This window comes from Cherax quadricarinatus, chromosome 68 (genome assembly GCF_038502225.1).
Source record: "Cherax quadricarinatus isolate ZL_2023a chromosome 68, ASM3850222v1, whole genome shotgun sequence".
Lineage (NCBI taxonomy): Eukaryota > Metazoa > Arthropoda > Malacostraca > Decapoda > Parastacidae > Cherax > Cherax quadricarinatus.
The window spans coordinates 15,853,612-15,925,700 of NC_091359.1; the positions used below are offsets into that span (position 1 = coordinate 15,853,612).

General features: G+C 39.8%; 1 protein-coding gene, 1 long non-coding RNA gene and 1 pseudogene across 2 annotated transcripts; 2 read left to right on the forward strand and 1 right to left on the reverse strand.

Annotated features, from left to right (window-relative positions):
• Window positions 1-32,490: 32,490 nt before the first annotated feature.
• LOC128697934 (5S ribosomal RNA) lies at window positions 32,491-32,612 on the forward strand (annotated as a pseudogene).
• Window positions 32,613-37,852: 5,240 nt separating this feature from the next.
• LOC128697731 (serine-rich adhesin for platelets) lies at window positions 37,853-60,550 on the forward strand. Its single transcript, XM_053789595.2, has 5 exons — window positions 37,853-38,033; window positions 40,900-44,466; window positions 51,311-51,355; window positions 54,568-54,819; window positions 55,816-60,550. The coding sequence occupies exons 1-5, from the start codon at window positions 38,022-38,024 to the stop codon at window positions 55,897-55,899; spliced, it is 3,960 nt and encodes a 1,319-aa protein (XP_053645570.1). The 5' UTR covers window positions 37,853-38,021; the 3' UTR covers window positions 55,900-60,550.
• Window positions 44,480-58,983, reverse strand: LOC128697732 (uncharacterized). Its single transcript, XR_008408341.2, has 3 exons — window positions 58,889-58,983; window positions 54,215-54,329; window positions 44,480-44,924 (listed from the first exon to the last, which is right to left on the reverse strand). It is a non-coding gene; the product is annotated as an uncharacterized lncRNA (long non-coding RNA).
• Window positions 60,551-72,089: the final 11,539 nt, after the last annotated feature.

Sequence of the window (72,089 nt, forward strand, 5' to 3'; positions counted from 1 at the left end):
CATTCCATTCCTCTTGATCCTATCCTCGTGTTTAAATATGTCCCTATGTACCCTGCGGTGTCATCTGTATACTCTGGTTTGTCGTCTCTCTAAGTGTAGTTCTTTTGGTTTTCTTTACAGTTCAGTCCACTCCTCGTTTCCAGGACTGGTATATCTGTAAACGTCAGGACCTTGAATTTATGAGCATGCTCGACTAGATATTGCTTCTTTGTTGGCGTTGCTTAAGTCGTCTATATTCTTAAAGGATTCTTCGTTAAGATCCCTGAAGGCAGTTCTAATTATTATATTAAATTTTTTTAAACCGTATGGGTTATTAAGTGTTACAAGCAGCTCTAACATTGCTAACCTTGCACAATGCTGCTGATGTTACGTGATGTGTGTGCTCCTCCTGTGATACTGTGATTAATGCGACATTCAATCGGATTGTTTCCCCTAGCATGGTATTCGAAGTTTTTCACCTCCAGTTTATAGTCTGTGTATGGTCCTCTCTTTCCTTTCCCATTTATTGGAGGTGGAACTCCAGTAGCTAGTTTGACTACCCTTGCATCCTATTCAATGCTTCTTGTAGCCTGTCTCTCTTATTCCATTCTTATCATTTGCATACCTGGAGTTTACCTGGAGAGAGTTCCGGGAGTCAACGCCCCCGCGGCCCGGTCTGTGACCAGGCCTCCTGGTGGATCAGAGCCTGATCAACCAGGCTGTTACTGCTGGCTGCACGCAAACCAACGTACGAGCCACAGCCCGGCTGATCAGGAACCGACTTTAGGTGCTTGTCCAGTGCCAGCTTGAAGACTGCCAGGGGTCTGTTGGTAATCCCCCTTATGTATGCTGGGAGGCAGTTGAACAGTCTCGGGCCCCTGACACTTATTGTATGGTCTCTTAACGTGCTAGTGACACCTCTGCTTTTCATTGGGGGGGATGTTGCATCGTCTGCCAAGTCTTTTGCTTTCGTAGTGAGTGATTTTCGTGTGCAAGTTCGGTACTAGTCCCTCTAGGATTTTCCAGGTGTATATAATCATGTATCTCTCCCGCCTGCGTTCCAGGGAATACAGGTTCAGGAACCTCAAGCGCTCCCAGTAATTGAGGTGTTTTATCTCCGTTATGCGCGCCGTGAAGGTTCTCTGTACATTTTCTAGGTCAGCAATTTCACCTGCCTTGAAAAATGCTGTTAGTGTGCAGCAATATTCCAGCCTAGATAGAACAAGTGACCTGAAGAGTGTCATCATGGGCTTGGCATCCCTAGTTTTGAAGGTTCTCATTATCCATCCTGTCATTTTTCTAGCAGATGCGATCGATACAATGTTATGGTCCTTGAAGGTGAGATCCTCCGACATGATCACTCCCAGGTCTTTGACGTTGGTGTTTCGCTCTATTTTGTGGCCAGAATTTGTTTTGTACTCTGATGAAGATTTAATTTCCTCGTGTTTACCATATCTGAGTAATTGAAATTTCTCATCGTTGAACTTCATATTGTTTTCTGCAGCCCACTGAAAGATTTGGTTGATGTCCGCCTGGAGCCTTGCAGTGTCTGCAATGGAAGACACTGTCATGCAGATTCGGGTGTCATCTGCAAAGGAAGACACGGTGCTGTGGCTGACATCCTTGTCTATGTCAAATATGAGGATGAGGAACAAGATGGGAGCGAGTACTGTGCCTTGTGGAACAGAGCTTTTCATCGTGCCTGCCTCGGACTTTACTCTGTTGACTACTACTCTCTGTGTTCTGTTAGTGAGGAAATTATAGATCCATCGACCGACTTTTCCTGTTATTCCTTTAGCACGCATTTTGTGCGCTATTACGCCATGGTCACACTTGTCGAAGGCTTTTGCAAAGTCTGTATATATTACATCTGCATTCTTTTTGTCTTCTAGTGCATCTAGGACCTTGTCGTAGTGATCCAATAGTTGAGACAGACAGGAGCGACCTGTTCTAAACCCATGTTGCCCTGGGTTGTGTAACTGATGGGTGGTGATCTTGCTTCTTAGGACCCTTTCAAAGATTTTTATGATATGGGATGTTAGTGCTATCGGTCTGTAGTTCTTTGCTGTTGCTTTACTGCCTCCTTTGTGGAGTGGGGCTATGTCTGTTGTTTTTAGTAACTGTGGGACGACCTCCGTGTCCATGCTCCCTCTCCATAGGATGGTAAAGGCTCGTGATAGGGGCTTCTTGCAGTTCTTGATGAACACGGAGTTCCATGAGTCTGGCCCTGGGGCAGAGTGCATGGGCATGTCATTTATCGCCTGTTCGAAGTCATTTGGCGTCAGGATAACATCAGATAGGCTTGTGTTAACCAAATTCTGTGGCTCTCTCATAAAAAATTCATTTTGATCTTCGACTCTCAGTCTGGTTAGTGGGTTGCTAAAAACTGAGTCATATTGGGACTTGAGTAGCTCACTCATTTCCTTGCTGTCATCTGTGTAGGACCCATCTTGTTTAAGTAAGGGCCCAATACTGGACGTTGTTCTCGACTTTGATTTGGCATAGAAGAAATACTTTGGGTTTCTTTCGATTTCATTTATGGCTTTTAGTTCTTCCCGCGATTCCTGACTCCTATAAGATTCCTTTAGCTTAAGTTCGATGTTTGCTATTTCTCTGACCAGTGTCTCCCTACGCATTTCAGATAGATTGACCTCTTTTAGCCGCTCTGTTATTCTTTTCCGTCGCCTGTAAAGAGAGCGCCTGTCTCTTTCTATTTTACATCTACTCCTCCTTTTTCTTAGAGGAATAAGTCTTGTGCATACATCGAGTGCCACCAAGTTAATCTGTTCTAGGCATAAGTTGAGGTCTGTGTTGCTTAGTATATCTTCCCAGCTTATATCGGTTAGGACTTGGTTTACTTAAAAAAAAAAAATGGACTCAATCACCTTGACAGGCTATTTATGTATACTATTAGTAAATGTTTTAGTATCGATACTCTGGGATTCACCTGTTACTTTTTTCCATACTAATACGTCCCCCCTTACCATCATCGTCTTATGTTCGTAGAATTTACAGGATAAAAGCTGTTATTGTGGGCCATCTATTTTAATTAAAAGTTATACTACTACTACCTTCACCTTTCCTTCCAGGATGCGACCCATAGCAATCAAGTAACACCTAGGTACTTTATTCACTAGATGGACAGGGAAGGATCGAACTCATGAGCTTCGATTGTGAGTTGGAGACACTACCTCGAAGCCACGGCTTTTCCTTGTACCTCTTCCTGGTTCTGTTATTTATTAATCAATATTTACTGAAGCAGTGTGTCAAATGGTTTCATTCAATCCAAGAATATGTAATCGACCTATCCGTTTTTTTCTTGTTTGAACACCTTTAATCTGGCATAGAATTTCAGAGTTCATGAGGCAGGTCTTACCCCATCTTGTAGCTGAAACTGGTAGACTCGGAGTAATCAAGGCAAATCACTCATTGTAGCGGGGAAAGGTAAACTAGAGGTCAAAATGTAAACAATTTAGATTATTTTTTGAACTATAGTTTAATATGACAGTTTCTCAGACTATCGATATTCGTCGATCGAACGGAAAAAAAAGACAAGTAAATGAATGTAGAAAACAGTAGCCCTTAACTTAAAATAAGGCCTAGAATGTCCCTAGTTTAAGACTGTTCTGCAGTCTTTCCCTTATACAGGTTGCAGAAGTTCTCTACTAGTCTCCCTTCGATTCATATTGGGGAGGAAAATTAATGACCTAGCCGTACTGCCTGCTGGAAACTCTCTCCGGGAGACAGGCGAACCGTGTGCCCATTCTTCCACTTCGTGGTGACACCTTTGTCCACGCGAAGCAGGCACTGCCTGCACTACTGAGGGACACAGTTGTAAATAAAACAGTTAACTGCAAATATGTCAAACCTCTAAATAGAATAAGTCAAACAATGATGTCCAACCAATGAGAGAAAACAGTGTGTGAGTAATTTCAAATTAAACATGAGACCATCACCTTTAAAAACATTAATGGAGGAACACTGCAGTAGGCTTACCGCCCAGTCCATGAAGATGACTCTAAAAACCTATCTTCCACACATTCACATTGTCAAATATGCGTTTAAAGTTAAGAAAAACATATTTTGACAAAATTAAAACACTGTATTTTTGTGAAAAATATTTTTACTCAAAGATTATAAACAATATTCTGTACCATAAAATTATCACGTTCATGGATGCCAAAACTTAAATTTGAAATAGGTTCAGCATCATGTTGTGCTTCTTCATCGACACCATGCCTAACCCTTCTAGGGTAGGGTAGGTGCCTGAGCCCGAGCCTTTAGCTCATAAGACTGTCATTCCTATTTGCCCCCTTGGGGCGGGGATGGCAGACCAGAGAGGCCTAGCTTGTGGCTAGGCCTGGGGACAGTTGGTCCCAAAGATGAGTAGGTACTTGTGCCTCCTCCCATGGGAGACTTAGGTCTCAGACACTTCCTAGAGGGAGCCAAGGCCGGGCCACCACTTAGAAAAGGCCCGGGCCGGGAGAATACCGGCTAATCTTTAATAAATAATAATGTGCTTCTTAGTAATGACATTGTAATATTCCATATAAATCCGTAGTAAAAAAAATGTGAACAAAAATCATAGGAAAACATTCATTTGGAAAAAATCACTGGAGGAAAATTACAGAATTCACTTTCTAAAAGCATTTAAAAAAGCCTGTATGAAAAAAATCTCGTGGGAAGAAACCCCTTGGGCAAAAAAGTGGGAAAATGCCGTGGAAAAAAAACCACTGTACTATTATCATCCTAGTATTAGTCTGTGTTGTGACTTTTTATGGAGAAGAAATCCTATCATCACATCTTATGGTGTAAGCTTTTATTTTTTTATAAGGCAGACCGGAAAGCCAGCTGAAGGTCTCGGTCATATGACTAAAACCTCCACTGAGTGGGGTCATCATTTGACTAAGGCCAAATAACATACGACCACCATCAATTTACTATCTGTTTAAGTGTACTTCAACTAGGATTTTTGTTCGTAAACAAGGGTGTAAGGAGCGGCATGTTACTTGCTTGTAGTTCACCTCTCCTGAATAATAACGATGACTCGTGGAATACTGCAAAGGTTGTGTATAATGTTTGTTAGTGATTATCTCAGCTGCACAGTGTACCCCATGATCTGGTGTACACGCACACACACACACACGTTAGGAAGTATTTCTTCAGAGTTGTCAGGAAGTTGTCTGGAGAGTGAAGTTGTAGAGGCAGGATCCATACATAGCTTTAAGAAGAGTTACGATAAGGCTCTTGGAGCCCAGTGGCTAACGCGTCGGTCTGAAGTTTTATGACTCTGATCGCAGGTTCTAACCCCACCCGTGGTATGGTTTGCTCTTAGAGCAGTAAGAGAGTGGATCTAGTAGCGACTAGCGAAGAGGCGGGGCCAAGAACTATAAATCGACAACTGCAACCACATATAGGTGAGTCCACACACACACACTAGTCTTAGAACTGAGGGGAATGCACTATGAGAGTTGGTTGAAGGAACTTAACAGGACGTCCTTGACGGTGACATGATTTCGACATATAAAATCTTAAGAGGAATTGATAAGGACAGACTTTGAAATAAGATGACCAGGATCAACGGAACAAAAGTCGAAGCCAAAGACATATATGAGCCATAGGAATGTAAGGTCTTTCTTTAGTCTCAGGATGTGATGAATGGTTTGAAAAACCGACAAGTTGAAGTTTGAGACACTTATGCAACATATGGGAATCTTTATTCAGGAAACGTTTCGCCACACAGTGGCTTCATCAGTCCGATACAAAGTAGAAAGGCGTAAGGAGAGGAGGAGTTTGAGGTAATCAGTCCCTCAGGCTGGAGTCGATGTGTTCAGTCCATCAATCTTGTAGAATGTACAGCATAGGGCCGTAGACGTGGCTTATATACTGTAGTGAGGTGAGGTGAAGCAGGCGGAGGCGGGGTCACAGTGGTACCATCCACTAGTCGAAGTAGGTCTTCGTCCAAAGGTTGAACAAGTGTTGAAGAATTCTTTGTAACAAGATCCCATGATGCTGCAGTGTCTGACAGTTGTGATGAATGGTTTGAAAAACCGACAAGTTGAAGATTGAGACACTTATGCAGCATATGGGAATCTTTATTCAGGCTGAGGGACTGATTACCTCAAACTCCTCCTCTCCTTACGCCTTTCTACTTTGTATTGGACTGATGAAGCCACTGTGTGGCGAAACGTTTCCTGAATAAAGATTCCCATATGTTGCATAAGTGTCTCAATCTTCAGTCTCAGGATGGTTGAAAAGTGGAATGACTTGATGAGGCAGTGGTGAAAGCAAACTCAATTGCACAGCATCAAGAGTAGATATGACAAGGCCCAAGAAGCCAGACACTAGTGATGCCGATCAAGGTAGTCAACAAGGCAGGGGCCAGGATCACACACAAGAATATCTGGTCAATCTGAATAAATAGCTCAATAAATGGTTGCCAGAATTCAGCAACAAATGAGTACAAAGATGTGAAGACGGCAATGAGAGTATTATCACCTAAGCCGCCACCATAGTCAGGCATCATAAATAACAGAAAGGGTTATAATCATTATGTGGACCGGTAAGCCAGTGGTTATAATCATTATGTGGACCGGTAAGCCAGCAGTTATAATCATTATGTGGACCGGTAAGCCAGTGGTTATAATCATTATGTGGACCAGTAAGCCAGTGGTTATAATCATTATGTGGACCGGTAAGCCAGTGGTTATAATCATTAGGTGGACCGGTAAGCCAGCAGTTATAATCATTAGGTGGACCGGTAAGCCAGTGGTTATAATCATTACGTGGACCGGTAAGCCAGTGGTTATAATCATTAGGTGGACCGGTAAGCCAGTGGTTATAATCATTAGGTGGACCGGTAAGCCAGTGGTTATAATCATTATGTGGACCGGTAAGCCAGTGGTTATAATCATTATGTGGACCGGTAAGCCAGTGGTTATAATCATTATGTGGACCGGTAAGCCAGTGGTTATAATCATTATGTGGACTGGTAAGCCAGTGGTTATAATCATTAGGTGGACTGGTAAGCCAGTGGTTATAATCATTAGGTGGACCGGTAAGCCAGTGGTTATAATCATTATGTGGACCGGTAAGCCAGTGGTTATAATCATTATGTGGACCGGTAAGCCAGTGGTTATAATCATTATGTGGACCGGTAAGCCAGTGGTTATAATCATTATGTGGACCGGTAAGCCAGTGGTTATAATCATTAGGTGGACCGGTAAGCCAGTGGTTATAATCATTAGGTGGACCGGTAAGCCAGTGGTTATAATCATTATGTGGACCAGTAAGCCAGTGGTTATAATCATTATGTGGACCGGTAAGCCAGTGGTTATAATCATTAGGTGGACCGCTAAGCCAGTGGTTATAATCATTAGGTGGACCAGTAAGCCAGTGGTTATAATCATTAGGTGGACCAGTAAGCCAGTGGTTATAATCATTATGTGGACCGGTAAGCCAGTGGTTATAATCATTATGTGGACCGGTAAGCCAGTGGTTATAATCATTAGGTGGACCGGTAAGCCAGTGGTTATAATCATTAGGTGGACCGGTAAGCCAGTGGTTATAATCATTAGGTGGACTGGTAAGCCAGTGGTTATAATCATTAGGTGGACCGGTAAGCCAGTGGTTATAATCATTAGGTGGACCGGTAAGCCAGTGGTTATAATCATTATGTGGACCGGTAAGCCAGTGGTTATAATCATTATGTGGACCGGTAAGCCAGTGGTTATAATCATTAGGTGGACCGGTAAGCCAGCTGTTATAATCATTAGGTGGACCGGTAAGCCAACTGTTATAATCATTAGGTGGACCGGTAAGCCAGCGGTTATAATCATTAGGTGGACCAGTAAGCCAGCGGTTATAATCATTAGGTGGACCGGTAAGCCAGCGGTTATAATCATTAGGTGGACCGGTAAGCCAGCGGTTATAATCATTAGGTGGACCGGTAAGCCAGCGGTTATAATCATTAGGTGGACCGGTAAGCCAGCAGTTATAATCAGTAGGTGGACCGGTAAGCCAGTGGTTATAATCTTTAGGTGGACCGGTAAGCCAGTGGTTATAATCATTATGTGGACCGGTAAGCCAGCGGTTATAATCATTATGTGAACCGGTAAGGACCGGTAAGCCAGCGGTTATAATCATTAGGTGGACCGGTAAGCCAGTGGTTATAATCATTAGGTGGACCGGTAAGCCAGTGGTTATAATCATTATGTGGACCGGTAAGCCAGCGGTTATAATCATTATGTGAACTGGTAAGGACCGGTAAGCCAGCGGTTATAATCATTAGGTGGACCGGTAAGCCAGCGGTTATAATCATTAGGTGGACCGGTAAGCCAGTGGTTATAATCATTAGGTGGACTGGTAAGCCAGTGGTTATAATCATTAGGTGGACCGGTAAGCCAGCGGTTATAATCATTAGGTGGACCGGTAAGCCAGTGGTTATAATCATTAGGTGGACCGGTAAGCCAGTGGTTATAATCATTAGGTGGACCGATAAGCCAGCGGTTATAATCATTAGGTGGACCGTTAAGCCAGCGGTTATAATCATGTGGACCGGTAAGCCAGCGGTTATAATCATTAGGTGGACCGGTAAGCCAGCGGTTATAATCATGTGGACCGGTAAGCCAGCGGTTATAATCATTAGGTGGACCGGTAAGCCAGTGGTTATAATCATTAGGTGGACCGGTAAGCCAGCGGTTATAATCATTAGGTGGACCGGTAAGCCAGTGGTTATAATCATTAGGTGCACCGGTAAGCCAGTGGTTATAATCATTAGGTGGACCGATAAGCCAGTGGTTATAATCATTAGGTGGACCGGGAAGCCAGCGGTTATAATCATTATGTGGACCGGTAAGCCAGCGGTTATAATCATTAGGTGGACCGGTAAGCCAGCGGTTATAATCATTAGGTGGACCGGTAAGCCAGCGGTTATAATCATTATGTGGACCGGTAAGCCAGCAGTTATAATCATTAGGTGGACCGGTAAGCCAGCAGTTATAATCATTATGTGGACCGGTAAGCCAGCGGTTATAATCATTAGGTGGACCGGTAAGCCAGCGGTTATAATCATTAGGTGGACCGGTAAGCCAGCGGTTATAATCATTAGGTGGACCGGTAAGCCAGCGGTTATAATCATTAGGTGGACTGGTAAGCCAGTGGTTATAATCATTAGGTGGACCGGTAAGCCAGCGGTTATAATCATTAGGTGGACCAGTAAGCCAGCGGTTATAATCAGTAGGTGGACCGGTAAGCCAGTGGTTATAATCATTAGGTGAACCGGTAAGCCAGTGGTTATAATCATTAGGTGGATCGGTAAGCCAGTGGTTATAATCATTAGGTGGACCGGTAAGCCAGTGGTTATAATCATTAGGTGGATCGGTAAGCCAGCGGTTATAATCATTAGGTGGACCGGTAAGCCAGCGGTTATAATCATTAGGTGGACCGGTAAGCCAGTGGTTATAATCATTAGGTGGACCGGTAAGCCAGCGGTTATAATCAGTAGGTGGACCGGTAAGCCAGTGGTTATAATCATTAGGTGGATCGGTAAGCCAGTGGTTATAATCATTAGGTGGATCGGTAAGCCAGCGGTTATAATCATTAGGTGGACCGGTAAGCCAGCGGTTATAATCATTAGGTGGATCGGTAAGCCAGCTGTTATAATCATTAGGTGGATCGGTAAGCCAGCTGTTATAATCATTAGGTGGATCGGTAAGCCAGCTGTTATAATCATTAGGTGGATCGGTAAGCCAGCTGTTATAATCATTAGGTGGATCGGTAAGCCAGTGGTTATAATCATTAGGTGGATCGGTAAGCCAGCGGTTATAATCATTAGGTGGACCGGTAAGCCAGCGGTTATAATCATTAGGTGGATCGGTAAGCCAGCTGTTATAATCATTAGGTGGATCGGTAAGCCAGCTGTTATAATCATTAGGTGGATCGGTAAGCCAGCTGTTATAATCATTAGGTGGATCGGTAAGCCAGCTGTTATAATCATTAGGTGGATCGGTAAGCCAGTGGTTATAATCATTAGGTGGATCGGTAAGCCAGATGTTATAATCATTAGGTGGATCGGTAAGCCAGTGGTTATAATCATTAGGTGGATCGGTAAGCCAGCTGTTATAATCATTAGGTGGATCGGTAAGCCAGCTGTTATAATCATTAGGTGGATCGGTAAGCCAGTGGTTATAATCATTAGGTGGATCGGTAAGCCAGCTGTTATAATCATTAGGTGGATCGGTAAGCCAGCTGTTATAATCATTAGGTGGATCGGTAAGCCAGTGGTTATAATCATTAGGTGGATCGGTAAGCCAGCTGTTATAATCATTAGGTGGATCGGTAAGCCAGTGGTTATAATCATTAGGTGGATCGGTAAGCCAGCTGTTATAATCATTAGGTGGATCGGTAAGCCAGTGGTTATAATCATTAGGTGGATCGGTAAGCCAGCTGTTATAATCATTAGGTGGATCGGTAAGCCAGCTGTTATAATCATTAGGTGGATCGGTAAGCCAGCTGTTATAATCATTAGGTGGATCGGTAAGCCAGTGGTTATAATCATTAGGTGGATCGGTAAGCCAGCTGTTATAATCATTAGGTGGATCGGTAAGCCAGCTGTTATAATCATTAGGTGGATCGGTAAGCCAGTGGTTATAATCATTAGGTGGATCGGTAAGCCAGTGGTTATAATCATTAGGTGGATCGGTAAGCCAGTGGTTATAATCATTAGGTGGATCGGTAAGCCAGCTGTTATAATCATTAGGTGGATCGGTGAGCCAGCTGTTATAATCATTAGGTGGATCGGTAAGCCAGTGGTCATAATCATCAGGTGGATCGGTAAGCCAGCGGAAGGCCTCGGTCAGATGGCTCTAGCTTCAGGTTATCATATGCCTAAGACCCGCCTCAGGAAATTCTTGTCCTGTTTCCTGACAAACATTACACCAGGCATCAGAAAAAATGGCCCGGGACAAGGTATGCCTATCTTCCACTTAATCTTCAATGGGGCACATCAGCTACCCAGGCCTACACATGACTTGCAGATGTCATCAGTGTGTAGACCTGTGATTCCTTAAGTTTCTATTACGAGGTGATAAATTAGACACATGTGCAACACTTGGGAATCTTTATTGTCGAAACGTTTTACTATACAGTGGCTTCAGTCCATAAGATTGATGGACTGATTACATAGACTCCAGGCTGAGGGACTGCTTACCTCAAACTCCTAATCTTCACCCATTCTTTTTTTGTATTGGACTGATGAAGCCACTGTGTGGCGAAACGTTTCCTCGATAAAATTACCCAGTTGTTGCGTACGTTATCTAGCTTATCAACTTGTCGGTTCTCTGAACCATTTATCTACATTACTATCATCATGAACTTAATTATGTAGCTAGTAAAGACAATAGCCATCGCAAGTGATACAGATCATCGAGTACCCAGCTCCACCATGGAGCCCATACCTGGTTGTTAGTTTAATATGTTTATTATGCACCCCATACCCATCCTGTGGGCGGTAGTCAAAAGATTACAGAGGTACATAATTGGTCCAGGGACTGGACTCCAAAGTTTTGATAGCTGAGCAAGTTACAAAGGTAATGAACTAGATCTGGTCATAATCATGACCAAGTTACAAAGGTAATGAGCTCCAGGTAGAGCTGGTCACACTCATGAATAATTGCAAAGGTAATGAATCATAAACACATTAATCATGAGAATTTACAAAGGTAATGAGCTCCAGGTAGAGCTGGTCAAAATCATGACAAGTTTCAAAGGTAATGAATGATAAACACGTTATCACATGATTACAATCATAGACAAATTACAGAGTAATGAGCAGTTAACAAACATAGCAGGGAATTCATCCATTGCCCCAACAACAGATGTTGCTAGGTGCCTGTCTCTCCTCGGTAGACAGCCATTGCAAACAGCAGCAAGTTGCCCCGGGATCTGCTGCTTGCATGAGCACCATCGACCCTCCCCAAGAGGTCCAAGAAGCCAGTGACTCCGTTAACAGCCCGATGGAGAGCTCCCCTAGGGACATGTCAGCGTCCTGGTGGACGCCAAGTTGATTGAAGATCCCAGGCCCTCGTGTGCACGGATGTCCATACCTAGTAAAACAAAAAAGAAAAATCGAGAAAAATCAAATATGTGACACCAAACTGATCTTGGAAGTGAGGGAGGTGAGCACGGAGGAAAGAATATAAGAGTTCCCTCGTGTCACTGGAACAGTGAAGAGTGAGTAATGATAAATAGGTATCAGATATTTAGGGTTACCAACTAAGACTACACAGACGTATATATTTGTCACTGAGGGAACCACGTAACCTGAACATCGAGATAAGTTAAAAACGTTAAAAATATTATTTTTTCAAGGTAAGGATCATCAAGACATTGAGCGAAGATTATAGTTCAGATTCTATTTCTTGACTCAGTACAGCCTCACTGCCCTTTAGTGACTCTGCCTCCGGCGTCTTTTTTACCCTCGCTGGTCTCTGAGCTGGGATATTACATACATCTTTAGTACATACTACTATCCTGCAGCGTTGTATGACTATTATGGATTTAGGGCTTAGGTTTGATTGTAATAATAATTTATTCAGTATACAAATGTATTTAACATGCAATAAAATAGTTAGGCACAGAAGACAGCCACTAGCATAAAATGCATGTCGGTATCAACATTATTGATGTTGAGCGCTCCAAGAGTTCCTTTTTTTAAGATATTTCCAGACACGATACTATTTTAACATATGAAAAAGAGTTGGTTCGCTTTTTAAATGCTGTGAAGAAACTTCAACATCATTTCTCGTGATGTAATGATATTTATTTTTCGCCGGTTAGACCGGTGGACGCCCTCGGTCACACTAGTAAAAGCTCCACGGAGATTGTCATCATATAACCAGCACCCAAGAGAAATGCTCACATTTAGTTTGACAGACAAAATCCCCTTAAAAGACACGACTACGAAATTAGGTATGGTAGGTGGTAGGGGACTAGGAATAACCTACACCCGTCTGTTGAAGGCATAGATTCCTTGAGCTGGAGTTCATCCTGGATACAGAGGCGCACACCCGACAGCTATGAATAAAAGACATGGGTATCACAAGCTTTTATTGCGACAACGTTTCGCTGTGTAGAGCTTTATCGAGTAAATCGATAAAGCTCTATAGAATCTGATACTTTGTCACAATGACAGCTTGCCCTCCATGTTTTTTTTTTCTGCATGGAGCTCAGCCCTTGTACGCAACAACGCACTAATTCCGTTTTGATTAGCGATAACTAGGGCAAGGGTATTAAAGCAAAAGGCTCTCTCCCTACCCAACCATCTCGCCACTGCCGGCATGAAACAGGAGTTAATATTCCACGCCGTATTGAGTACACATGCACTCGTAAGCGGTAAAATACTGGATTTTAAGAACCTTTGAACTTTAACAGTAAGCAAAGAATAATGTGGAGAACAAAGGAAGGATATGGTTGGAGGGTCGCTACTACCACATCCTGTGTAGCACAAGGGTGCTCAGTGGATGAACAACTGACACCCAGCTGATGAACAGCTGACATACAGCTGATGAATAGCTGACACCCAGCTGGTGTAATAAGAGTAATTTACAATAATTGTCAGTTTTCGGATAAAAGAAATGCTGCAATAGCGTATATGGGACAATTCACAACTCTCAGAAATAGAAAATAAAACGAAACGTTTAGGTCAGTCTCTAATCACACTATCCAGGATAGGCCGAAACGTCGTCTTAAGTTTTATTTCCATAATTTTTATTAGGTAATAAATTTAAGCGGCAACATTGTTGATCGGTGTTGCCAGTAGAAGGATGCACCTCACGAGCCACCAGACTTAAGTTGTGTAGTTTTGTTATGCACCCCATACGACTATACTCATCCTTGAATCCTGGTTGAAAGATTATAGAGGTACATAGGGGCTTCAGGGACTGAGCTTCCAATATTATAGTAACGAAGCAGGTTACACTAGTATTTTATTGCATTACTTGCACTACGAGAGCATATCGAAAAGGTACGTAAGAAGTGATTCAGGGAGTCAACCTCCAACATCCTATTAGCTAAGCAGGTTACAGGAGGATTTTGCTGCATAAGTTGTACTGTAAGAGCAGATCGAAAAGTCTTTGGGTCCATTAATTTTCCCCTGATAAAAAAAAAGGACTTAGCCATATTGAATATTGATTCTTAGTCGCTTCTCCACGTAATAACCAAGTCTAATGAGACCAATTTGTTTAAGCTTTCGCATAGAATTCTCTCTGCCGATTAGTTAGGATTTAGCCATATTGAATATTGATCACCGCTTGTTTCTCGACGTAGTAATCACCAAGCCTATTGAGGCACCATTTAGTATACGCTTTCCGCATAGAATTCTCTCGGCCGATTACGTAGTCTTCTACGAACAGCTGTAATTGCATGTGTGTGGAAACGCTTTTTTCTCTCAGGAATTTCTTCTTAGGCCTGAAGTGATAACATCACTCGGGACGACATCGAGGCTATCATTGTACTGTATGTTGTGATATTATTATTATTAATGTAGTCACTCACAAAATTAATGTATAGAAATTATATTTTATTGGAGTATTTGGGTCACAACCAAAAGTATCTGGGATGAACTCTAGGTGAGCCAGGACGTATGGGCAAGTTTCCTAACTCCTAATGCCCCTGCTATATAGCAGTAAATGAATACCCAGGAGTTAGTCGACTGTTATGGGTGGTGTGGAAAATTGCATTTATCTGAATATATCATTATGTACATAACAGTAAATTAACAAAGATAATTATTATTTATCAGTTAGACAATTAGGAATTTGGGACACCTAGCTCGCAAAAAATGTCCATATATATATATATATATATATATATATATATATATATATATATATATATATATATATATATATATATATATATATATATATATATATATATATATACACGTATATATATATATTATATATATATATATTATATATATATATATATTATATATATTATATACATATACATATATATATATTATATATTACCTGGAGTTTACCTGGAGAGAGTTCCGGGGGTCAACGCCCCCGCGGCCCGGTCCGAGACCAGGCCTCCTGGTGGATCAGAGCCTGATCAACCAGGCTGTTGCTGCTGGCTGCACGCAAACCAACATACGAGCCACAGCCCGGCTGATCCGGAACTGACTTTAGGTGCTTGTCCAGTGCCAGCTTGAAGACTGCCAGGGGTCTGTTGGTAATCCCCCTTATGTGTGCTGGGAGGCAGTTGAACAGTCTCGGGCCCCTGACACTTATTGTATGGTCTCTTAACGTGCTAGTGACACCCCTGCTTTTCATTGGGGGGATGGTGCATCGTCTGCCAAGTCTTTTGCTTTCGTAGTGGGTGATTTTCGTGTGCAAGTTCGGTACTAGTCCCTCTAGGATTTTCCAGGTGTATATAATCATGTATCTCTCCCTCCTGCGTTCCAGGGAATACAGGTTTAGGAACCTCAAGCGCTCCCAATAATTGAGGTGTTTTATCTCCGTTATGCGCGCCGTGAAAGTTCTCTGTACATTTTCTAGGTCGGCAATTTCACCTGCCTTGAAAGGTGCTGTTAGTGTGCAGCAATATTCCAGCCTAGATAGAACAAGTGACCTGAAGAGTGTCATCATGGGCTTGGCCTCCCTAGTTTTGAAGGTTCTCATTATCCATCCTGTCATTTTTCTAGCAGATGCGATTGATACAATGTTATGGTCCTTGAAGGTGAGATCCTCCGACATGATCACTCCCAGGTCTTTGACGTTGGTGTTTCGCTCTATTTTGTGGCCAGAATTTGTTTTGTACTCTGATGAAGATTTAATTTCCTCATGTTTACCATATCTGAGTAATTGAAATTTCTCATCGTTGAACTTCATATTGTTTTCTGCAGCCCACTGAAAGATTTGGTTGATGTCTGCCTGGAGCTTTGCAGTGTCTGCAATGGAAGACACTGTCATGCAGATTCGGGTGTCATCTGCAAAGGAAGACACGGTGCTGTGGCTGACATCCTTGTCTATGTCGGATATAAGGATGAGGAACAAGATGGGAGCGAGTACTGTGCCTTGTGGAACAGAGCTTTTCACCGTAGCTGCCTCGGACTTTACTCTGTTGACGACTACTCTCTGTGTTCTGTTAGTGAGGAAATTATAGATCCATCGACCGACTTTTCCTGTTATTCCTTTAGCACGCATTTTGTGCGCTATTACGCCATGGTCACACTTGTCGAAGGCTTTTGCAAAGTCTGTATATATTACATCTGCATTCTTTTTGTCTTCTAGTGCATTTAGGACCTTGTCGTAGTGGTCCAATAGTTGAGACAGACAGGAGCGACCTGTTCTAAACCCATGTTGCCCTGGGTTGTGTAACTGATGGGTTTCTAGATGCGTGGTGATCTTGCTTCTTAGGACCCTTTCAAAGATTTTTATGATATGGGATGTTAGTGCTATTGGTCTGTAGTTCTTTGCTGTTGCTTTACTGCCCCCTTTGTGGAGTGGGGCTATGTCTGTTGTTTTTAGTAACTGTGGGACGACCCCCGTGTCCATGCTCCCTCTCCATAGGATGGAAAAGGCTCGTGATAGGGGCTTCTTGCAGTTCTTGATGAACACAGAGTTCCATGAGTCTGGCCCTGGGGCAGAGTGCATGGGCATGTCATTTATCGCCTGTTCGAAGTCATTTGGCGTCAGGATAACATCGGATAGGCTTGTGTTAATCAAATTTTGTGGCTCTCTCATAAAAAATTCATTTTGATCTTCGACTCTCAGTCTGGTTAGCGGCTTGCTAAAAACTGAGTCATATTGGGACTTGAGTAGCTCACTCATTTCCTTGTTGTCATCTGTGTAGGACCCATCTTGTTTAAGTAGGGGCCCAATACTGGACGTTGTTCTCGATTTTGATTTGGCATAGGAGAAGAAATACTTTGGGTTTCTTTCGATTTCATTTATGGCTTTTAGTTCTTCCCGCGATTCCTGACTCCTAAAGGATTCTTTTAGCTTAAGTTCGATGCTTGCTATTTCTCTGACCAGTGTCTCCCTACGCATTTCAGATATATTGACCTCTTTTAGCCGCTCTGTTATTCTTTTCCGTCGCCTGTAAAGGGAGCGCCTGTCTCTTTCTGTTTTACATCTACTCCTCCTTTTTCTTAGAGGAATAAGCCTTGTGCATACATCGAGTGCTACCGAGTTAATCTGTTCTAGGCATAAGTTGGGGTCTGTGTTGCTTAGTATATCTTCCCAGCTTATATCGGTTAGGACTTGGTTTACTTGGTCCCACTTTATGTTTTTGTTATTGAAGTTGAATTTGGTGAATGCTCCCTCGTGACTAATCTCATTATGTCGGTCTGGGGCTCCGCGCATACATGACTGAACCTCAATTATGTTGTGATCTGAGTATATTGTTTTTGATATGGTGATATTTCTTATCAGATCATCATTGTTAGTGAAGATGAGGTCTAGTGTATTCTCCAGTCTAGTAGGCTCTATTATTTGCTGGTTTAAATTGAATTTTGTGCAGAGATTTAAAAGCTCGCGTGAGTGTGAGTTTTCATCAGAGCTGCCTCCTGGTGTTATTTCTGCAACAATATTATTTGCTATATTCCTCCATTTTAGGTGCCTTAAGTTGAAATCCCCCAGGAGCAAGATGTTGGGTGCAGGAGCTGGAAGGTTTTCCAGACAGTGGTCAATTTTTAACAGCTGTTCCTGGAATTGCTGGGATGTTGCATCCGGAGGCTTGTAGACTATCACAATGACTAGGTTTTGGTTCTCGACCTTTACTGCTAAAACTTCCACTACATCATTTGAGGCATTTAGCAGTTCTGTGCAAACAAGTGACTCTGCAATGTACAGGCCAACCCCCCCCTTTTGCCTGTTCACTCTGTCACATCTGTATAGGTTGTAACCTGGGATCCATATTTCGTTGTCCAAGTGATCCTTTATGTGGGTCTCAGTGAAAGCCGCGAACATTGCCTTTGCCTCTGCAAGCAGTCCACGGATGAAAGGTATTTTGTTGTTTGTTGCTGGCTTTAGACCCTGTATATTTGCAAAGAAGAATGTTATCGGACTGGTGGTATTGTTGGTACTGGGGGGGGATTTTTTTTCCGGCATTAGTATCTGTATCTGTTGGTTTGGAGTGGAGGCCATCGACTGTGGTTCCACTCCAGGAATGACTGGATTTGGTGTACGATTTCTGCCATTTCCTGCCAGTTTTTTTTCCTTCCTGGCACTAAAAAACCTCTCCCTCTTGAGTGGCTGTGGCTACCCAGGTTTTCCCATGGCCTGGATGTTTTGTATCTTTTTGTCCCCTTTAGATGGTATGCCTGGCAATTTAAGTTATAGCACAGTCTTTCCTGTACTGAAGAGGTACACAGTTCAGGGTGAAAAAGCTTACAGGAAGGGAGTTTGCATTTTCCTGTTGTCATATGGGCATGGCATTTCCTAGGGTGGTCATAGTTGCACGTCCCATCTGTTTTTCCAGATTTCCCATGCCAGCAGATACCGAGTGCATAGTATGTGCACAGGCTTGGTTTCCGTTTGCCTTGGGTTTCTGTGACTGTATTCCCTGTTGGTGCATGTTTCCCTGTCTTACTTCTATCCTCCCTAGCACCAACAATGGAGCTCCCACCATTTGTTTTTGGTAATATATCCTCACTATTGCTAGTGGAGTCCTCTTGTTTGCTATTTCCTGCGGTATTTCTAGTTTGCAATATTGGTTTTATCTTATCTTTGACTACACTTGTTTCCCTACTATGGCTCCTGTCCCCTATGCGGTCATTCATATGTATTCCTTCCTGCGTATAATTCCCGACTACCTGGACAAAATCTCCAGCTTCACCATTACTGTCTCCCAGGACAGCATCTCCAGCTTCCCCATTACTGTCTCCCAGGACAGCATCTCCAGCTTCACCATTACTGTCTCCCAGGACAGCACCTCCAGCTTCACCATTACTGTCTCCCAGGACAGCACCTCCAGCTTCCCCATTACTGTCTCCCAGGACAGCACTATCAGCCCCCCATTTACTGACTACCAGGACATCATCTCCAGCCTTACAGTTTCTGACTACATGGCCAGTATCAAGGGCAGTACCATTCAGCCCGGACTTTTTATGTTCCCATCTGTTGTAGAAAGCTTCCAGGTTTTCTATGAAAGCAGCTTTGATGTTGACCTCTTTTAATACCCTTGTGATTTTAGTCCACAGATTTATCTCATTTGGGCATACCCAAAAACACTTCCCTGTTTTAATACTGCTTGTAGCTAGTTCTTGGATATCTGCACAAGGGGCGTGACACCAATTTCCACAGAAATGACAATTTATGCATGTGGAAGCCCGTTTGTTTGACTGACCACAGACTACACACAGCTTCATAATGATTTGAATGGTTGATTTACTGCAATTCTACTAGCAACCTCTTGAATATTCTATTAATAACCTGCTAGGTGGTGCACAACGAAACCGTTTGAAACCAGTCCAGGGTTCGGACCAGTCAAGGGTTCGGACCAGTCAAGGGTTCGGACCAGTCTATCTGATCTGATCAGTGGGTCACTTATTTAAACCATACTGGTCGGTGATTTGAGCTAACACATGAAGGATCTACTGGAAATTATCTACCCGAGTAATATGTGATTTGATTGATACAAAAGTATAACTTGCGTGTTGAAGAGCCGGTGACTGCTGGCACTCCTACAATGACGAACGGTCGAGCCTCCACCTTTGTTTATCAATCGCTGTATCTAGCTTCTCTATTTTTTTTTTTTTTTTTTTTCGGCTCCACCACAATAAATGCTATATTATCACTATAGTTGACTGGTGCAAATTTTGGAGGAAGGGCGCTTTTTCTGTAGTAATAATTGCTTCTCGTTGTGTATATTGCGACCGCTGGTAACTACAGGTTATATGAAATTCACAGTAACGTCTGGTATTTCAAGAAAAAGAAACTAATGAAAGTCACTCCACTTCACTAAGTACCATTATAATACTGGTTAGTTGCTACTACAACACTGTATTCTGCTATTCACTGGTATCACTAGATTATATGCGAGTACACTAGCAGGCCAGGAAGATTATTAAAAACAGCTGACCTGTGGTAAGTTTCTGGCGACTTCTGGCACCTGCCTCTATAGGCTTATCACTTCATTTACAAATTCACCTGTTTTCAAATGACACTTTAGCCTTTATCATCAATATACTAGGGAGCCACTGTAGTATACACTATACACTATGTATACTCAATGCTTTCAGGGAGACTTTCTTTCCTCTGACACAAAGTTCAATATTATTATTTTTTTCCACACGGGACAGGCCTATGATTCCCCTCTGGCAGTAAACTCTGCTAGGAAGTGCACACTAATTCTCCTTTTTTTACTCAGTATATAATGTTTTCCGCCCAAGATTGGTTCCAGGCGCTAGAGGGATGTATCGTATAGGATTGATGACACAAATTAAAGTTCTAGCACGTAAGAGCGACCGTGAAAACACCAGAAAAACCGGGAGCACAACGAGGCACGCTGATAAAGCGTTGTTCCAATGAAAATTGTCTTCATAGTTAATTTATCCTTATTGTAGTAGGCTAATTCTTTCATGCAGTTATAATAATAATAATAATCTTTATTTACTACATGTACAAGGTATACAGTCCTAGCTGACTTCAATGACATACTACTATATAGAAAGCTGCTTGTTATGCTGAGCATTTCGGGCAAATTAGGTCAATGTTGTCGCCAGGATGCGACCCACACCAGTCCACTAACACCCAGGTACCCATTTTATTGATGGGTGAACATGGACAGCTGCTTATCGTTTCTCCTAAAGGATTGTCACTTAACTAGAAATATTTTTTCATACCTCCAAGAAGTACTTGTACACCCTGGGAGGGAGTGAGAAAAAAAACAAAGCTGGGGGTACGAGACACACTGTTCAATTGAAAATACTGTATTTATGACAGGTACTGAACAATATTTTTTGGTTGTAACAAATTCTGTTTATTTTACCACTGTTAAAATTAGTGTGGCATGCCTTGGTCTGGTAAGGTTTGTCAGGAAATAGGACAAGTGTTTCCTGATGCGGGTCTTATATGATGACCAGTCGCTGGAGCTTTTGGTCATCTGACCGAAGCCTTCCGTTGGCTTACTAGTCCACCACATGAAATTTTTTTTTTCTTATTCGCCGGTACTCTCCCGGCCCGGGTCTTTTCCAAGTAGTGGAGACCCGGCCTTGGCTCCCTATCTGGGGAGTATCTCGAGACCTAAGTCTCCTATGGGAGGAGGTACAATTACCCCCTCATCTTTGGGACCAACTGTCCCCAGGCCTAGCCACAGTCCCCGCCCTCACGGGGCTCGTAGGGCGAAGCTAGGCCTCTGGTCTGCCATCTGCCCCGCCCCAAAGGGGCTCGTGGGGATGGCAGTCTTATGAGCTGCAGGTGATAGCAAGCTCAGACCTTATGAAATATTACAGTTGCGATTATGACCATTTTAGAGTACTACTTGGGGCATGCGGGTTTCCTCTGAACACTTCAGGCACCTGCATCTTCACTCGTACGGTACTTGTCCAGTTTCACTGCTAGCACAGATAATGAAAAATGATCTTGTCGAACTGAAAGCTAATTCGTGAATCCTAGTGGAATGTGAATCAATGAGGGTAGATAACTTCTGGTGTGCCCAACTCAAATCGTAACCACAGTTAGCAGAAAAAGCTGTGGGGAGGTTCTCGTGTCATTTACCACTGCCTATTTGTGTGACACAGCATTTTTAAACACTCATGCTCATAAAAACAAAGCCTAGAGACCTCGAATGTAAATGATAACATGCGTGTAACTATGTATTAGAGAGAACCGAGTTTCGCCATTGTCTATAATGGCCGTCAACAACAAGTCACTAAGACCGTTTTTTCTGTTTATAACTGAATGCGCGTAACTTCCCATTCATAACTGTGTCGTTTATTTACTTTATCTTTACATTTGTTTTTACTGTAAAAATAAAGAAATTTTCCGAAAGAAATTAAAGTTTGTTATTTTTGACAGGGGATACGAAAAAAGAATAAGGTGGGGGAGGGTTTCAGGCACCTAAAAAGGTTAAGATAAATCACTGTTCTATATGAATAAGACAGAGGTGCAGCACCTGTGTATCTTTATTATGAAGACGTTTCGGTATTACATACCTTTATTGTAATAATACTATTTATATTTTTTTTAGGTTTAGGTCGGTAGGTACCTTTCATCCGTGGCATCGATACCATGCCTAACCCTTCTAGGGTAGGGTAGGTGCCTGAGTCCGAGCCTTTAGCTCACAAGACTGTCATTCCCATTAGCCCCCTTGGGGCGGGGATGACAGACCAGAGAGGCCTAGCTTGTGGCTAGGCCTGGGGACAGTTGGTCCCAAAGATGAGGAGGTACTTGTGCCTCCTCCCATGGGAGACTTAGGTCTCAGACACTCCCTAGAGGGAGCCAAGGCCGGGCCACCACTTGGAAAAGGCTCGGGCCGGGAGAATACCGGCTAATCTTTAATAATAATAATAATTCATCCTTGGACTGCTTGCAGAGGCAAAGTCTATGTTCGCGGCTTTCACTGAGACCCACATAAAGGATCACTTGGACAACGAAATATGGATCCCAGGTTACAACCTATACAGATGCGACAGAGTGAACAGGCAAAAGGGAGGGGGAGTTGGCCTGTACATTGCAGAGTCACTTGTTTGCACAGAACTGCTTAATGCCTCAAATGATGTAGTGGAAGTTTTAGCAGCAAAGATCGAGAACCAAAACCTAGTCGTTGTGGTAGTCTACAAGCCTCCGGATGCAACATCCCAGCAATTCCAGGAACAGCTGTTAAAAATTGACCACTGTCTGGAAAATCTTCCAGCTCCTGCACCCAACATCTTGCTCCTGGGGGATTTCAACTTAAGGCACCTAAAATGGAGGAATATAGCAAATAATATTGTTGCAGTAATAACACCAGGAGGCAACTCTGATGAAAACTCACACTCACACGAGCTTTTAAATCTCTGCACAAAATTCAATTTAAACCAGCAAATAATAGAGCCTACTAGACTGGAGAATACATTAGACCTCATCTTCACTAACAATGATGATCTGATACGAAATGTCACCACAAAAACAATATACTCAGATCACAACATAATTGAGGTTCAGACATGTATGCGCGGAGCCCCAGACCGACATAATGAGATTAGTCACAAGGGAGCATTCACCAAATTCAACTTCAATAACAAAAACATAAAGTGGGACCAAGTAAACCAAGTCCTAACCGATATAAGCTGGGAAGATATACTAAGCAACACAGACCCCAACTTATGCCTAGAACAGATTAACTCGGTGGCACTCGATGTATGCACAAGGCTTATTCCTCTAAGAAAAAGGAGGAGTAGATGTAAAATAGAAAGAGACAGGCGCTCCCTTTACAGGCGACGGAAAAGAATAACAGAGCGGCTAAAAGAGGTCAATATATCTGAAATGCGTAGGGAGATACTGGTCAGAGAAATATCAAGCATCGAACTTAAGCTAAAGGAATCTTATAGGAGTCAGGAATCGCGGGAAGAACTAAAAACCATAAATGAAATCGAAAGAAACCCAAAGTATTTCTTCTCCTATGCCAAATCAAAGTCGAGAACAACGTCCAGTATTGGGCCCCTACTTAAACAAGATGGGTCCTACACAGATGACAGCAAGGAAATGAGTGAGCTACTTAAGTCCCAATATGACTCAGTTTTTAGCAAGCCGCTAACCAGACTGAGAGTCGAAGATCAAAATGAATTTTTTATGAGAGAGCCAAAGAATTTGGTTAACACAAGCCTATCTGATGTTATCCTGATGCCAAATGACTTCGAACAGGCGATAAATGACATGCCCATGCACTCTGCCCCAGGGCCAGACTCATGGAACTCCGTGTTCATCAAGAACTGCAAGAAGCCCCTATCACGAGCTTTTACCATCCTATGGAGATGGAGCATGGACACGGGGGTCGTCCCACAGTTACTAAAAACAACAGACATAGACCCACTCCACAAAAGGAGCAGTAAAGCAATAGTAAAGAACTACAGACCGATAACACTAACATCCCATATCATAAAAATCTTTGAAAGGGTCCTAAGAAGCAAGATCACCACCCATCTAGAAATCCATAAATTACACAACCCAGGGCAACATGGGTTTAGAACAGGTCGCTCCTGTTTGTGTCAACTATTGGATCACTACGACAAGGTCCTAGATGCACTAGAAGACAAAAAGAATTCAGATGTAATATATACAGACTTTGCAAAAGCCTTCGACAAGTGTGACCATGGCGTAATAGCGCACAAAATGCGTGCTAAAGGAATAACAGGAAAAGTCGGTTGATGGATCTATAATTTCCTTACTAACAGAACACAGAGAGTAGTAATCAACAGAGTAAAGTCCGAGGCAGCTACGGTGAAAAGCTCTGTTCCACAAGGCACAGTACTCGCTCCCATCTTGTTCCTCATCCTCATATCTGACATAGACAAGGATGTCAGTCACAGCACCTGTCTTCCTTTGCAGATGACACCCGAATCTGCATGACAGTGTCTTCCATTGCAGACACTGCAAGGCTCCAGGCGGACATCAACCAAATCTTTCAGTGGGCTGCAGAAAACAATATGAAGTTCAACGATGAGAAATTTCAATTACTCAGATATGGTAAACACGAGGAAATTAAATCTTCATCAGAGTACAAAACAAATTCTGGCCACAAAATAGAGCGAAACACCAACGTCAAAGACCTGGGAGTGATCATGTCGGAGGATCTCACCTTCAAGGACCATAACATTGTATCAATTGCATCTGCTAGAAAAATGACAGGATGGATAATGAAAACCTTTAAAACTAGGGATGCCAAGCCCATGATGACACTCTTCAAGTCACTTGTTTTATCTAGGCTGGAATATTGCTGCACACTAACAGCACCTTTCAAGGCAGGTGAAATTGCTGACCTAGAAAATGTACAGAGAACCTTCACGGCGCGCATAACGGAGATAAAACACCTAAATTACTGGGAGCGCTTGAGGTTCCTGAACCTGTATTCCCTAGAACGCAGGCGGGAGAGATACGTGATTATATACACCTGGAAAATCCTAGAGGGACTAGTACCGAACTTGCACACGAAAATCACTCACTACGAAAGCAAAAGACTTGGCAGACGATGCAACATCCCCCCAATGAAAAGCAGGGGAGTCACTAGCACGTTAAGAGACCATACAATAAGTGTCAGGGGCCCGAGACTGTTCAACTGCCTCCCAGCATACATAAGGGGGATTACCAACAGACCCCTGGCAGTCTTCAAGCTGGCACTGAACAAGCACCTGAAGTCGGTTCCTGACCAGCCGGGCTGTGGCTGGTACGTTGGTTTGCGTGCAGCCAGCAGTAACAGCCTGGTTGATCAGGCTCTGATCCACCAGAAGGCCTGGTCACAGACCGGGCCGCGGGGGCGTTGACCCCCGGAACTCTCTCCAGGTAAACTCCAGGTAAACTCCAGACGCCTTTAAAAAGCCAACAGTAGTTACCATCTGTCAAAGGTGCTTGTCGATAGACACGACCTTTTTTTTTCGACAATGTGTGTGCGCGAAACGTTGTAAATGCAAGAATCCCACACAACAACACCTACATCCCGACCCCACGTCTCGTTATCTCCTGCCATTACCGACGAAACCAACAATTTTTGCTTTCAGACATAAAAGAGGAATACGTAATGTGTGTGAATGTGGTGTAAGAAAGATTGGTGTTGTGTCAACACAGGCTGGGCATGTGAGGCAAGGCGCACGTGCTGCGAATTTACTCACTCTCTTGGGAGGTAGTATTACCCCACATTTTTGTTTTATTTTATTTATTGTGAAGCACTAAACCCTTGTGAGTCATTCAGGAGTGATGGTTGGAGGCTCGATCCTCCGTCCTCTAATCGTAAAACAGATGTAGCTGCTTTATAGTACTCTAGAAACCCATTGAGTTAGTTGTAGGTTAGTTGTGGACAAAATAGCGTAAAGTTAGGTTAGTTGTGGACAATATAGCGTAAAGTTAGGTTAGTTGTGGACAATATAGCATAAAGTTAGGTTAGTTGTGGACAATATAGCGTAAAGTTAGGTTAGTTGTGGACAAAATAGCGTTAGGGCAGGTTAGTTGTAGACAAAATAGCGTTAGGTTAGTTGTGGACAAAATAGCGTTAAGTTAGGTTACTTTTGGACAAAATAGCGTTAGGCGAGGTTAGCTGTGGACAAAATAACGTTAAGTTAGCTTTGGACAAAATAACGCTAAGTTAGCTGTGGACAAAATAACGTTAAGTTAGCTGTGGACAAAACAACGCTAGCCCTAACAACAGACCCGATAAATCGAAGTTTAAAAATGATGATAAAGCATATTGCAGATTTTGACTATAATTCGTTCTACGACACAGGAATAATATTTTTTTTTTTTGCTATCAGTGACATGAATTTATATGAAATCCAGCTGATGTATGACCTCCAGCCAATGATAATAATAATAATAATAATAATAATAATAATAATAATAATAATAATAATAATAATAATAATAATAATAATAATAATGATAATAACAATAATAATAATAATAATAATAATAATAATTCTCATTTTCAAGTAACTTAGCCCTGCTGGAAGGAAACTCTCAGAGTTCCATCCTGTGTGATGGTGTTTAAGAGGAAAATCATTCTGTATGAAGGTGTTTAACAGGAAAAGCTATTCTGCATGATTATGACAGGAAGACTATCCTGCATGACGGAGTATGACAGGAAAACCATCCTCCGTGGTGGAGAATGACAGGAAAACTAGCATGTGTGATGGTGTATGATAGAAGAATCATCTTGCGTGATGGTGTATGATAAAAAAAATCATCTTGCATGATGGTGTATGATAAAAAAATCATCTTGCGTGATGGTGTATGATAAAAAAATCATCTTGCGTGATGGTGTATGATAACAAAATCATCTTGCGTGATGGTGTATGATAACAAAATCATCTTGCGTGATGGTGTATGATAACAAAATCATCTTGCGTGATGGTGTATGATAGAAACATCCAGTTTTACGTGGAGCACGACAGGATAACTATCCTGCGTGATGGGTGAGTTAGGTAAACACAGTTTTTGCTTTAACCTTGTAAAATATATCATATAGATGAAGGTAGCTAATATAGTGTATCAAATTTTAATAATAAATACTTCAAATTGCGGCGTGCTGGTGAATGTGGTCCATTTGTTTTTTAAAGTTATGGCCAATGTTTCAATTTTCTGTATTCATGTTATATATTTTTAATTGCTGATGTGCCTGCAAGGACATCATTACAAGTTTGTACTGCTTTTTAATGTTGATATATTTTTTAATAGAAGCTGGTTTATTTTTTATGTAAGATATTGATTTTTTCATTTTTTTTTACATATTTGGTGCGGAAACAAGTAAAAAAAATGGGCGACCCAGAGCGTGGAAGGTAATCAGGTTTGATTTAGGTAGGGGGAGGGAGCTTTAATTCCTTGGATTAAGAGCCCTTAGCCAACATTAACGGTACCGCCCTCCTTTTGAAGGGGGGGGGGTAAAGAGGGGTAATTCTCTTAAAATATGAAGGCAAAACCACAACAGACAGGTGTGATCACGTCACTATCAAGGGAATTGACGCTGGCGAAGGGTTCTTCATCCAAGGGACTGGAACTGCCTTTCCCTTCCTTGAATCAAACTTGATTATCTTCTATTTCGCAGGCGCTGTATTAGCCCTTGGGGTTTAACACTTCCTCATGACTATAACAATTATGTCACGTCACGGTACAAGAATGGGCTCAACCCTCAGTCACCGGATATAAACATTTAACATCAGGTGTTGGATAGCGTGAGAAATATTTAATAGTTATAATCATAGCCATAATTTTTAAAGGGGTGGAGGGGTAAGCCAGTGGAAGGCCTCGGTCAGAGGACCGAAAGTTCCAGCTGTGGATTATCATACGACTAAGACCCGCGTCAGGAAACATTTGTCCTGTTTCCTGACAAACCTTGCCTAGCTTAACCTAACCTAACTTACCCTAAGCTTACCAAACCATACCTAGCCTAGCCTTACCTAACCTAGCCTTACCTAACCTAACCTAGCCTAACTTAATCTAACGTGATGGCGTGAGTTCAGTGCACTGCACTGCTCGTTGCACATGCACATGTCTTTTTTATAAGTTTCAGTGCCGTTGATAATATTGCCAGGGTAGAATACCGTTGATATAATCTCTAATGTTTCAAAATTCGTTCCAGTGTCCCATTGTTCTCAAAAATTTTGATAAACTTAGTTTTTAAGTTTGTATTTTTGGGACACTGTAGTATTATAATTAAAATAATAACTGCGTAACACTATACTAGTCCAAAAATAGGATGCATTTTAAATATAGTCATATATTTTGTACTTTATTTTCGTAAAAAAAATTGCAACAATAACTAGTAAATTAATGGTGGAAGCGGGACCGTCGTCATAAACTTCTCTCTCCTGTGTGCGGGCTATTTATCTATTGTTCCAGTCACGGTATTGTGCCTTTTTATTCTCTAAAGAATAAGGTATTGGTAAATGGTGTCAAGATTTTGGCGTATCCAAACATTTCTTATTATTGTTTGGTTTTAGCCAGAACGAAGTATGTTATCAGAACTACAAGAATTTTGCAGAATCTTGACGAACATGAAATTGAATCTGTGTTTGTGTAAACATTATGGAAGCAGCTGAGTGTGTTTGGCCTGCCCAGCCTCCATCACGTGACTAAACACTGACCTCACCCGGAATTTTACCTATAGTTCTCATCGTGTAAATATTTACCATTTGGGGAGTGAATGCGAGTGAGTTTCACTGGAAAGTAATAATCTGTACCAGTGTACACAGCTGCTTCCCAGTAGGCTCCAGGGACACTGCTTTCTTCCAGCTCAAGCATTTTTGGGGATATCAGATTTACTGCCCATATAATAGGCTCAAATATCTTTAACTCCTGTCTTCCATCTCCAGGGGGAACTGTCCTGCACTCAGGACTTGTGCTTTTTGTCTGCAATGAAGTTTGTGTATTTCTTAAGACACATAAGACCTCATAGTATACACACTGAGTGATATATGTTTCAGTGTATATATTCTAACACTTGCGAAACCGAAATTTCAATTTGGGGAAATCTTAGGTCAGGATTTCAATCTGAGGGGTTTTGAAAATCATAAGATACTTAAAAAAATCAAAGTTATCCTTTTTAAAAATAAATGACTTAGTATGTATGTGAAATTTTTCGTACTTTCGTGTTCACCGCTCAGTCAAAATTAAATAATAATTAAAAAAAAAGTATTTACATCGGGAAAGGAGGGGACAATATCCCCATCAGTTCCCCAGTGGCGCAATACTACTATACACATCATTTCCCCAGTGGCGCAATACTAGTATACACATCAGTTTCCCAGTGGTACAATACTAGTATACACATCAGTTTCACAGTGGCACAATACTAGTATACACATCAGTTTCCCAGTGGCACAATACTAGTATAAACATCAGTTCCCCAGTGGCACAATACTAGTATACACTTGAGTTCCCCAGTGGCACAATACTAGTATACACATCAGTTTCCCAGTGGTACAATACTACTATACACATCAGTTTCCCAGTGGTACAATACTAGTATACACATCAGTTTCCCAGTGGCACAATACTAGTATACACATCAGTTCCCCAGTGGCACAATACTAGTATACACTTGAGTTCCCCAGTGGCGCAATACTAGTATACACATCAGTTCCTCAGTGGCACAATACTAGTATACACATCAGTTCCCCAGTGGCGCAATACTAGTGTACACATCATTTCCCCAGTGGCGCAATACTAGTATACACATCAGTTCCCCAGTGGCACAATACTAGTATACGCATCAGTTCCCCAGTGGCACAATACTAGTATACACATCAGTTCCCCAGTGGCACAATACTAATATACACATCAGTTCCCCAGTGGCACAATACTAGTATACACATCAGTTCCCCAGTGGCACAATACTAGTATACACATCAGTTCCCCAGTGGCACAATACTAGTATACGCATTAGTTCCCCAGTGGCACAATACTAGTATATACATCAGTTCCCCAGTGGCGCAATACTAGTATACACATCAGTTCCCAAGTGGCACAATACTAGTATACACTTGAGTTCCCCAGTGGCGCAATACTAGTATACACATGAGTTCCCCAGTGGCACAATACTAGTATATGCATGAGTTCCCCAGTGGCGCAATACTAGTATACACATCAGTTCCCCAGTGGCGCAATACTAGTATACACATCAGTTCCCCAGTGGCGCAATACTAGTATAAACATCAGTTCCCCAGTGGCGCAATACTAGTATACACATGAGTTTCCCAGTGGCACAATGCTAGTATACACATCAGTTCCCCAGTGGCGCAATACTAGTATAAACATCAGTTCCCCAGTGGCGCAATACTAGTATACACATCAGTTCCTCAGTGGCGCAATACTAGTATAGACATCAGTTCCCCAGTGGCGCAATACTAGTATACACATCAGTTCCCCAGTGGCGCAATACTAGTATACACGAGTTCCCCAGTGGCGCAATACTAGTATACACATGAGTTCCCCAGTGGCACAATACTAGTATATACATGAGTTCCCCAGTGGCGCAATACTAGTATACACATCAGTTCCCCAGTGGCGCAATACTAGTATAAACATCAGTTCACCAGTGGCGCAATACTAGTATACACACGAGTTCCCCAATGGCGCAATACTAGTATACACATCAGTTCCCCAGTGGCGCAATACTAGTATACACACGAGTTCCTCAGTGGCGCAATACTAGTATACACATCAGTTCCCCAATGGCGCAATACTAGTATTCACATCAATTCCCCAGTGGCGCAATACTAGTACACACATCAGTTCCCCAGTGGCGCAATACTAGTATACACATCAGTTCCCAGTGGCGCAATACTAGTATACACATCAGTTCTCCAATGGCGCAATACTAGTATACACATCAGTTCCCCAGTGGCGCAATACTAGTATACACATCAGTTCCCCAGTGGCGCAATACTAGTATACACATCAGTTCCCCAGTGGCACAATACTAGTATACACATCAGTTCCCAGTGGCACAATACTAGTATACACATCAGTTCCCCAGTGGCGCAATACTAGTATACACAACTAGATATACAACCCTTGTGGATCTAGATGTAGTCGAGACATGTTTATCAGAGTATTTCCTGGTTGCTTACTCATTATTGCCTCGTGACCTATTGAGACTCATATCATTCAGTGCCGGTAGAGGGCTCTTGATCCAGGGGACTGGAGCTACTTTTCCTTGGGCCAAATTCGATGGCTTCCCATTCCTCAGGCGTTGTATGCCCCCTACGGATTTAGTGCTTCTCCATGAAACGCATAAAAAGCCTCTCATGAGAAACTGTAATCAGCATTAATGTTCTTTCTGCATGATAATTATTATAATCATGGGGAAGGGTAAAGTTACAGGGGAGGGTAGCTGCGATGCCTTCGATCAAGAGCCCCTCATCAGCATCAAGGTCCCCCTCCCCCCGTGTTAAAGGTGGTTGTCATCAGACAGCAGACTACCTTGAGACCTAGACAAGTAGCCTCGACTTGTGATATTTGTGAGATAAATGTTGCCTCACTCTTCAAGACGTACGTCCATTAATGTAAAATTTGTATGCATGTTGTAGAGTAAATAATAATAATAATAAACGTAATAATAAAAGAAGTGTGCTAGACTTAATGGTCAGTATAGAGAACAACTCCTTGGCTGAGTTTAACACTTTATAGCTTAAAGTATACAGTAGAGTTAGTGTTATTTTGTGAAAATTATATAATAAAGGTGTGCAAATTGTTATTTAAGGTGATATTAGCCATTTAAATAATTTTATAAATTGAAGGCTGTATGTGGTAAAATGCGCACCATATCCATCAGCAGCTTGGACTTTCTTCGTGGCGTTCCAGTAATGTAAACAAAGCAATGGCCTCTGCACACTCGTTCACTTCTTAACATAATACCTGGGATTTTGACAGCAGATGTAAATACACTATAGAATATTTTTAATTTGTCAGATAATAGGTGTGCTTAGGTTAATTTGTCTTGGGTTTCGTTAGGGTGGGTTGGGTTAGGTTACTCAATGTAACAATTTTTGGGGGTGGGTTGGGTTAGGTTACTCAATGTAACAATTTTGGGGGGTAAATTCCCACAAAATAAAACCATCTCTTTTACACTCCACTTAATGTTGTACACTTTAAAATATAAATTATCGCCAAACTCAGTCGAGCAGCTGTTCTCCATATTGATCGACTCAGGTATAAAGGATTGATCAGAACTGTGCGGCTAAGGAAAAAAAAAAAGTCCGGTATGAGATATAAGGAATAAACTTGGGGTAGGCCAAGATAATAGCACTTGATCACTTGAATGTTGAAAATGTAAGCGAGTGAAGAGAATTGTAAGACAAACATTAACAATATCCGCGGCCATACCACGTTAAATGCACTATCGCTTCTCGTCTGATCAGTGAAGTTAAGCAACGTTGGGTTTAGTTAGTACTTGGAAGGGTGACCACCTCGGAACACCAAATGATGTTGGCATTCATTTTAAGGGTTTAGCGCTTCATTTATAATAATAATAATAATAATTCAAGGACCCCAGTGGAAATAAGTCACTTTGTCTGAATTTTCTGGATTATCCTAGGTAATTTATACATTTGTTACTAGATAATTGTACTTATATGTGCCTGTACCTAAATAAACTTACTAGGATAGGTTAGGTTCGTCAGGAAACAGGACACAGGACACAGGACACTTCGTCAGATGACGAAGACAGGAAATGGGTGTTGGCTTCCATAGTAACAAGGCTCTACATGGAGCCAAATACAGGATGAATCTGTTGATTGGTTTCTTCGTAATGCATTACGTGTATGACATCTTAAACATTACTACCTTGTCACAGACAAGGTGGTAATGTATAAGATGTCCTGTAAAGAGGGCATACAAGTCTGCAGTGAAGTTGCCGATAGACTAACGCAAGTGACCTTGAAAAGCAAGGTCGGGAAAGACGGCAAGTTCTTGTGATCTGGTTACAATCATCATGGGATGGTAAGTTTTTTTTAGGTGCAGGTCCACTTAAGTACAATTATCATACATAATATATGTGTAAAGTACCTAGGATAACCCCCCAAAATCAAATTAACTTCTTTATATTGTAATAGCTTATTATTTAAAGCTTAACTGTAAGTTACAGTAGAAATCAATTATAATTATAACCTTAGAAGTTAAAACAGCTACGTAACTCAACTTTGTGAAGACAAACATGAAAATTATAAGTAGTTCATTACCACTAACCTGCTACTACATGAGTGTCCAGTCCCTGAATCCATTATATGCCTCTGTCATCTTTTAAATACAATCCAGAGGGCTGGTATGAAGTGCACAATATAGCAATTAAACTAACCAACGAAACATGGCATTGTATCCCGACCCTCCACATGACTGAACCATAAGTGTACACAACAACTGCATCACAATGTAATTAGAAAATGGAAATGCACGAGAGGGTAGACGCAAAATCCTGCTAGTAAGTTTTCTCTGACCTGTAACACGAAGAGAATGGACTCTGTTTTGTGGTTATGTTCGAGAGGGTAAAGACAAAAACCTCCTTGAAAGTCTTCTGTAATCGGCAATAAAGCATCTTTTTTAAGCCACCATCCGAGGAATTAGTTCAACAGTAACAGTAACGTCTCCCAGCAGGGAATCGTAGCAGGTTAAAAGAGGCGCGTGAATTTCCCTGTCTCCTAACATCTGAATCAACAAAACAGAATCAGAACTCATGCCGATAGCATGTGGAGTTCCCCAAGGTAGTATTCTGTGTCCCTTATTATTCCTGTGTTATGTAAACGACATGCCCATCAGTGTCAAGTGCAAACTCCTGCTGTATGCGGATGATAGTGCTCTGTTAGTGCCAGGTAAAGACTCACAAGATATAGCTAATGTAATAACATTGAGATTGGAGTGCTGCAGCAAATGGTTAGTAGACAACAAACTATCGTTAAACCTTGGGTAAACGGAAGCCATAATCTTCGGCACGAAACATAAACTGAGAGGGGCAAATAATTTTAATGTTCGGTGTAATGGAAAACCCATCACCTCAGTTTCCTCAGTAAAATATCTGGGAATCCCCTTTGACCCATGCATGTCAGGAGAATTGATAGGGAACAGTGTAGTAAAGAAAGCGAATTCCAGACCGAAATTCCTTTACAGTTAGTTTAATATCTTCATTATGCACACCATACCCATCCTGTGGGCGGTAGTCAAAAGATTACAGAGGTACATAATGGGTCCAGGGACTGGGACCCAAAGTTATGATAATTGAACTAGTTACAAAGGTAACGAACTCCAGGTAGATCTGGTCACAATCATGACAAGTTACAAAGGTAATGAACCATTTACACTCCTATACATAGTTACAATCATGAACAAATTACAAAGTAATGAGCCACTGACACGTCCACACCCGGTCACAATTGTAATGAGTTATAAATACAAATATTAAGTGGGTCATACACCCACACGAGCGCACTACAGACAAGCACAGTGCCTACCTACTGTGGCTCACAGGACTCTATGTCTAGCTCTTATACAATGTCATATGGACTACGTTTGCTCTTCATGGTACTCTGCCTTGACAAAAAAAAAAAAAAAACTGAAAGTAGACTGCAAATCACCCAGAACAAAATGGTAAGATTCATCCTGGACCTGGGTCCAAGAGAACATGTAGGCCAGGATAAATTACAACTATTGGATATGCTGGATGTTGAAGACAGAGTAAAACAGCTGAAGTTAAATCAAGTTTATAAAATTGCTCATGTCCAGAATATCTTGCTGCCAATTTTGTCAAGGCTGAGAACCAAAGCAATCATAGTACTAGGGGGAGAGAGCACAACTTTGTAGTACCCACAGTCAGTGGTCAGGCTTTAATCACCTTTTATTGTACAGCAGTAAAGAACTACAGACCGATAGCACTAACATCCCATATCATAAAAATCTTTGAAAGGGTCCTAAGAAGCAAGATCACCACCCATCTAGAAACCCATGAATTACACAACCCAGGGCAACATGGGTTTAGAACAGGTCGCTCCTGTCTGTCTCAACTATTGGATCACTGCGACAAGGTCCTAGATGCACTAGAAGACAAAAAGAATGCAGATGTAATATATACAGACTTTGCAAAAGCCTTCGACAAGTGTGACCATGGCGTAATAGCGCACAAAATGCGTGCTAAAGGAATAACAGGAAAAGTCGGTCGATGGATCTATAATTTCCTCACTAACAGAACACAGAGAGTAGTAGTCAACAGAGTAAAGTCCGAGGCAGCTATGGTGAAAAGCTCTGTTCCACAAGGCACAGTACTCGCTCCCATCTTGTTCCTCATCCTCATATCTGACATAGACAAGGATGTCAGTCACAGCACCGTGTCTTCCTTTGCAGATGACACCCGAATCTGCATGGCAGTGTCTTCCATTGCAGACACTGCAAGGCTCCAGGCGGACATCAACCAAATCTTTCAGTGGGCTGCAGAAAACAATATGAAGTTCAACGATGAGAAATTTCAATTACTCAGATATGGTAAACACGAGGAAATTAAATCTTCATCAGAGTACAAAACAAATTCTGGCCACAAAATAGAGCGAAACACCAACGTCAAAGACCTGGGAGTGATCATGTCGGAGGATCTCACCTTCAAGGACCATAACATTGTATCAATCGCATCTGCTAGAAAAATGACAGGATGGATAATAAGAACCTTCAAAACTAGGGATGCCAAGCCCATGATGACACTCTTCAGGTCACTTGTTTTATCTAGGCTGGAATATTGCTGCACACTAACAGCACTTTTCAAGGCAGGTGAAATTGCTGACCTAGAAAATGTACAGAGAACCTTCACGGTGCACATAACGGAGATAAAGCACCTAAATTACTGGGAGCGCTTGAGGCTCCTGAACCTGTATTCCCTGGAACGCAGGCGGGAGAGATACATGATTATATACACCTGGAAAATCCTAGAGGGACTAGTACCGAACTTGCACACGAAAATCACTCACTACGAAAGCAAAAGACTTGGCAGACGATGCAACATCCCCCCAATGAAAAGCAGGGGTGTCACTAGCACGTGAAGAGACCATACAATAAGTGTCAGGGGCCCGAGACTGTTCAACTGCCTCCCAGCATACATAAGGGGGATTACCAACAGGCCCCTGGCAGTCTTCAAGCTGGCACTGGACAAGCACCTAAAGTCGGTACTTGACCAGCCGGGCTGTGGCTCATACGTTGGTTTGCGTGCAGCCAGCAGTAACAGCCTGGTTGATCAGGCTCTGATCCACCAGGAGGCCTGGTCACAGACCGGGCCGCGGGGGCGTTGACCCCCGGAACTCTCTCCAGGTAAACTCCAGGTAAATGAAAGAGACTGCCTGTACATGTCAAAGCCAGTCATAACATGAACCAGTTCAAGAAGAGAGCCAAAAAGTGCCTAATGAATGTAGCGACAGATTTAGACTTTGCCACCGAAGTGCTAGTTTATTGTGCATCCCACATCCATCCTGTGGACGGTAGCTCAAGAGCATATGGATACACTACAGGCCTAGGAACCAGGCCCCAACAGGGTTAACAGGTGTACATATGGATTTATATCTACAGTTCACTTATCTGTTACAAGCAAATTTAGGAAATTTGCTTAGTATATCTGGTATCTTATTTTCATTAATAAGATATCTTGACATGTCACATAGATTATTATACTATCTCTGTATTCCTCAATAAGTGGACAATTAAGCACATAGTGTTCAAGACAGTGACCATATGCCTGATCACATAATTTACATTTAGTTTGATCATCATGTGTGTGTCTCCCAAGCTGCTTGTAACCAAGCCTAAGCCTGGCCACTACAACATCAGTCAGTTTGTTCACATTGCAAGTTGCTCCATAAACATACTTATCTACATCAAAATGGTATACAATACCGACAGGTTGTTAGGTAAGACACATATGCAACAGTTAGACAACTTTATTCCGAAACGTTTCGCCTACACAGTAGGCTTCTTCAGTCGAATACAGAAAATAGGCAGGAACAGTAGAGATGTGAAGACGATGTAATCAGTCCATCACCCTTGTAGTCGTAGAATTTGAGGTTGTCAGTCCCTCGGCCTGGAATTCTACGACTACAAGGGTGATGGACTGATTACATCGTCTTCACATCTCTACTGTTCCTGCCTATTTTCTGTATTCGACTGAAGAAGCCTACTGTGTAGGCGAAACGTTTCGGAATAAAGTTGTCTAACTGTTGCATATGTGTCTTACCTAACATACTTATCTACGTTCATGTTATCATAGTGGGCGACAGAAAGGGAGGAAAATTATTTTTGTTTTAGTTAACACTCCTGTAAACATAAATAACTCATTTTACCTTATTCTTAGTATAATAATAAGATATTATCTTCTTTATATTATAAAAATAATAAGGTAGTAAAAGGACCCCAATGGAAATAAGTCACTGACTTTTTTGGGTTATCCTAGGTTCTTTACACATATACTGCTATGTATGATAGTCTATGTAATTTTATTTGTGTATACCTGAATAAACTTATTAAATAACTCGGCTCAACGGTCAAAAATTTCTAAGCAAGGGTCCTGAATATAATGCTATTACGTTTTAACGGAGTCATCCAGTTATTGTCAGGATAAGGTTATACCACTCATTTATATAATTCCTGATAATTATATTTGATTAATATATTTTTAATTGCCATTCTAATTATCATTTTATTCTTAGAGTCCCTATCAAAGTGTTTGTTTACAAAATGTTAAAAAAAGGCGGTGATCTGTGACATCTTATTTCTGACTGGTTTACCTCGTCTTCCACTGGTTTACCTCGCCTCCCACTGGTTTATCTCACCATTCACTGGCTTGTCTCATCTATCAAAGTGGTTCACGAGACTTCTTGTATAATGAACGAACAGGTGATACATTTAACACTTCTAGCGAGTGTGTAAATTTTGAAATTAGGCACCTCGGTGCTGGTGATCTTGCTGGCCTCGACTATTATTTGAGATTTAATAAGGTTTAAATTACCGATACAAATGTTTATATGTGTAAAAGTTCACATTGGATTATCCTTGGTAATTTATGCTATGTATGATGATTGTTCTTATGTGTACCTGTGCCTATATAAACGACTTTTTTGGGGGAGGGTTATCCTAGTTATTTTGCACTTACTATGTATGATAATTGATGATAATTGTACTTATGTCTACCTGTGCCTAAATAAACTTACTTACCAATGCATGAATTTATTTTACACATTAATTTTACAGCCTAAGAGCTGCTATCTTACCTCAGCTCATTTCAAAGCCTATCCCTATCTAAGATATTCTACTAGCCCCCAGGATGCGACCCAGAACAGTGGACTAGCACCCAGGTATCTACAACGTTTCCACCTGTGCCAGGGATTGAACCATGGACACTCAGTGTGGGGGCTGAGTGCACTGCCAACTGAGCAGTCATAAAAAATTACATGTACAGTACTGCCTGTAAAATCACCTACATTAACTTAAAAAGAGGCTTTTCTTACATGTAATCAGTATAGACATGTAATAGTGGAATACATTATATGTGCTAGTTACCATATACCAGTGGGAATAAGTCACATTCCTTGACTTTTTTGGGGGGTTATCCTACTTTAACCCCTCAAGGGAGGTTCCTTGATGCTGGTGAGGGGCTCTTGAACTAGGGAATTAGATCTGTGCTCCGGTTCCCTGAATTGAGCCTAAATACCTTCCATCCCCCCACATACGCTGTATATTCCTACGGGTTTGGCGCTTCCCTGTGATTATAATAATATCTTATTCTACATAATTTTCTATAGAAAACTATTATTAAAGTTTAAAATTATGTATAAGGCCTAAATAAAAGCTTATCTACTTACGTATACAAAAACCTTACCAAACCCCCTCCATTAAAAAATAATTAACACGCAACATTTAAATTAGTATATAAAGTATCCTTCCATGAAGTAAATCTTTCAGTTGCATAAGTTTTACCTGCTTTTGGTGGTGACGTTAGAATGTTACCAGACTTTAACTGAAGCACCAGAACTGTGCGAGTCACTCAACCTGAGGAGTGATGAAGGCTCGGTCCTCTGTCTATCTGTCTATAATTCTATCACAGAACTCCAGTAAGTTCACACTTGAACATAAACAGAGCTCACTGATGTGCATGACTATGCACTCACAAACTATCTCTTATATTTATTACATGTCTGTCTGTTTCAAGAAGTTGCTATATAGTTCCTGGACCATTTACATGCCTAATTGTTTCAGGAGGATGAGTTTCAATTCTTAGACTTAATGTGCTTAGCTGTGGAAGTTGAGCTGAAGTTCCTGAACCTACTGCATACTTAGTTGAGGAAATTGGCCTATAGTAGTTTCAGGAATTGTAGCTCAACTTCCTTAACATGGCATGTAGTAGGTTCAAAAACTATAGCTCAAGTTACATGTATAGTAGGGTCAGGAATTTTCTCAAGTGGCAATCAAGCTAGAACCATGCCAGTTAAGCACTTGAGAAACAGCATTTAGGACATGGATTTTTTTTTCTTTAGGGGCAAATTATAACATTTTCTGTCACTTAGAGATTTGGAAAGATGCAGGGTAAATTGACCAATGACTTTCATACCAAGGTAGAAAAAAAGACAACAGCTCCGAACCAAAATAGAGTTTAAATTCACGATTCTCGCCTCATTTCCAACTAGCTTTACTTGAAACTACTCTTTATAGTGCAATTTTTTGTAAATATGATTGAAAAATTAATCAAAAATTAAATAGCATTTACTATGAGGGTTTTTCCACATGATACTCAATTTTGGATCTACTTTTTCCAGTTGTATCGATAAATATCTTGATACTGTGATAAAACTACTATGATTAAAATTTAACTATACATTTAGTTCAACAATGGTCAGAGTAAAAATATTATCTAATTTAATGAACCTTTTAAGTTTACAGATACAACCACCAGCATTTTGATATTTTCCCTATTGACTCGGAAAAACTGAATTATTGAATCTATTTTGACTCAGGAAATCGTAATGATACGATTGCAAACAAACCATACCATGGGAGGGGGCTGAACTTGTGGCGAGTGAATCATAAAACTTCAGGCCAGCATGTAAGCCACTGGGCCAGCTGGCTACAATAAGATTCATCCAACTAGGTATATTTATACACCATAGAAATGTTAGCGCAGGCCCCACTGTGACCACTAATGAGCGTAAGCCCAGTGGCTTACGTGCTGGCCTGGAGTTTTATGACTCACCACGAGTTCAGTCCCCACCTGTGGTATGGCTTATTGAATCTATTACCTAGTTTCACTTCAGTAAAAACTTTGGATTATCAAAATCTGTGAATACAGAAGCTAGTTAATTTGTCGGGATGACTTTAATCTTTTGATAATAAATGTGATTCCAATATGCACTAAAATATTTTTATAATGTCAAATAAAGGTTATATCTGTGATATTTTTGTGTTTATAGATAAAATTATATAGCCTTCTATCACTATAATTAGTGACAGTTTTCAGTTTTTTAATGAGGTCTGACTATCTGCACTTGAGTTCTGTTATTCATATGCCTTGTTATATGGCTGTTGGTGCATGGTAAAATCAATATTCTGCTATATAAGTAAAAATTGTAATGCACATAAAGATAACATGCGATTAGATGTATATCAACATGACTGCATCATTTTAACTCGTATAAATGTTTTAGTTTTAAGCAGAAATTTTAATTTTAATTGTGTGCTTTGCTGCTATCCCTTACCTCTTTTTTTTCAGGAAGTGGTTCCAAGTGATGCAGATTACCCTGCTTTAGAGACGTTAATGCAGTGTGCTACTCAGAGAAACTACAACAGATTTTGTTCCATCATAGATAAATATATTTGCCTCTCTCATGGTCTTTCACCACCAGACACAGATAGTAAAAGCTTTGAGGAACCACTTCCGAAATACGACCTGCAATTCAAATCCAGCTACAGTGCACCAAGACAATCTTTAGAGACCAGTAAAAGCTTGGAATGCAGCACATCAGTCAATGGTTTAAAAGACTTAGATTTCTCCAAGGAAGTGCAGGAGTTACTGAATAAGCGTAAAATAGAGTTGTGTTTGCCAGAAGACTATCAGATTAAAGAGATAGAGGAAGATATATTTGAAAATAAATCTCTTTTATTGCATAATACATTTAGTCCAAGTGATAGTAGTGCACTTTTAACTGGTAGTGATGAAAGTCAATGCAGTAATTCTAAACAGATTAAAGTAAAAGAATTTTTAAAAGAGACATCAGAAAACATGAAAAAATTAGTAAAAGGACCGAAAAATTTACATAGTAATGAGAATGGGAAGAATTATCACGATAATTTACCAATTAAAGGGCGAAGAAAAAGAAATTGGGCCAAGACAAAAAAGGTATACGATATCAGGAGTGTACCATTACCATCTGACAAACCGACACCCATAGTTATATCAGTGCCTACTGGTGCACCAACACCTATTGGTACACCAACATCCACTGGTGTATCAACACCCACTGGTATACCAGCACCCACCAGTAAACCATCATCCACTGATGCACCAGTGAATACATCTACTGGGGGACCAGCCGTCACTGGTGCACTGACAAACACCATTGTGCTATCGTCAACTGGCATACCAACACCCACTGATGTGCCAGCATCCACCAGTTCACCAGTATCCACTGATGCACCAGTATCCACCAGTTCACCAGCATCCACCAGTTCACCAGCATCCACCAGTTCGTCATCTTTCACTCATGCACAAACATCCACCAGTTCACCATTATCTGCTCAGAACCTACTGGATATTACACCAAATGCCTGTGGAATTGTTCTTACAGAATTACTTGATGTTATTTTTGTGCCTCCAGTTAATCAGAAAAATATACTTGCATCCTATATGAGTAACAACAATCATTATCCCTTATATTCTCTTGCTTTCACTGACAGCAAAAGAAATGAAGCATCACAGCAGCTGGAAAGCCTACCAAATACTTCTGTTACAGGAGGTTCCTGTCAAAAAGAGCCAAAAGGAACACTGAAGTTGAAGAAGAGAAGTAATTCGTTTCAAAATATGAGTACCAATAAGAAAGCTAAGATGGAAGATGAGGATAAGAATGCTGAATGTCATAAAGTGCAGCCAGAAGAAATGCATTCTAAACATAGAGCTAAGCATTCTTTACTAGAAGAAATGCATGACTTGTCAGAAAATAAGGTAATGAAGAAAACAGGGAAAAATAGGGCAACTGGTGAAAATAGTTTTCAAGTTGTTGGTACAAAGAAAATATCTCCGAAATATAAAAATTTACGTTCACACACTCAAGAAAGTTACGTTTTACCTGGAATTGAAGTAATCAATAAGGAAATGTGTGAAAAGAGACAGACAGGGAGACCCAGGAAAAATAGTGCAACTGGTAAAAAGAGTATTCAGAGTGATTGTACAAGGAAAACAACTCAAAAAAATAGAACTTTGTGTTCACAGACACAAAGTCACATTTTACCTGAAAATGACGTAATCAATGAGGAAGTGTGTAGAAAGAGACAGAGAGGGAGACCCAGGAAAAATAGTACATCTGGTAAAAATAACTTTCAAGCAGTTTGTACGAAAAAATTATATCCAAAATGTGGAAATTTGCATTCAAACACACAAGAAACTAACATTTTACTTGAAAATAAAGTACCAGTAATAACTGATGAAGAAAGAGTGCAAACTCGATCTATGAGAAAAGGATTGTCACAGAGAACCTGGCAGTCACAAGTAGAATTGCCCACATTAACTGAAAATAGGCTAACAAAAAAAGCAGATGAAACTACAAAGACAGGATTGAAAGTTTTAAACATGGTGAAAGCTTCACCAGTGAAAGATAGTTCATGTGATAACCTGTACAATCTTTCTGTAAAGGAAATGGTTCCAAAATGTAGTTCACATTTGTTACCAAAAAAAATTTGTAGCATAAATGAAGATAAAACAGTAAAGGAACTGACTGGTAAGAGGAGGACAAGGGCCTGGGAAAAAACAGGAGATAAGCGCATACTGCAGGCTCAGTTTTTGCAGAATTTGTCACTTACAATGAAGAAACCAGAAAACATTTCAGGAAGTAATGCAGTGGCTTCATGCCCATCAAAAACTGCATCTCATGTGCAGGAAAGAAAGATTTCTCATAATTCATCTAAAGGCTCATTCCTTCCCAAATCCCCTTCAAAACAGCAAAGTAATAGACCTAAACAAAAAAGAACATGTGAAGAGGGAACATTAGTAACTGTTTCTGAAAAAGTTCAGGTCAGTAATGAACCACACAAAGTGATACAAAGCACTTTGCTGGAAGAATGTCATAATGAGGAAACCTCATCATTGAAATTACCAAGAGAATCTGAAACAGAGGCTACCCATATGTCCTGTAGGGACGATACCCTTTTACAAAAAATGAAAGGTAAGCTAGTACTTAATAAGAAATTATCTGAATCCAGTAGCCGTCTTGTCTTCCGGTTCTTTAGCAAGGATGAAGAAAGAAAGAGGAGGAACAGGTTTAATTTGTTAGAAGATAGCCTAGATAGTGACAATAAAGCACCCAGAAGAGAAGATGACAATGCTACAGCAGACCAAATGGAAAATGTAACAGTGGCACCTGATGGAACTTCGAGTAATACTAGTGGTACACAAAGAGAAGTCAACAGTACATCAAACAAACATGTTGAAAACAGAACAACAAACAATCAAAACTGGCATAAATGTTTAGAAGATGATATAATTGCTGATATAGATGTAACAAAGAAGAGACATCAGTCTTCTGATGGTAAAGTGGCAATTAGTCATTGTAAAGTTGCTGGAAAACCTGTACATCTTGAAGAGCACAAGATGTCTCAGAAAGATACAGAACAAGATTTTTCAAGAATTGTTGAAAATGTCATAGTACCTGTATTACCTTCGCCTAGTGCCAAACCAACTGATATCTTGACAGTTCCTGAAGACAGTAAAATGCACATTGAAACAAATGACAATGACTATTCCCCAAAGATGAAAGATTATGGTTTAGTATCTCAGGAAATTTCAAAGAGTTTGGAAGAAGAATGTCTTACATACAGAAAAACTGCAGAAAATAAAAGATTAGGTCTACAAAAACAAGTTGACTCAGGCACACAAACTCAGTTAAATGGGCATGTAGCTCAAGATGTACACAGAAAGCATCCTTCTCATCCTGTAGATGATTCTGAGTCGGGTGAAGAATTGCATCTGCATTCCATTGTGGAGAGCACTTCAGTAAGTGTTGGTCACCGTGGTAGCCTCCGCAGTTTCTTAAAGGTCTGGGATACATTTTCCAACTCAAAGCTTCAGGTAGGTCTTTGGTTTCATGTTATTAACTTAATAACCAGCACTGTTGCATTTTTGCTGTATAAACAGATCCATTTTTTTTTTTTACATTACGTACTTGCATCAAATCTGAAATGTGCTTTATAATCCTTTACAAAGAAATTGCTTTAAAATTTGAGGACTTTAGGTTTTTAAGGCCCCTGCCAATTCAGGACTATGAATATCACTAAATTCTTTCCGTATAATAAATTTTTTGTTGGATTTAGAGTATTTTTGCATTTCAGAGCCCATGTCTTTAATATTGCCCAAACCTCATAAATACTCACATAAGAAATAATGTCCTGAGAGAGGAAAAAAAATAAAGATTTGAATGTGGAAAATTCAGTGAGTACATTTTCAGCAAAATCCCATGGTTGCTCTTCATATCAGGGGCCATGTACTCACCTATTTGTGGTTGAAGAGGTCGAGTCAAAAAGTGGGCTCTGCAAAGATCAGCAAATTATTGAAATTACTCACACTAGACACTTCACTAAAAGCATCATATAATCAAGGTTCACAAATTTGGAAGTAGTATTACTTTATAAGGGCTCCTCAACTTACATATGAATTGAATTCCCTGTGTTTCAGCTTAAGAGTGAGCCTTTTGTATTCCTAAATATATCATCCTATTGAAAAAAGTACAAAGATTAATTATGTGTCACAAATATGTATTTGTAACTGCAGATTAGCATTCATAAAATAGCTGTTCTCTAAATAGTATTACGTCTTTTGAACCTTGTATGTTGGTTCGGATCATCATAACCTGAGTGTTTATGAGTTGAGGACCCCTATATTTTTTTTATTATTATTATCACACTGGCCGATTCCCACCAAGGCAGGGTGGCCCGAAAAAGAAAAACTTTCACCAGTGTTGAATGATCAAATTCTGCGAATACAGAAGCCCACAAATTTGTAGGGTTGACTGTACAATGGCAGTTTTTGGTGCATTTATAAAAAAAATGGAACAACAAGAGGGTAAGCATGTTTTGAGGATACCTTTAATAATACCTGAACTTGTTCTCCGGTATATGAAGTTTATTCAACTTTTTATCATGATGTATTTTATTGCTGAAGAGTGTTACCTCCTGCCTGCTGTAGATTATCTCAATACATATTTCCTGACAGGTGTATATCTGTCATTGTATATTTGCCGAGTTTCTTTAATCCCTACTTAAAGCATTGAAATATCCTTCAGTGATGGTGTGCAGGTGACATGCAGTGTTACTAACCTGTGTGTAATAATAGTAATAATATTTTTTTTTTTTTTTTATCACACTGGCCGATTCCCACCAAGGCAGGGTGGCCCGAAAAAGAAAAACTTTCACCATCATTCACTCCATCACTGTCTTGCCAGAAGGGTGCTTTACACTACAGTTTTTAAACTGCAACATTAACACCCCTCCTTCAGAGTGCAGGCACTGTACTTCCCATCTCCAGGACTCAAGTCCGGCCTGCCGGTTTCCCTGAACCCCTTCATAAATGTTACTTTGCTCACACTCCAACAGCACGTCAAGTATTAAAAACCATTTGTCTCCATTCACTCCTATCAAACACGCTCACGCATGCCTGCTGGAAGTCCAAGCCCCTCGCACACAAAACCTCCTTTACCCCCTCTCTCCAACCTTTCCTAGGCCGACCCCTACCCCGCCTTCCTTCCACTACAGACTGATACACACTTGAAGTCATTCTGTTTCGCTCCATTCTCTCTACATGTCGAACCACCTCAACAACCCTTCCTCAGCCCTCTGGACAACAGTTTTGGTAATCCCACACCTCCTCCTAACTTCCAAACTACGAATTCTCTGCATTATATTCACACCAAACATTGCCCTCAGACATGACATCTCCACTGCCTCCAGCCTTCTCCTCGCTGCAACATTCATCACCCATGCTTCACACCCATATAAGAGCGTTGGTAAAACTATACTCTCATACATTCCCCTCTTTGCCTCCAAGGACAAAGTTCTTTGTCTCCACAGACTCCTAAGTGCACCACTCACTCTTTTCCCCTCATCAATTCTATGATTCACCTCATCCTTCATAGACCCATCTGCTGACACGTCCACTCCCAAATATCTGAATACATTCAACTCCTCCATACTCTCTCCCTCCAATCTGATATTCAATCTTTCATCACCTAATCTTTTTGTTATCCTCATAACCTTACTCTTTCCTGTATTCACCTTTAATTTTCTTCTTTTGCACACCCTACCAAATTCATCCACCAATCTCTGCAACTTCTCTTCAGAATCTCCCAAGAGCACAGTGTCATCAGCAAAGAGCAGCTGTGACAACTCCCACTTTGTGTGTGATTCTTTATCTTTTAACTCCACACCTCTTGCCAAGACCCTCGCATTTACTTCTCTTACAACCCCATCTATAAATATATTAAACAACCACGGTGACATCACACATCCTTGTCTAAGGCCTACTTTTACTGGGAAATAATTTCCCTCTTTCCTACATACTCTAACTTGAGCCTCACTATCCTCGTAAAAACTCTTCACTGCTTTCAGTAACCTACCTCCTACACCATACACTTGCAACATCTGCCACATTGCCCCCCTATCCACCCTGTCATACGCCTTTTCCAAATCCATAAATGCCACAAAGACCTCTTTAGCCTTATCTAAATACTGTTCACTTATATGTTTCACTGTAAACACCTGGTCCACACACACCCTACCTTTCCTAAAGCCTCCTTGTTCATCTGCTATCCTATTCTCCGTCTTACTCTTAATTCTTTCAATAATAACTCTACCATACACTTTACCAGGTATACTCAGCAGACTTATCCCCCTACAATTTTTGCACTCTCTTTTATCCCCTTTGCCTTTATACAAAGGAACTATGCATGCTCTCTGCCAATCCCTAGGTACCTTACCCTCTTCCATACATTTATTAAATAATTACACCAACCACTCCAAAACTATATCCCCACCTGCTTTTAACATTTCTATCTTTATCCCATCAATCCCAGCTGCCTTACCCCCTTTCATTTTACCTACTGCCTCACGAACTTCCCCCACACTCACAACTGGCTCTTCCTCACTCCTACAAGATGTTATTCCTCCTTGTCCTATACACGAAATCACAGCTTCCCTATCTTCATCAACATTTAACAATTCCTCAAAATATTCCCTCCATCTTCCCAATACCTCTAACTCTCCATTTAATAACTCTCCTCTCCTATTTTTAACTGACAAATCCATTTGTTCTCTAGGCTTTCTTAACTTGTTAATCTCACTCCAAAACTTTTTCTTATTTTCAACAAAATTTGTTGATAACATCTCACCCACTCTCTCATTTGCTCTCTTTTTACATTGCTTCACCACTCTCTTTTTCTCCATATACTCTTCCCTCCTTGCATCACTTCTACTTTGTAAAAACTTCTCATATGCTAACTTTTTCTCCCTTACTACTCTCTTTACATCATCATTCCACCAATCGCTCCTCTTCCCTTCCGCACCCACTTTCCTGTAACCACAAACTTCTGCTGAACACTCTAACACTACATTTTTAAACCTACCCCATACCTCTTCGACCCCATTGCCTATGCTCTCATTAGCTCATCTATCCTCCAATAGCTGTTTATATCTTACCCTAACTGCCTCCTCTTTTAGTTTATAAACCTTCACCTCTCTCTTCCCTGATGCTTCTATTCTCCTTGTATCCCATCTACCTTTTACTCTCAGTGTAGCTACAACTAGAAAGTGATCTGATATATCTGTGGCCCCTCTATAAACATGTACATCCTGAAGTCTACTCAACAGTCTTTTATCTACCAATACATAATCCAACAAACTACTGTCATTTCGCCCTACATCATATCTTGTATACTTATTTATCCTCTTTTTCTTAAAATATGTATTACCTATAACTAAACCCCTTTCTATACAAAGTTCAATCAAAGGGCTCCCATTATCATTTACACCTGGCACCCCAAACTTACCTACCACACCCTCTCTAAAAGTTTCTCCTACTTTAGCATTCAGGTCCCCTAACACAATTACTCTCTCACTTGGTTCAAAGGCTCCTATACATTCACTTAACATCTCCCAAAATCTCTCTCTCTCCTCTACATTCCTCTCTTCTCCAGGTGCATACACGCTTATTATGACCCACTTTTCGCATCCAACCTTTACTTTAATCCACATAATTCTTGAATTTACACATTCATATTCTCTTTTCTCCTTCCATAACTGATCATTTAACATTACTGCTACCCCTTCCTTTGCTCTAACTCTCTCAGATACTCCAGATTTAATCCCATTTATTTCCCCCCACTGAAACTCCCCTACCCCCTTCAGCTTTGTTTCGCTTAGGGCCAGGACATCCAACTTCTTTTCATTCATAACATCAGCAATCATCTGTTTCTTGTCATCCGCAGTACATCCACACACATTTAAGCATCCCAGTTTTATAAAGTTTTTCTTCTTCTCTTTTTTTAGTAAATGTCTACAGGAGAAGTGGTTACTAGACCATTGCTCCCGGCATTTTAGTCGCCTCATACGACACGCATGGCTTACGGAGGAAAGATTCTTTTCCACTTCCCCATGGACAATAGAAGAAATAAAGAAGAACAAGAGCTATTTAGAAAAAGGAGAAAAACCTAGATGTATGTATATATATATATGCATGTGCATGTCTGTGAAGTGTGACCAAAGTGTAAGTAGGAGTAGCAAGATATCCCTGTTATCTAGCGTGTTTATGAGACAGAAAAAGAAACCAGCAATCCTACCATCATGCAAAACAGTTACAGGTTTCTGTTTCACAGTCATCTGGCAGGACGGTAGTACTTCCCTGGGTGGTTGCTATCTACCAACCTACTACCTAGTAATAATAATAATCTTTATTTCTACAAGTACATGTACAAGGTATACAGGCCTAGCTAACATCAATGAGATACTACTATATAGAAAGCCCCTTGTTATCCAGAGCATTTCGAGCAAATTAGGTCAGTTTTGTCCCAGGATACAACTCACATCAGTCGACTAACACCCAAGTATATCTATTTTACTGATACAAATACAAAATTTATTTCTTTGCAAAAGTTACAATGTGTGATTACATTTTACAATTTGTTAGGTACAAAGAAAGTCATACTATAATGGTAATGGGTTTGTGTCAACCAACTTTGATATTGTTTTAATGTCACCTTTGCACCATTTATAGCATTTCTGGTATATTTTAAAATGTTTATACAGTAGTGTACTGTATATATTGTAATAAAGAGAAAAGGTATGCATACTGGTTAGAGAGCCCATTGTAAGTCTGAGTCGTCAGTAAATGAGTACAGTGGAACCTCGAGTTTTGGCTGTAATCCGTTCTAGAAGCTCGGCCAAAACTCAAATTGTTTGAAAGTCAAAGCAGTATTTCCCATAAGAAATAATGTAAATCAAATTAATCCGTTCCAGACACCCAAAAATATTTAAAAAAAAAAAGTACATTTTTTAAAGAATATGTAACTATTGGGATATTGGCAGTTTGGAGGGATATGTTGTGTATCTTTATATGTGTATGCTTCTAGACTGTTGTATTCTGAGCACCTCTGCAAAAACAGTGATAATGTGCGAGTGTGGTGAAAGTGTTGAATGATGATGAAAGTATTTTCTTTTTGGGGATTTTCTTTCTTTTTTTGGGTCACCCTGCCCCGGTGGGAGACGGCCGACTTGTTGAAAAAAAAAAAAAAAAAGTTTTACAAACACAAAACAATTATAAATACATATAGTACTTAAATGACTAGTGAAATAGATAAATAAACATTTAAAATCACATCTACATACCTTTATTGAAGACTTTTGTTGGTGTATGGAAGACAGGGAGGAGAGAGGGAGAACTTAATCTTTGGAAGGGGAATCCCCCACCATAAGGACTTCCGGTATCAAAGCCCTATCTAGGGTTACTTCCCTTCTTTGTCTTTTACTGGCACTAGGACCAGCTTGAGAGTCACTGGACCCCTTTTGCACAAAAAAAATGTCCAGAGACCTCTGTTTCTGGCATCTCTTTAGCATTTGTCTGAAATGGGACATAGTTTTGTCACTGAACATGTTGCAGAGACAGCTTGTTTCAGCTTGCTCAGGGTGATATTTCTTAGCTTACACCCTACTTCACATTGCACAAATTTCCTTAATTTCTTTCTTCAATTCTATTGTGTTTCTCACTTTCTTTACCAAGCACATAAAAACAATGGATTGTGAAATGTTTGGATGAACACACAGGGTAATGTTCACTCGAGGAGAAACAAAGCCAGATTGACTCTTAACGCATGCATGGGATGCTTTGTGTGAGAGTGGACAGGTCTGGTATGGCAGCTGAAACTCAAGGTATTGTTCAAAACTCAAGACAAAATTTAGGCGAAAAAAGTGACCGAAACTCAAAACGGCTGAAACTCGAGGTTCTACTGTATGTCGCTAAGTGTGGAGAGGCTGTACTTAAAGACTACTTAAGTCTAGATAGGTTAAGAGTGGTAAATACTAATTATTCATTATTTTACCTTATTACTACTGTGAGGTAGGTGACCATGGACAGCAGGTGCCTTAAGAAAACACGTCCTAATGTGTCCACCTGTACCGGGGATTAAATCCCTGACCTCAGTGTGTGAGCTGAGTGTGCTATGAATTGATGGACTTTATACGTCTAACAATAAACCAGTCCTACTCTACTTAAACCAATAATGTAGATTTAGGACTTTCCCACGAATATAATAAAAATAATATTTTAATGATATTTATAATTTTGTTTCAGTATTCTTGATTTACATTCTTAATGATGCTGTCTTGAAGATTATGATTATTATAATTATGATTACATTTTGTTTTTTCAACAGAGCATGCAAATGGAAAGTTTCCAGACTAGCCAACAGAGTAACAAGGTTAGTCTTTTACAGCTTTTATCTCTTTTTTTTTTTTCCTTATCTCTGCATTACAACTTATTCTCCTCAAGGAGGATAGGTCCCATGATGCTGGTGAACAGTACTTGATGCAAGAAATTGGAGCTACCCCTCTCCTTCCCTGGTTCATAGCTCAGTACCTCCCATTGAATAGTTCTTGATGCAAGAAATTAGAGGTAACCTCTTCTTCTCTGGTTCAGATCTGATTCCATCCCATCCTTGGATACTATCAGACCTCCCCACAGATTTACCACTTATTCATAAATATAACAAAAATAACACTTCTCACTAGGGGTGTATCAGCTAATTTTGGTGTCATTGGGACTGGCCTAAAACTTAGTATCGGTAAAAACAACAATTTATTTTCCTTAATTATTTGGTTTAATATAATTTTAGATAATTCAGTCTTCAACTTTAAAGTCTTGTTGTTCTTCGTGTGTTTACTCTTATACAGTGGTTCCCAACCTTTTCACCACCAAGGACCCCTTTTCTTCTTCTTCTTTCAACAAACCGGCCATAACCCACCGAGGCAGGGTGGCCCAAAAAGAAAAACAAAATTTTTTTTTTTTTTTAACTTTAGTAATCTACACAGGAGAAGGGGTTACTAACCAGTTGCTCCCGGCATTTCAGTCACCTCTTACAACACGCATGGCTTATGGAGGAAGAATTCTGTTCCACTTCCCCATGGAGATAAGGGGAAATAGACAAGAACAAGAAGTAGAAAGAAAACAGAAGAAAACCCAGAGGGGTGTGTATATATATGCTTGTACATGTTTACTGAGTATACCACGAAAAGTATACGGTAGGGTTATAATTGAAAGAATTAGAGGTAAGACAGAATGTAGGATTGTGGATGAGCAGGGAGGCTTCAGAGTGGGTAGGGGATGTGTAGATCAAGTGTTTACATTGAAGCATATATGTGAACAGTATTTAGATAAAGGTAGGGAAGTTTTTATTGCATTTATGGATTTAGAAAAGGCATATGATAGAGTGGATAGAGGAGCAATGTGGCAGATGTTGCAAGTATATGGAATAGGTGGTAAGTTACTAAATGCTGTAAAGAGTTTTTATGAGGATAGTGAGGCTCAGGTTAGGGTGTGTAGAAGAGAGGGAGACTACTTCCCGGTAAAAGTAGGTCTTAGACAGGGATGTGTAATGTCACCATGGTTGTCTAATATATTTATAGATGGGGTTGTAAAAGAAGTAAATGCTAGGGTGTTCGGGAGAGGGGTGGGATGAAATTATGGGGAATCAAATTCAAAATGGGAACTGACACAGTTACTTTTTGCTGATGATACTGTGCTTATGGGATATTCTAAAGAAAAATTGCAAAGGTTAGTGGATGAGTTTGAGAATGTGTGTAAAGGTAGAAAGTTGAAAGTGAACATAGAAAAGAGTAAGGTGATGAGGGTATCAAATGTTTAGATAAAGAAAAATTGGATATCAAATTGGGGAGGAGGAGTATGGAAGAAGTGAATGTTTTCAGATACTTGGGAGTTGACGTGTCGGCGGATGGGTTTATGAAGGATGAGGTTAATCATAGAATTGATGAGGGAAAAAAGGTGAGTGGTGCGTTGAGGTATATGTGGAGTCAAAAAACGTTATCTATGGAGGCAAAGAAGGGAATGTATGAAAGTATAGTAGTACCAACACTCTTATATGGATGTGAAGCTTGGGTGGTAAATGCATCAGCGAGGAGACGGTTGGAGGCAGTGGAGATGTCCTGTCTAAGGGCAATGTGTGGTGTAAATATTATGCAGAAAATTCGGAGTGTGGAAATTAGGAGAAGGTGTGGAGTTAATAAAAGCATTAGTCAGAGGGCATAAGAGGGGTTCTTGAGGTGGTTTGGTCATTTAGAGAGAATGGATCAAAGTAGAATGACATGGAAAGCATATAAATCTATAGGGGAAGGAAGGAGGGGTAGGGGTCGTCCTCGAAAGGGTTGGAAAGAGGGGGTAAAGGAGGTTTTGTGGGCAAGGGGCTTGGATTTCCAGCAAGCATGCATGAGCGTGTTAGATAGGAGTGAATGGAGACGAATGATACTTGGGACCTGACGATCTGTTGGAGTGTGAGCAGGGTAATATTTAGTGAAGGGATTCAGGGAAACCGGTTATTTTTATATAGTCGGACTTGAGTCCTGGAAATGGGAAGTACAATGCCTGCACTTTAAAGGAGGGGTTTTGGGATATTGGCAGTTTGGAGGGATATGTTGTGTATCTTTATACGTATATGCTTCTAAACTGTTGTATTCTGAGCACTTCTGCAAAAGCAGTGATAATGTGTGAGTGTGGTGAAAGTGTTGAATGATGATGAAAGTATTTTCTTTTTGGGGATTTTCTTTCTTTTTTGGGTCACCCTGCCTCAGTGGGAGACGGCCGACTTGTTGAAAAAAAAAAAAAACATGTATGTGTAGTGTTTACCTGGAGTTTACCTGGAGAGAGTTTCGGGGGTCAATGCCCCCGCGGCCCGGTCTGTGACCAGGCCTCCTGGTGTGACCTAAGTGTAAGTAGAAGTAGCAAGACGTACCTGAAATCTTGCATGTTTATGAGACAGAAAAAAGAACACTATCAATCCTACCATCATGTAAAGCAATTACAGGCTTTCGTTTTACACTCACTTGGCAGGACAGTAGTACCTCCCTGGGCGGTTGCTGTCTACCAACCTGCTACCTAGGAAGGACCCCTTTTATTTAAGTTAATTTTCCCATGGACCTCAGGTTTCTGAAAAGCCTGTCTACTCAACAAGCCAATTTTATTAGCTGACAATAAACTTGCTTTCCCAATTGAAAGACATATGTAACTGAGTATGAAATTAAATAAATAGGAGAATTAAAAAACTTACTTGTTTAATGAGATGGGTGATGCTGCTTTGTTGATACCATGTTCTGAATTTCAGGTCCATTGATCACATTTTGAGTGAAATCCTGTAGTTAATTTCTATCTTAAGGGTTGTGCCACTAGTAAAAAGAAAAAAATACAGGCACCATCAAAAACTTGCAGATAATTGAACCTATCTGCAGGACACCCTTCAACAAAAAGTTGGATAATCAAAAGTTTGCAAATAAGGAAACTAGTGAATTTGGTGGTTCAACTGTATTTAAAATGATAAACCTTTTCTTAAAGTAAGATTGCAAATCATCATCTGCTAGACATTCTTTTCACCATTAAATTTTGTAACTTCTGTTTCTCATGCAGACACAGAAAAATGTATCAAGTTTCTGGAGCATTGACAGCGATGAAATGCACAGCGACCAGGAAACTGACGCTTCACAAAATTCAGCATTACTACGTAAAAAAAGTAGATATGGTGAAGCTCAGCACATTTCACTCTCAAGTTGTCAGAAATCAGGGACAAGACTGATAAACACAAGTTCTGTACCTGACTATAGCATTTTGGGAGGGGACCGCTGGGTTTCTGCAGTCAAAAAAATTAATGCAAATAAAAAGGTATTGTTTTGATTTCTTATTGAATAGATTTTCAGAATATTATGATAAAGAAAATGATTAATTTCAGCATGATACAGTGTTTGTACAGAGATGTGTGACATTTGGTTGTGCATACAGACAGCCCATAGTTATGCAGAGCATTTTGGGCAAGCTTAGCCTAACTTAAGACTACAATGGCATTAACTATTATTTTCTTATATACATATATAAGGACATTAAGGGTATACAAACAAAAATTTAGGCATTACAAAGAGAATAAACAAGCAGACAATTGTTAATCTAAAGTTGACTCATGATTACAAATAATGAGAATTGGATGACAGATTTAAACTTTTTGTGGCCAACCCTGTTAACATTTCTTGGTAATCTAGGTTACAAAATTTAACTTTGTAGATGAATGGTTCAGAGAACCGAGATGTTGATAAATTAGACACATGTGCAACTCTTGGGTATCTTTATTGAGGAAACGTTTTGCCACACAGTGGCTTCATCAGTCCATACAAAGGAGAATCTTGAAGAACAGGAGGAGAATGAGGTAATCAGTCTCTCAACCTTGAGTCGATGTGGTCAGTCCATCAATCTTGAGTAGAATCATTCTACTCAAGATTGATGGACTGACCACATCGACTCAAGGTTGAGGGACTGATTACCTCATTCTCCTCCTGTTCTTCAAGATTCTCCTTTCTATGGACTGATGAAGCCACTGTGTGGCGAAACGCTTCCTCAATAAAGATACCCAAGAGTTGCACATGTGTCTAATTTATCAACATTTAACTTGTTTATAGGTATTGCAAGGTCAGTGATAGATGAACATGGTACAGTAGTAATACAGAGAGACTACATTTTCTTCCAGTAATATTCAATATTATAAATCTTTTTTTTTTATGTGGCCAAAATATTATTTGTACCATAGTTTTGTGATATTTTCTACAAAATACTGCAGGCAAAATATTGTAAGAATTTTGTCTGATAAACTTGTCCTTATTTCTTCCACAGCCTATTTTGCACCTGGCTTCACATGCACATATTGTAAAGAAAACCAACAAAAATAAAAACAGGTATGGAAGGAAAATGAGCTAAACAACAAATATATGAAGAAATCACATAATAGCTTATTAAAAATAAGTAAGTATAACAGTGAACCTTTTGATATGCTGTTCTTGTGAATTATACAGTACAGTACCTAGAATGATTTAAAACTGGCTGAAGATTGTCCCAAGAGTAACAAGTTTGTCACAAGGGTAACAGAAGTTTGTCATGTGTAACAGAAGTTTGTCACAAGAGTAACAAGTTTGTCCTAAGAGTAACAGAAGTTTATCCCAAGAGTAGCAGAAGTTTGTCCCAAGAGTAACAGAAGTTTGTCACAGAAGTAACAGAAGTTTTCACAAGAGTAACAGAAGTTTGTCACAAGAGTAACAGAAGTTTGTCACAAGAGTAACAGAAGTTTGTCACAAGAGTAACAGAAGTTTGTCACAAGAGTAACAGAAGTTTGTCACAAAAGTAACAGAAATCTGTCACAGAAGTAGCAGTCTTCACAAGAGTAACAGAAGTTTGTCACAAGAGTAACAGAAGTTTGTCACAAGAGTAACAGAAGTTTGTCACAAAAGTAACCGAAGTTTGTCACAGAAGTAACAGAAGTTTTCACAAGAGTAACAGAAGTTTGTCACAGAAGTAACAGAAGTTTTCACAAGAGTAACAGAAGTTTGTCACAAGAGTAACAGAAGTTTGTCACAAAAGTAACAGAAGTTTGTCACAAGAGTAACAGAAGTTTGTCCTAAGAGTAATTAGCACATTTTTTCCATCTGGAAATTTTATATTCATTCAAGAAAGAAATGATGGCAGATAATATTGACAGTACATTAGTACAGTACTTTTAATAGGATTCCTCATGAGAGAATTGTCTGGAAATTGCAAAATAGAGGACGTAGATGAAAGTAGACTTATTGTTTGAAAGAAATTTTTTTATGAATGATAGTAGGGAAAAATATCTTTGAGGTTATGGCATTAATAAGGTACCATAAGCATCAGAGTTCATCCCAGTGATAATTTTAATTTTATAACATATGGAGGATGTGCCAGAAGGAATATGTAATTAATTATATGACTTATGTTTAGATATGATGCTTCTGCTTGCTCTGTTGGCTGTTGCCTCATTGGTCACTCCTTGGTAACTGCCCTAGGCTGGCTGGCTGGCTTCAAGACACATTCTTTCCCAGAACTATTTTTAATTGTAGTTGTAAAAGTAATAGGATTAATAATAGTACAAAGTAGTAGAAGTTATAGTAGTAGTGACAGCTGTTTTATTACATCTCATTGGGATGGGGTAGCTTAGGTGCATCTCCAGCCTTCTCCACTGCATGTTCTGCCAGATCACAAAGGATAATAAGTATGCCCTTTGTATACTACTACTATTACATTCATGGCACTGTATAACCTGTAGGGGGTCATACAGTGCCTGGGCAATGGGAAGGGCAGGAAGTAATCAAAGATTGATCCAAGGAAAGGAAGGGGTATCTCCAATTTATAGGATCAAGATCCCTTACTAGCATCAAGACATTTCCCTGCTCAAGAAGTAATGAAAGGTAGCTACTCTAAAACCTGTTCTGCTCTGTCTAACTTTTGTTAAGCAGAAATGAGTTTTAAAGTGAAACAAAGGAAGCCGTAAGAAGTGGCATATATTTTTTCTTCTTTTTACAAGCTGTGTAGTCATGGGATATTGTACCTGGTATGTTTACTCTGTCAGACCTCCACTCTTGAGATATTACCTCTAGTGCCAATGCTGTCCATAGCATTTTATTCACAGTTGTTCTGTTATCCCAGCTTTGATTGCTACATTCTCATCCTATTTCATTTTCTTCTCATAATTTCCCCCCCTCTCTCTCTCTGTTAAGCAGCATTGAATATCTCTTACAGATTTAGTATTTTCCATGAGTACAGTAGAGTATTAGTATACATATGATTTTGCTGGAAATCCTATAAATAACACTGCCTGTTAACCCTTAAATGGTCCAAACATATATATACGTTCACGTGCGTAGTGCCCCAAACGTACATATACGGTATTGTGCCTTTTCTTGTTATATACGTTTTCTTTGTCATTTATTCAACATTGCCACGATAAGCCTGAGTCACCTAGACATGAGAGAATTATTAAAATAATTGGGGATGCCTGGGTACCATATGCTCTTTTTTCCTATTAAAAAAATTTTTTTTTTTTCTCAAAAAAATTTGGGGCGCTACGCAAGTGAACTTATATATATGTTTGGACCGTTTAAGGGTTAAAAAACTTTTCTACAGGCCAATGTTTCTCTGACTACACTCACATAAAACATTAGTACTGTCTTTCAGATTCAATGAGGCCTTAGAAAACTTGGAAATGGACCTTATGAGGCTATACCATGATTCAGATATTTTAGAGAGCACATTATGTCACAATACTCTCTTAAGTATTGATTTTAATTTACAATAAAGTTTATATAAGTACCTGTATTATGGAGTTCAAAAATTACTAAAGCCCACATGCTAGGATTAAGCATATTATACAGTACTAAGCATTATATCTTTTGCAGCTTAATGCCTCTGAGATAGATCCAGCCTTTAGAGAACATTTCTTCCCACTTGCCTGAACTAGAAACTGGTATTTCAGTCAACTTTTTAGTTAAATAGAGCTAACCTCTCAAGTTGAGTTAATTATTTGTTAGGTTGTAGATTACATAAGAACAAGCTTGCTTGACAATTAAATAAACCTGATATATCTTGACCTGCTAGCTAGCTAGCAGCTAAATTTTCTGCATATAATATCATTACCATTTTTTAGACTTTAAATTCTTGGTTACAAGAAATGACCAGTTGAATAGTACCTGAAGTGTGAATTTAACAGATTTTAATGATTACCATATATGAAAATTTTATTCAGGCTGTACTTCACTATTTCTTTGTTAGCATTATAATAATGCAAATTTAGTTTAAAAAGGCACTTGTTAGAAAAGGAGATCTTTATTAGTTTAACTGTTGACTTACATGAGGCTTTTTCAAGTACAATGCATTAAATATCGAAAGTGACTCTTACATGCATTAGTGCTGTGAAGTGGTGGGATCAGATGCTGAACTAGGTTGAAATCAGAAGAAAGCGAGATGTCCCATTTGGTGTACATGAGGTGACCTGTCAGGTGAGGAGGTAAGATGGTCTTATCAGATACGGATGAGATCCACTGCAACGTTAGGCAGAGTCTGCCTCAAGGAGTCAGGTCATGATAAATTGTGTTATTTGTGTTTGATCCAGACCACCTAACATTACCTGACTTCTATTGCCATGGACTCTGCACCTGATCAGACTACCTGCCTTACCTGTGCCTAACTGGTCACCTCACCTATACTTTAGCAGACATTCATATATATATATATATATATATATATATATTTTATTGTGCCAAATATGTAAAACTGGTCAGTTAGCAAGAACTCATTTAAAATTAAGTCCTTTCTGAAATGTTCACTTATACATTTAAAGATATATTTTTTTCATTAGTGTTAATGTAAAAAAATTTAATTTTGCACCAAAAGAATCTTAGAAAACTTACCTAACCTTATTATAACAAAAGCAATTTATTTTAGCCTAACCCAACTAAATATATTTTAGATTTGTTTACAGTAATTTAATACTAAACAAACACAGTGATATATATTTTTTTCGTTAGGTTCAGAATGATTTTGACGAAATTATTGCATACACAAATTTTCACTTGTCCTATATGGCAAGATGAACGTTGCTATTTAAGCCAAGATCGCAAATTCTGCCTATTCGGCATGACATATATATATATATACAGTGGACCCCCGCTTAACGATCACCTCCAAATGCGACCAATTATGTAAGTGTATTTATGTAAGTGCGTTTGTACGTGTATGTTTGGGGGTCTGAAATGGACTAATCTACTTCACAATATTCCTTATGGGAAAAAATTCGGTCAGTACTGGCACCTGAACATACTACTGGAATGAAAAAAGTTCGTTAACCGGGGGTCCACTGTATATCTTTCTTTCTTTCAACACACCAGCCGCATCCCACCAAGGCGGGGTGGCCCAAAAGGAAAAACAAAAGTTTCTCCTTTTACATTTAGTAATATATACAGGAGAAGAGGTTACTAGCCCCTTGCTCCCGGCATTTTAGTCGCCTCTTACAACGTGCATGGCCTACGGAGGAAGAATTCTGTTCCACTTCCCCATGGGGATAAGAGGAAATAAACAAGAATAAGAACTACAAAGAAAATAGAAGAAAATCCAGAGGGGTGTGTATATATATGCTTGTACATGTATGTGTAGTGTGACCTAAGTGTAAGTAGAAGTAGCCAGACTTACCTGAAATCTTGCATGTTCATGAGACAGAAAAAGGGACACCAGCAATCCTACCATCATGTAAAACAATTACAGGTTTTTGTTGTACACTCACTTGGCAGGATGGTAGTACCTCCCTGGGTGGTTGCTGTTTACCAACCTACTACCTAGGATATACAGTGGACCCCCGCTTAACGATCACCTCCAAATGCGACCAATTATGTAAGTGTATTTATGTAAGTGCGTTTGTACGTGTATGTTTGGGGGTCTGAAATGGACTAATCTACTTCACAATATTCCTTATGGGAAAAAATTCGGTCAGTACTGGCACCTGAACATACTACTGGAATGAAAAAAGTTCGTTAACCGGGGGTCCACTGTGTATATATATATATATATATATATATATATATATATATATATATATATATATATATATATATATATAATATATATAATATATATATTCTTTCTTTCTTTCAACACACCGGCCGTATCCCACCGAGGCGGGGTGGCCCAAAAGGAAAAACGAAAGTTTCTCCTTTTACATTTAGTAATATATACAGGAGAAGAGGTTACTAGCCCCTTGCTCCCGGCATTTTAGTTGCCTCTTACAACACGCATGGCTTACGGAGGAAGAATTCTGTTCCACTTCCCCATGGAGATAAGAGGAAATAAACAAGAATAAGAACTAGAAAGAAAATAGAAGAAAACCCAGAGGGGTGTGTATATATGTGCTTGTACATGTATGTGTAGTGTGACCTAAGTGTAAGTAGAAGTAGCAAGACGTACCTGAAATCTTGCATGTTCATGAGACAGAAAAAAGGACACCAGCAATCCTACCATCATGTAAAACAATTACAGGTTTTTGTTGTACACTCACTTGGCAGGATGGTAGTACCTCCCTGGGTGGTTGCTGTTTACCAACCTACTACCTAGGATATACAGTGGACCCCCGCTTAACGATCACCTCCAAATGCGACCAATTATGTAAGTGTATTTATGTAAGTGCGTTTGTACGTGTATGTTTGGGGGTCTGAAATGGACTAATCTACTTCACAATATTCCTTATGGGAAAAAATTCGGTCAGTACTGGCACCTGAACATACTACTGGAATGAAAAAAGTTCGTTAACCGGGGGTCCACTGTGTATATATATATATATATATATATATATATATATATATATATATATATATATATATATATATATATATATATATATAATATATATAATATATATATATATATAATATATATACAGTGGACCCCCGGTTAACGAACTTTTTTCATTCCAGTAGTATGTTCAGGTGCCAGTACTGACTGAATTTTTTCCCATAAGGAATATTGTGAAGTAGATTAGTCCATTTCAGACCCACAAACATACACGTACAAACGCACTTACATAAATACACTTACATAATTGGTCGCATTTGGAGGTGATCGTTAAGCGGGGGTCCACTGTATATATATATATATATATATATATATATATATATATATATATATATATATATATATATATATATATATATATATAAAAATATCTATATCAGATATATATATATATATATACATATATATATATTATATATATATATATATATAATATATATATATATATATATATATATATATATACATATATATATACATATATATATATATATATATATATATATATACATATATATATATATATATATATATATATATATATATATACATATATATATATATATATATATATATATATATGGGTGTGAAGCTTGGGTGGTAAATGCAGCAGCGAGGAGACGGTTGGAGGCAGCGGAGATGTCCTGTTTAAGGGCAATGTGTGGTGTAAATATTATGCAGAAAATTCGGAGTGTGGAAATTAGGAGAAGGTGTGGAGTTAATAAAAGTATTAGTCAGAGGGCAGAAGAGGGGTTGTTGAGGTGGTTTGGTCATTTAGAGAGAATGGATCACAGTAGAATGACATGGAAAGCATATAAATCTATAGGGGAAGGAAGGCGGGGTAGGGGTCGTCCTCGAAAGGGTTGGAGAGAGGGGGTAAAGGAGGTTTTGTGGGTAAGGGGCTTGGACTTCCAGCAAGCGTGCGTGAGCGTGTTAGATAGGAGTGAATGGAGACGAATGGTACTTGGGACCTGACGATCTGTTGGAGTGTGAGCAGGGTAATATTTAGTGAAGGGATTCAGGGAAACCGGTTATTTTCATATAGTCGGACTTGAGTCCTGGAAATGGGAAGTACAATGCCTGCACTTTAAAGGAGGGGTTTGGGATATTGGCAGTTTGGAGGGATATGTTGTGTATCTTTATATGTTTATGCTTCTAGACTGTTGTATTCTGAGCACCTCTGCAAAAACAGTGATAATGTGCGAGTGTGGTGAAAGTGTTGAATGATGATGAAAGTATTTTCTTTTTGGGGATTTTCTTTCTTTTTTGGGTCACCCTGCCTCGGTGGGAGACGGCCGACTTGTTGAAAAAAAAAAAAAAAAAATATATATATATATATATATATATATATATATATATATATATATATATATATATATATATATACATATATATATATATATATATTTTTTTTTTTCAACAAGTCGGCCGTTTCCCACCGAGGCAGGGTGACCCAAAAAAAAAAAAGAAAATCCCCAAAAAGAAAATACTTTCATCATCATTCAACACTTTCACCACACTCGCACATTATCACTGTTTTTGCAGAGGTGCTCAGAATACAACAGTCTAGAAGCATACACATATAAAGATACACAACATATCCCTCCAAACTGCCAATATCCCAAAACCCCTCCTTTAAAGTGCAGGCATTGTACTTCCCATTTCCAGGACTCAAGTCCGACTATATGAAAATAACCGGTTTCCCTGAATCCCTTCACTAAATATTACCCTGCTCACACTCAGATCGTCAGGTCCCAAGTACCATTCGTCTCCATTCACTCCTATCTAACACGCTCACGCACGCTTGCTGGAAGTCCAAGCCCCTTGCCCACAAAACCTCCTTTACCCCCTCTCTCCAACCCTTTCGAGGACGACCCCTACCCCGCCTTCCTTCCCCTATAGATTTATATGCTTTCCATGTCATTCTACTTTGATTCATTCTCTCTAAATGACCAAACCACCTCAACAACCCCTCTTCTGCCCTCTGACTAATACTTTTATTAACTCCACACCTTCTCCTAATTTCCACACTCCAAATTTTCTGCATAATATTTACACCACACATTGCCCTTAAACAGGACATCTCCACTGCCTCCAACCGTCTCCTCGCTGCTGCATTTACCACCCAAGCTTCACACCCATATAAGAGTGTTGAGGGGAGAGGGGTGTGATTAAATTTTGGGGAATCAAATTCAAAATGGGAATTGACACAGTTACTTTTTGCTGATGATACTGTGCTTATGGGAGATTCTAAAGAAAAATTGCAAAGGTTAGTGGATGAGTTTGGGAATGTGTGTAAAGGTAGAAAGTTGAAAGTGAACATAGAAAAGAGTAAGGTGATGAGGGTGTCAAATGATTTAGATAAAGAAAAATTGGATATCAAATTGGGGAGGAGGAGTATGGAAGAAGTGAATGTTTTCAGATACTTGGGAGTTGACGTGTCGGCGGATGGATTTATGAAGGATGAGGTTAATCATAGAATTGATGAGGGAAAAAAGGTGAGTGGTGCGTTGAGGTATATATATATATATATATATATATATATATATATATATAGTAGGTTGGTAGACAGCAACCACCCAGGGAAGTACTACCGTCCTGCCAGATGACTGTGAAACAAAAACCTGTAACTGTTTTGCATGATGGTAGGATTGCTGGTTTCTTTTTCTGTCTCATAAATACGCTAAGATAACAGGGATATCTTGCTACTCCTACTTACACTTTGGTCACACTTCATAGACACGCACATGCATATATATATATACATACATCTAGGTTTTTCTCCTTTTTCTAAATAGCTCTTGTTCTTTTTTATTTCTTCTATTGTCCATGGGGAAGTGGAAAAGAATCTTTCCTCCGTAAGCCATGCGTGTCGTATGAGGCGACTAAAATGCCGGGAGCAATGGGCTAGTAACCCCTTCTCCTGTATACAATTACTAAAAAAGAGAAGAAGAAAAACTTTATAAAACTGGGTTGCTTAAATGTGCGTGGATGTAGTGCGGATGACAAGAAACAGATGATTGCTGATGTTATGAATGAAAAGAAGTTGGATGTCCTGGCCCTAAGCGAAACAAAGCTGAAGGGGGTAGGAGAGTTTCAGTGGGGGGAAATAAATGGGATTAAATCTGGAGTATCTGAGAGAGTTAGAGCAAAGGAAGGGGTAGCAGTAATGTTAAATGATCAGTTATGGAAGGAGAAAAGAGAATATGAATGTGTAAATTCAAGAATTATGTGGATTAAAGTAAAGGTTGGATGCGAGAAGTGGGTCATAATAAGCGTGTATGCACCTGGAGAAGAGAGGAATGCAGAGGAGAGAGAGAGATTTTGGGAGATGTTAAGTGAATGTATAGGAGCCTTTGAACCAAGTGAGAGAGTAATTGTGGTAGGGGACTTGAATGCTAAAGTAGGAGAAACTTTTAGAGAGGGTGTGGTAGGTAAGTTTGGGGTGCCAGGTGTAAATGATAATGGGAGCCCTTTGATTGAACTTTGTATAGAAAGGGGTTTAGTTATAGGTAATACATATTTTAAGAAAAAGAGGATAAATAAGTATACACGATATGATGTAGGGCGAAATGACAGTAGTTTGTTGGATTATGTATTGGTAGATAAAAGACTGTTCAGTAGACTTCAGGATGTACATGTTTATAGAGGGGCCACAGATATATCAGATCACTTTCTAGTTGTAGCTACACTGAGAGTAAAAGGTAGATGGGATACAAGGAGAATAGAAGCATCAGGGAAGAGAGAGGTAAAGGTTTATAAACTAAAAGAGGAGGCAGTTAGGGTAAGATATAAACAGCTATTGGAGGATAGATGGGCTAATGAGAGCATAGGCAATGGGGTCGAAGAGGTATGGGGTAGGTTTAAAAATGTAGTGTTAGAGTGTTCAGCAGAAGTTTGTGGTTACAGGAAAGTGGGTGCAGGAGGGAAGAGGAGCGATTGGTGGAATGATGATGTAAAGAGAGTAGTAAGGGAGAAAAAGTTAGCATATGAGAAGTTTTTACAAAGTAGAAGTGATGCAAGGAGGGAAGAGTATATGGAGAAAAAGAGAGAAGTTAAGAGAGTGGTGAAGCAATGTAAAAAGAGAGCAAATGAGAGAGTGGGTGAGATGTTATCAACAAATTTTGTTGAAAATAAGAAAAAGTTTTGGAGTGAGATTAACAAGTTAAGAAAGCCTAGAGAACAAATGGATTTGTCAGTTAAAAATAGGAGAGGAGAGTTATTAAATGGAGAGTTAGAGGTATTGGGAAGATGGAAGGAATATTTTGAGGAATTGTTAAATGTTGATGAAGATAGGGAAGCTGTGATTTCGTGTATAGGGCAAGGAGGAATAACATCTTGTAGGAGTGAGGAAGAGCCAGTTGTGAGTGTGGGGGAAGTTCGTGAGGCAGTAGGTAAAATGAAAGGGGGTAAGGCAGCCGGGATTGATGGGATAAAGATAGAAATGTTAAAAGCAGGTGGGGATATAGTTTTGGAGTGGTTGGTGCAATTATTTAATAAATGTATGGAAGAGGGTAAGGTACCTAGGGATTGGCAGAGAGCATGCATAGTTCCTTTGTATAAAGGCAAAGGGGATAAAAGAGAGTGCAAAAATTATAGGGGGATAAGTCTGTTGAGTGTACCTGGTAAAGTGTATGGTAGAGTTATAATTGAAAGAATTAAGAGTAAGACGGAGAATAGGATAGCAGATGAACAAGGAGGCTTTAGGAAAGGTAGGGGGTGTGTGGACCAGGTGTTTACAGTGAAACATATAAGTGAACAGTATTTAGATAAGGCTAAAGAGGTCTTTGTGGCATTTATGGATTTGGAAAAGGCGTATGACAGGGTGGATAGGGGGGCAATGTGGCAGATGTTGCAAGTGTATGGTGTAGGAGGTAGGTTACTGAAAGCAGTGAAGAGTTTTTACGAGGATAGTGAGGCTCAAGTTAGAGTATGTAGGAAAGAGGGAAATTTTTTCCCAGTAAAAGTAGGCCTTAGACAAGGATGTGTGATGTCACCGTGGTTGTTTAATATATTTATAGATGGGGTTGTAAGAGAAGTAAATGCGAGGGTCTTGGCAAGAGGCGTGGAGTTAAAAGATAAAGAATCACACACAAAGTGGGAGTTGTCACAGCTGCTCTTTGCTGATGACACTGTGCTCTTGGGAGATTCTGAAGAGAAGTTGCAGAGATTGGTGGATGAATTTGGTAGGGTGTGCAAAAGAAGAAAATTAAAGGTGAATACAGGAAAGAGTAAGGTTATGAGGATAACAAAAAGATTAGGTGATGAAAGATTGAATATCAGATTGGAGGGAGAGAGTATGGAGGAGGTGAACGTATTCAGATATTTGGGAGTGGACGTGTCAGCGGATGGGTCTATGAAAGATGAGGTGAATCATAGAATTGATGAGGGAAAAAGAGTGAGTGGTGCACTTAGGAGTCTGTGGAGACAAAGAACTTTGTCCTTGGAGGCAAAGAGGGGAATGTATGAGAGTATAGTTTTACCAACGCTCTTATATGGGTGTGAAGCGTGGGTGATGAATGTTGCAGCGAGGAGAAGGCTGGAGGCAGTGGAGATGTCATGTCTGAGGGCAATGTGTGGTGTGAATATAATGCAGAGAATTCATAGTTTGGAAGTTAGGAGGAGGTGCGGGATTACCAAAACTGTTGTCCAGAGGGCTGAGGAAGGGTTGTTGAGGTGGTTCGGACATGTAGAGAGAATGGAGCGAAACAGAATGACTTCAAGAGTGTATCAGTCTGTAGTGGAAGGAAGGCGGGGTAGGGGTCGGCCTAGGAAGGGTTGGAGGGAGGGGGTAAAGGAGGTTTTGTGTGCGAGGGGCTTGGACTTCCAGCAGGCATGCGTGAGCGTGTTTGATAGGAGTGAATGGAGACAAATGGTTTTTAATACTTGACGTGCTGTTGGAGTGTGAGCAAAGTAACATTTATGAAGGGATTCAGGGAAACCGGCAGGCCGGACTTGAGTCCTGGAGATGGGAAGTACAGTGCCTGCACTCTGAAGGAGGGGTGTTAATGTTGCAGTTTAAAAACTGTAGTGTAAAGCACCCTTCTGGCAAGACAGTGATGGAGTGAATGATGGTGAAAGTTTTTCTTTTTCGGGCCACCCTGCCTCGGTGGGAGACGGCCGACTTGTTGAAAAAAAAAAAAAAAAAAAAAAAAAAATATATATATATACATATATATATATATATATATATATATATATATACATATATATATATATATATACATATATATATATACATATATATATATATATATATATATACATATATATATACATATATATATATATATATACATATATATATATATATACAGTGGACCCCCACTTAACGATCACCTCCCAATGCGACCAATTATGTAAGTGTATTTATGTAAGTGCGTTTGTACGTGTATGTTTGGGGGTCTGAAATGGACTAATCTACTTCACAATATTCCTTATGGGAACAAATTCGGTCAGTACTGGCACCTGAACATACTTCTGGAATGAAAAAATATCGTTAACCGGGGGTCCACTGTATATACATACATACATACATACATACATACATACATACATACATACATACATACATACATACAGTGGACCCCCGACATTCGATATTAATCCGTTCCTGAGAGCTCAATGAATGTCGAAAATATCGAAAGTCAAATTAATTTTCCCCATAAGAATTAATGGAAATCAAATTAATCTGTGCAAGACGCCCAAAAGTATGAAAAAAAAAATTTTACCACATGAAATATTAAGTTTAATGCAATAGAATAATTACAATAACAACAATAACAATAGATTAATAACAATAGAATAATTGACACTTACTTTTAATGAAGATCTGGTGGTGATTGATGGGATGGGAGGAGGGGAGAGTGTGGATGGTGTTAGTGTTTAGAAGGGGAATCCCCTTCCATTAGGACTTGAACTGGCAGCCTCACCATGCCTTACCACACTGTATGCCACTACGATTCTTAAATCTTTCAAACCAACCTTTGCTGGCCTTAAATTCACTCACATCACCACTAGTTGCAGGCAATTTCTTTACCAAATCATCATGCACTCCGACACACGCACTCCACTTTTGTACTTTGCAATTATCTCTTTCTTCATTTCAATAGTCATTAGCACCTTTTTTCTTGAAGGGTTGGCACTAGAAGCTTTCTTGGGGCCCATGGTTACTTATTTTGCAGAAACAAGCACCAAAAACTGTGATAATATGGATAATATGGAATGTACCGAATGTATCCTTAGATGCGCGCACACTGGCTGGCTTGTAAACACTGGCACACACGGGGCAGTTCAGACCACACGTGGACACGCCTCGTATGAATCGTATCGAATGTCGAGGCAAAATTTTTACGTTAAAATGCATTGAATGTCAGATTTATCGACTGTCGATGCCATCGAATGTTGGGGGTCCACTGTATATATATATATATATATATATATATATATATACATATATACATATATATATATATATATATATATATACAGTGGACCCCCGCATAACGATGGCATCACATAGCGATTATTTCGCATACCGCTTACTTTAATTGCAAAAATTTTGCCTCACATACCGCTTAAAAACCCGCTTACCGATTTTCTTCCGAGACGCGCTCACATGTTCCGCCGGTGGCATTGTTTACCAGCCAGCCTCCGCGGTAACATCCAAGCATACAATCGGAATATTTCGTATTATTACAGTGTTTTCGGTGCTTTTTCTGGAAAATAAGTGACCATGGGCCCCAAGAAAGCTTCTAGTGCCAACCCTACAGCAATAAGGGTGAGAATTACAATAGAGATGAAGAAAAAGATCATTGATAAGTATGAAAGTGGAGTGCATGTCTCCGAGCTGGCCAGGTTGTATAATAAACCCCAATCAACCATCGCTACTATTGGTGGTACAGCTGCTGCTGCTGCTGCACTGTCAGCTGCTGCTGCTGCTGCACTGTCAGCTGCTGCTGCTGCTGTAGCACCGTTGTTGGTGTGGCTTATTGAGAATACCAAGAAACAATTAACCCCAGAGGATTTGCCACCCAGGATAACCCAAAAAAGTCAGTGTCATCGAAGACTGTCTAACTTATTTCCATTGGGGTCCTTAATCTTATCTCCCAGGATGCAACCCACACAAGTCGACTAACACCCAGGTGAACAGGGAAAAATGCCTGGAACTAGTGCTCATATTGGTGAATTTAAAGCCAGCAAAGGTTGGTTTGAGAGATTTAAGAATCGTAGTGGCATACACAGTGTGATAAGGCCTGTTCTGGAAGAAAATGCCAAACAGGACCTACAGTACTCAGGAGGAAAAGGCACTCCCAGGACACAGTGTCTCATCAGTCATTGCTGCATCTTCAATAAAGGTAAGTGTCATTTATTCTTCATTTAGTAGACTAGTACATGCACAATATATACTGTGCATGTACTACTCTACTATTGTGCATGTATCCTTCTCTTTGTGTGTGGGAAAATGTATATTTCATGTGGTAAAATTTTTTTTTTCATACTTTTGGGTGTCTTGCACGGATTAATTTTATTTCCATTATTTCTTATGGGGAAAATTCATTCACATAACGATTACTTCGCATAACAATTACCCCTCTTGCACGGATTAAAATCGTTAACCGGGGGTCCACTGTATATGTATATATATATATATATATATATACAGTGGACCCCCGCTTAACGATCACCTCCAAATGCGACCAATTATGTAAGTGTATTTATGTAAGTGCGTTTGTACGTGTATGTTTGGGGGTCTGAAATGGACTAATCTACTTCACAATATTCCTTATGGGAAAAAATTCGGTCAGTACTGGCACCTGAACATACTTCTGGAATGAAAAAAGTTCGTTAACCGGGGGTCCACTGTATATATATATATATATATATATATGTATATATATATATATATGTATGTATATATATATATATATATATATATATGTATATATATATATATGTATATATATATATATATATATATATATATATATATATATATATATATATATATATATATATATATATATATATATATATATATATATATATAGTAGGTTGGTAGACAGCAACCACCCAGGGAGGTACTACCGTCCTGCCAAGTGAGTGTAAAACGAAGCCTGTGATTGTTTTACATGATGGTAGGATTGCTGATGTCTTTTGTCTGTCTCATAAATATGCAAGATTACAGGCATGTCTTGCTACTTCTACTTACACTTAGGTCACACTACACATACATGTACACATTTATTTATACACACTCATCTGAGTTTTCTTTGATTTTATCTTAATAGTTCTTGGTCTTATTAATTTTCCTTTTATATCCATGGGGAAGTGGAATAAGAATCTTTCCTCCGTAAGCCATGCGTGTTGTAAAAGTCAACTAAAATGCCGGGAACAATGGGCTAGTAACCCCTTTTCCTGTAAAGATTACTAAAAAGAATAAGAAGAAGAAAATTGTCAAAGTGGGAAGTCTGAATGTGCGTGGATGTTGTGCAGATGATAAGAAAGAGATGATTGTGGATGTTATGAATGAGAAGAAGCTGGATGTCCTGGCTTTAAGTGAAACAAAGCTGAAGGGGGTGCGAGAGTTTCAGTGGAGAGGAATAAATGGGATTAGGTCAGGGGTTTCAAATAGAGTTAGAGCTAAAGAAGGAGTAGCAATAATGTTGAAGGATAAGCTATGGCAGGAAAAGAGGGACTATAAATGTATTAATTCAAGGATTATGTGGAGTAAAATAAAGATTGGATGTGAAAAGTGGGTTATAATAAGCGTGTATGCACCTGGAGAAGAGAGAAGTGTAGAGGAGAGAGAGAGATTTTGGGAAATGTTGAGTGAATGCGTGGGGAGTTTTGAATCAAGTGTGAGAGTAATGGTGGTTGGGGATTTTAATGCTAAAGTGGGTAAAAATGTTATGGAGGGAGTAGTAGGTAAATTTGGGGTGCCAGGGGTAAATGTAAATGGGGAGCCTTTAATTGAGCTATGTGTAGAAAGAAATTTGGTAATAAGTAATACATATTTTATGAAAAAGAGGATAAATAAATATACAAGGTATGATGTAGCACGTAATGAAAGTAGTTTATTAGATTATGTATTGGTGGATAAAAGGTTGATGGGTAGGCTCCAGGATGTACATGTTTATAGAGGGGCAACTGATATATCGGATCATTATTTAGTTGTAGCTACAGTTAGAGTAAGAGGTAGATGGGAAAAGAGGAAGGTGGCAACAACAAGTAAGAGGGAAGTGAAAGTGTATAAACTAAGGGAGGAGGAAGTTCGGGTGAGATATAAGCGACTATTGGCAGAAAGGTGGGCTAGTGCAAAGATGAGTAGTGGGGGGGTTGAAGAGGGTTGGAATAGTTTTAAAAATGCAGTATTAGAATGTGGGGCAGAAGTTTGTGGTTATAGGAGGGTGGGGGCAGGAGGAAAGAGGAGTGATTGGTGGAATGATGAAGTAAAGGGTGTGATAAAAGAGAAAAAGGTAGCTTATGAGAGGTTTTTACAAAGCAGAAGTGTTATAAGAAGAGCAGAGTATATGGAGAGTAAAAGAAAGGTAAAGAGAGTGGTGAGAGAGTGCAAAAGGAGAGCAGATGATAGAGTGGGAGAGGCACTGTCAAGAAATTTTAATGAAAATAAGAAAAAATTTTGGAGTGAGTTAAACAAGTTAAGAAAGCCTAGGGAAAATATGGATTTGTCAGTTAAAAACAGAGTAGGAGAGTTAGTAGATGGGGAGATGGAGGTATTGGGTAGATGGCGAGAATAT

What these genes read in the sequence shown, in the direction of transcription:
- LOC128697731 (XM_053789595.2), top strand. An exon ending in TTTCCAACTCAAAGCTTCAG is followed by an intron (nt 44,467 to 51,310) that starts GTAGGTCTTTGG and finishes TTTTTTCAACAG; the next exon opens with AGCATGCAAATGGAAAGTTT. An exon ending in AAATTAATGCAAATAAAAAG is followed by an intron (nt 54,820 to 55,815) that starts GTATTGTTTTGA and finishes TTTCTTCCACAG; the next exon opens with CCTATTTTGCACCTGGCTTC.